Source organism: Sorex araneus, chromosome 2 (genome assembly GCF_027595985.1).
Source record: "Sorex araneus isolate mSorAra2 chromosome 2, mSorAra2.pri, whole genome shotgun sequence".
NCBI classification, from domain to species: Eukaryota; Metazoa; Chordata; class Mammalia; order Eulipotyphla; family Soricidae; genus Sorex; species Sorex araneus.
In genome coordinates this window covers 189539715-189609146 of record NC_073303.1, presented here as the reverse complement: position 1 = coordinate 189609146, position 69432 = coordinate 189539715, and the positions used below count along the sequence as shown (strand labels likewise).

Below are 69432 nucleotides of genomic sequence, written 5' to 3'. Positions count from 1 at the left end.
TTTAAAGATGTTTAACTGTCACATTAAAAAAAATCCATATACAATACAAAAATATAAAAAAAAACCCCTCTACAATATAACAAAGTATATATGGTCAAGATCCATAAAATATGCTTGAAGATGCCATTATTTTGCTTTCAGTAAATAAAATGTGCTTTTAAGAGGACACAGGCCATGTACACACTTAAGATGAAGCACATTATTATATTAAATAAAACCTATATTAAGCCCAAATCAAGTTGTATTTCACAAGTTAGTAACTTAAATGTTTTTGACAAAATTACAGGAAAGTGCATCTTCTCATTTTCCATCTTCATACAAAGCTGTTTTTTCCTTTTTTGGTGTTTATACCTCTTTGAAAATAAAAACACCCTAATATTTCAGTATTTATGTACATTTAAATTTTTGGTGGTGGTCTGTAATTTAAAAGAAACAGCTTCCTTATGATTTTCCTCAAATTATGGTGGAAATGCTTACAGAAACTAGCTAATAACAAAAACCGAGAAGCACATTCAAAATACCGATTTACTTTGGTAGCAAATGGTTGTTCTTTGAAGACTAATGAAGGCAGACAAGACCCATTAAGGTGAAGTGGGCTATTTCAAATACTCAAGTTGACATAAATTTTTTTAAAAAGAGCTAAGCATCTGTATCCACTGATAGCAATGCAGTTTCTAGTTCTATGATGACTTGAAACAAAACAAATGTCCATTAGGGGGGGAAAAAAAGCTAATATTTGATTTTATCTAATTTATTTTCAGTCAATTGTTCCTAACATTTCCCTCCCAATACAGTACTCCCTTCTTGAGAAGGCTGTTCCTGGGAGCCAGTTTAGCTAATAAGGGACTTAAGAGAATAATTGTTTACAGTTTAAATAGACAAAAACTTGTTGCTTCCCTCTCGTGTGCTAATAATTGTGTCTAAAAAATATGTAATTCTTCTCTCTCTTTTAGAGGTAGCCTATCACTAGTCAAGAAATTTCTCCCCCTCCCCCCAGTCAAGAAATTTAAATAAAATTTGTTAAGTGTTGTACTGTTAAAAAAAATATATAAAAAAAAATAAAAAATATGTAATTCTTAAAAAGGTACCATTTCTGATTATATTATATGTAACCTTTGGAAACTAATCACATGAAACTACAAAATTAGCAAATGTCTTGAAATCTATATATAAAACATAAATTATCTCTAATTTCAAACTCTCATTAGTGTACACTCAATCTTAAAAAAAAAAAGAGAGAGAGAAAAAAAAGAGGCGGCTCCAAAGATAGTCTTATACCATTCTTTAAAAAACGAAACTGTTCCTTTTAACTTTACACCCACCCCATAACCCCAATTTCAAAACACATCATTTAATTGTCTTGGTCATGGACATTTCCAAGATGAGACTTTATATTTCTCTCCCATAGCTTCTGGTTATCAGAAAACCCATGTTTTCCTTTATTGAAGGAGTTTGGTCCAGCTGATGTTGGTGTATCCCTTCCAATATTCTTCATCCTCATCTTTGCTTCTGGAGGCATTTCCTCTGGTTCACTATCTTCATCTTCTTTAAAAGCTGCGGCTACCGAAAGTGATCCCTGAACACAAAGCCGGGAGAAAGCCCTGAGTACCTCCAGGTGTGGCCCCGAAATCCAAAACCAACAAACAGAACAAAACTGCAACAAACAAAAAACCTTCAATGTCTTTAAGCAATTTTTAGAATAAAAGCAGAACCTGCAACCTCTTTGCTCATGAGTATCTCCGGGGCCTCGACATACACTGCTCTGCTTTTTACACTTGGATCTTCATTATTTTTGGTTTATGTTATCTAAAATTGAGTATTTGTGTTGGGCACTCCATTCAGTGTTTTTCATCTTACCTAATGTAATCTTCCTAATGTAGGAAATTGCATAATCTCTGGGTGGCTTGGGAAAGCCCCGGTGTCTCTCCTTCTCGCCGCCTACATTTGGTGGTCTTGGGTCACTTGCCCACCTGGGATGGCCCATGCCATGGGCGGATGAAGAAGGAAATGAGGGCCAAGGTGGTTGATGATCAGTTGCCTTTTATTCCATTCTCCCACGCGCCTGTCCCAGTCTGACTAAGCTCCCCATTCTAGCCTCACACTGCCCCTCATTCCCATCTCCCCCTGTCTCTCCCACTCATCTCTCCGCGCTCCCTCTCCAAGCTGCATCTCTCGTCTCTCCACGCACCTGCTCCTGATTCTTCCCCTACATTCTTCTCCTCTGTCCTTCTTGCTATCCCCCTTGCTAGTCTCTCCATGCTCTATCTTGCTGCCCTGGTCTCTCTCTAGTCTTTCTCCACCTCCAGCATCTGGGGTAGACACCACATCCCGTCCAGTAGCACAATCAACATGTCAAAGGCCCTTCCTTCTCGCCCATCAGGCTCAAGGGTGGAAATACCACCTAGTGGTGTTTGTCCTCCCCTTAGTCCAATAACTTAATTAACATCTTAATCCCACTTCTTAATATTAGTTATTTTGTATGGACACAGTAAGAGATACATTGAGCTTGTAGGATGGCTCTCCTGGGGACATCTTGCTATAGATCTCAGACTTCAGTGCTCAGGCCAGATGAATCTTTCCTAACCCTAGCAGGGTCCTAATCCAGTTATTACTTTTTGGATAATGACAGAATTTGTCCATGCTCTTAACTTACAATTAAGTATTATGGCACTTTAGCCTGGCCCATTTTGATGCCAGGGTAGCTCACAGCTTGCCCTGGGTCCATCCAGTCCCTCACTGAGACCCTACTTTTGGGGTGCCAGGAAGTCAGGGCAACTGAGGTTTAAGTCGGAGAAGAGATGCCCAGAGGTGAATATCATTCCAAGTAAATTAAATCCCAAGTTACAAAAGTATAGCATTAACTGTCTTCCTGTGTCCATACAAAAAGGACTTTGCTCTGAATTAACTATGCAAAGGACTTAAGGAGAAGAGAAAAGCAATATTTACAAGTTAACAGAGCACAAGGAAAGAGGTTACAAATAAACACAGAGGAATGGGAGCACTGTGATGGGAGTAACCCAATAAGCTCCCCGTGCCAAGGCAGCAAGGATAAACCAATGTTATCGTACAGAAAATAAGGAAAATTATCATTTTTATTCTACAAGTGACTGTTATAGGACAGCAGGATCAAATCATGTACCTAGATTTAGAACAGCTTGTAGATGGCAAAGTGAAATTTCTTTTTTTTGGGGGAGGTCACACCCGGCAATACATGGGGTCACTCCTGGCTCTGCACTCAGGAATTAGTCCTGGCGGTGCTCAGGGGACCATATGAGATGCTCGGAATCAAACCCGGGTTGGTCGCATGCAAGGCAAACGCCCTACCCGCTGTGCTATCACTCCAGCCCCCAGAGTGAAATTTCTTGATTGACTATATATTTGTCATCTTATGTGATTATTTTCTCAGGGTTGATGAGCAAAGAAGTTAGGTAGTTTTTCTATTTATGTGGCTATGTTGGAATGGTAATAACTTTTTATTATGTTTTAAGGAAAGCCTTTGCAGGAATGCTGGGGTCACCAGGGCTATCCCTGGCAATATATAGGACACTATGTGGTATATTGGATCTTGAACCCAGAGTCCCATGCATGCCAGTAACACTCCTATTCATTTGAGCTGACCCAAACTTGAGTTTATACTGGTTCTATTATTGCCTATCCTCCAAGACAGTAAGTCTGCTATTACATCAACAAAGACCAGGGCTCTAAAACTATTTTTTACATTTTGGTTGATTTACATTGGAGCACACGCATGCGCTTGCATGCGTGCACGTGCACTTCTGGGGAGAAGAGAGTGAGAACAAGCAAATGAGAAAAAGAATAAGAGAGAACCCACTATGTTTCTTTCAAATTTTTTTCCACTTTATTTAAAGCCCGGGGTGTACAAAATTGTTTATGATACCTTTGTTACAGGCTTAATTGTTAAAGCATTCTTTTGAATTATATACTTCAGTTTGTACTCTAACTTAAGGTACATAAATAGGAACACATGTTGCAAAGACTTAGAATTTACTTAAGCTTCAAATTTATTTGATGCTTACTATGTATCCTAAACACATTCTTTCTCCAATGCATTTGTATAAACCTTTACTTTTTATTTTTTGTATAATCAAATTCTTGATTCTGATGGAGTTCCTTACCTAAAATAACTTCTCTTACTAGCATCGCCATCACATTATTTTATTTCTGAATCTTCAGGATGGGGCTAGAGACCATGAATAAACTTGATCTACTTGCTATACCAAAATTAGGATAAACAAGGAACAGAACAATGTGTTTTTACTCCCCAAGCTTTGAAAATTCTCTTGTGTCTTTGGCTCTGTCTTCTTTGAACCAGGTGGATAATTTTAGTTTCCCTGCAACACTCTGTTTGGTCCTTCTGAAAAGGAACTGTGGTAGAACAGCAATAGATTATCATTTAGTTTCTGACAACATTCTGGTCCGCCACACATAACAAGATTCATGTTTCTCTGGAAAGGCCTAGAAGGGACGTGGTTTTTTTTTTTTATCCCCAGAGTTCTTAAAATTCTCTCCCTGTGTCCCTTATAGATATGAATATGTCTAAGAACTGGAATCATTAGAAAAAAAATTTTTTTTGTTCCTGAAAGAGCAGCAATATGAAGAAGGCCAGGCTGTTGATTTCCTGAAGTGCAAAGAAATTATTGCAGAGACAGAGGTTCAAATGCTTGTCTTCTGGCTGGGAGCCAGGGAACTCAATGGGGAGAGGACTGGAGACTTTGACAATGCTCCATGCAGTGGACACTGGTTAACAGGCAGGATGCGGACTCGAGGGAAGTGGCCATTCTAATCATTGCTAGGGACTAAACATCCTGAAGAATTGAAAACTACATGTGGGTATTCCAGAAGCTCACTGGATTTCTCTCTCTCTCTCTCTCTCTCTCTCTCTCTCTCTCTCCACTCACTCGCTCTCTGTCCCTTCTTCCTTCCTTCCTTCCTTCCTTCCTTCCTTCCTTCCTTCCTTCCTTCCTTCCTTCCTTCCTTCCTTCCTTCCTTCCTTCCTTCCTTCCTTCCTTCCTTCTTTCCTTCATCCCATCCTTTCTTCCTTCCCCTCCCTCCTCTTTCTCTTTCTCTCTCTCTTTCTCTCTCTCTTTCTTTCTTTCTTTCTTTCTTTCTTTCTTTCTTTCTTTCTTTCTTTCTTTCTTTCTTTCTTTCTTTCTTTCTTTCTTTCTTTCTTCCTTCCTTCCTTCCTTCCTTCCTTCCTTCTTTCCTTCATCCCATCCTTTCTTCCTTCCCCTCCCTCCTCTTTCTCTCTCTCTCTCTTTCTTTCTTTCTTTCTTTCTTTCTTTCTTTCTTTCTTTCTTTCTTTCTTTCTTTCTTTCTTTCTTTCTTTCTTTCTTTCTTTCTTTCTTTCTTTTCTTCCTTCCTTCCTTTTCTTTTTTTCTTTCTTTTTTCTCTCTTCCCCTCCCTCTCTTTTCCTCCCTCCCCCTCTCTCTCTCTTTCTTTCTTTCTTTCTTTCTTTCTTTCTTTCTTTCTTTCTTTCTTTCTTTCTTTCTTTCTTTCTTTCTTTCTTTCTTTCTTTCTTTCTTTCTTTCTTTCTCTCTTTTCTTTCTTCCTTCTTTCCTTTTCTTTTTTTCTTTCTTTTTTCTCTCTTCCCCTCCCTCTCTTTTCCTCCCTCCCTCTCTCTCTCTCTCTCTCTCTCTCTCTCTTTCTTTCTTTCTTTCTAGAATTTCAGTGTCTTCTATATAGAAAGTGGTGCCAGGATATGAGATTTTCAAGGCATTTTCAATCATGAAAACTAGACTCATTGGCTGAGTCTTCAAACTCAGACATGAAGACTAAGAAAGTCCTCTCATAACCATCCCCCCCAAGTGCTGCAGTGTTATCAACGTGAGAAGCAACTTGGACCCAAGCACACTACCAACTGTTCTTCTTCCTGTTCCCGGCCTTATCCATGCACACTGTCACTCATAAACCATTTAAAGCATATGAAATCATGTTCTGGTGGGTCTAGAACGTCAAAAAGAAATGGAATTTAAGGAGAGAAGAAAATTGACTGGGAGTGGCTTTTTGAGTTGGGGTCTGTCAGTCTGTTGCTTCTCTCTTCTGTGCTTTTCCTTGCCGTCCCTTTTCCCTTTTAGGAACCCACTCCCTTCATTTCTGCACTCAACAGCTCCAACATGGTGACTGAGAGTCATTATTGAGAAAAAAGTGACTGGTAAGAAGCCAAGTCTCTCCACAATTGTTCTCAGAGAGGAGAACTTTGGCTCTTGGCCTAATGTCTACAGTCTTGGTCAACTGTTTAAGAGTTACAGAGAGTTTTGCTTTCTGTGCTCAGGGTCCTTTTGGAAAGGCCAAATAATAAGTAAGTAAGTAAATAAATAAATAAATTTAAGTCTTCTCTGGTGTTTGCACCATTTCTTAATAGTTCCAAGTTTTTTGTATTTTGTTTTATTTGTTTGTTTGTTTTGTTTTGTTTTTCCTCATCTATCTTCTACCAGTAGGAGAAAAATGATGGGAATAGTAGTGGAAGCTTTGTGGTGCAGAAAATTCCTCCGTATTTACTCGAAAGTGCTGTGTGCTGACTTGGTCGTCAAGCCTCTGTTCTTCCTTGAACACGTATCTCGCTCACTTGTCCGTTTCTCTGCTTGCTTATTTGCACTCTGGAGAAGCCTTCGTTCTCTCTCAAAAATGTACTTAACCCTTTCTCTCCCCTCACATCTTTTGAAGTAGGCTTCAATAAATACTTTCTTGCTTCACACACAAAAAAAATGTGCTATTTTTTATCAAAAAGAAAAGTCAGGGGCTGGAGCAATAGCACAGCGGGTAAGGCATTTTCCTTGCACGCGGCTGACCCGGGTTCAATTCACCAAAAAAAATGAACCATATCTTCAAAGATAAAGGATCACCCAAGTGTGCTGAATTAATTCAATGCTCTTTCTTCAATGCCAACATGCTATCTCATCAAAACTCAGACAAATATCTCTGCGGTCTTACCAAGCCCATTAATTCACTTGAAATAAGAGAAAGGATCACTATCAAAACAGGCTTCGAGAGCTGCAAGGACAGTTAACTGTGCATAAGACAAAAACTTCCATTTTCCTGATTTTTATCTTGTTCACTCCAAATAACTGTTAACACTTCTACTTTGTTGGAGCGACAAGTGAAGGGAATTCAAGGAGGAAGACAGGCAGAAGGAAAAGGCTTCACAGCGCCTTTGCCTACTTAGAGAATGTAAATGAAATGAACCGTTTTCCAACAAGTAAAACACAGCCAGTTCCGGAGCAACAGTACAGCCGGGAAGGGAGTTGGCTTTGTATGCAGCTGACCTGGCATCTCATACGGCTCCCTGAGCACTTCTTGGGTGAATTTCTTTTATTTATTTATTTATTTATTTATTTATTTATTTATTGAATCACTGTGAGATAGACCCTTACAAAGCTGTTCATGATTGGGTTTCAGTCATACAGTGTTCCAACACCCATCCCTCCCCCAGTGTACATTTCCCATGAGCAGTGTCCTCAGGTTCCAGGGGTAATTTCTGAGTGCAGAGCCAGGAGTAACCCCTGATTGCCAGATGTGACCCAAATAGCCAAAAAAAAAAAAAAAGAAAAACCACAGAAAAAAACCCAAAAACCTACAAACCAAAACACAAACAATAGCTTTCACCCACAACCCTCCCCCTCAAACTGAAACCAAAAAAACACAAAACGTATAAACCACGGAGTTGTACGGGGCTGGAGCAATAGCACATTGGGTAGGGCGTTTGCCTTGCACGTGGCCGACCCGGGTTCGAATCCCAGCATCTCATATGGTCCCCCCGGCACCACTAGGAGTAATTCCTGAGTGCATGAGCCAGGAGTAACCCCTGTGCATCGCCGGGTGTGACCCAAACAACAACAACAACAAAAAAAAAACCCACGGAGTTGTAAAAAGAGAAACTGATGAACTGATGACTCTTGGGCGGGGTGAAGGGAAGTGTGTGTGGGTTAACCTATAGCCCAGTGGCACTCAGGATCAAACCTGACTCAGCCACATGAACGGCAAATGCTTGAACCCTGCTACTACCTCTCCAGCCCCAGTGGATGATTTTTTTTTGGTGGGGGATGGAAGGAGGGTGGAGAAGGGTACACCCGGTGGTGCTCAGGGGTTACTGCTGGCTCTGCATTCAGGGATCACTCCTGGGGCGGGGAGTGGGGGGCTCTAGGGAAGTTACCCTGGGTCAGCTGCACGTAAGGCAAGACCTTGCTGTGCTATCTCTTCAGACCCCTAATTTGTTTTCATTGAATTACCGTGAGATACAGTCACACAGCTTTCATGTTTGAGTTTCATTCATGCAATGATCAAACACCCATCCCTCCACTGGTGCACATTCTCCACCACCAATCTCCCCAGTATACTCTACTTTCCAAACCTCCCCCTGCCTCTACGGCAGACAATTTCCCCCATATTCTCTCTCTCTCTCCTTTTGGGCATTATGGCTTGTGATACGGATACTGAGAGGCTATCACATTGGGTCCTTTACTTTCAGCACACGTCTCCCATCCCGAACGACCCCTTCAACCTTCATTCAGACCCCCTAATTGACGACCTTGACCCACCATGCCCTCTCCTCAGTCGTATTTCATTGCTGATTTTTTTTTTCTTTTTGGGTCACACCTGGCGATGCACAGGGGTTACTCCTGGCTCTGCACTCAGGAATTACTCCTGGCAGTGCTCAGGGGACCATATGGGATGCTGGGAATTGAACCTGGGTCGCCTGAGTGCAAGGCAAACGCCCTACCTGCTGTGCTATTGCTCCAGCCCCTCATTGCTGATTTTAAAGAAAGACTATATTCATCAGCAGAAAGAAATGGGGAAGCTTACTGATTTTAGGGATTTCCATACTTTTTTCTCATTTAACCATTTTCTTATTGTTTTCCTTGAGTGAGGGGAATATAACCCAGGACTTCTCACGCTGATGAACATCAGAGTCAAAGAGATGATCTGGCTAAAAATGTAGATTGTGGTGCTGTGTGTTTGGGGTGAGGCTGACAACCTACTTCTCAGAAGCTTCCGGATGCTGCTGCCGAACCAGGACCACGTAGAGTAACAAGGCAGCATGTCACTGAGCTTGGACAGCTTTTTCAGGCACTGACATGAGATGCAGGAAGAATGACACTGGTTAAATATGGGCGCGCTCTCCACATTTATGTACCATATAAACATCTGGATATTTTTGAGCATCAAAGTTTCAGTGGCTTGGTGCTGAGGAGCAAGACTGCGCTATCCTCAAAGGGGAGAAAATGATTTTGTTGGGGATAAAAACATCCTTTATAAATTTCTTTTTTAATTGAATCATCATGAGGTACAGCTACAAACTTCCGTGATTAAGTTTCAGTCATATACCTCTCAGTATTGGCACTGCAAATCATAATGCCCAAAAGGAGAGAGAGAGAGAGAGAGAGAGAGAGAGAGAGAGAGAGAGAGAGAGAGAGAGAGAGAGAGAGAGAGAGAGAGAGAGAGAGAGAGAGAGAGAGAGAGAGAGAGAGTATGGGGAATATTGTCTGCCATGGAGGCAGGGGGAGGGTGGGAAAGGTGGGGTATACTGGGTGTATTGGAGGTGGGGAATGTGCACCACTGGTGGAGGAATGGGTGTTTGATCATTGTGTGATTGTAACCCAAACATGAAAGCTTGAAACTATATCTCACGGTGAATCAATAAAATTAAAAAAAAAGTTTCAGTCATGTAATGATTGAGCACCTATCCCTCCATCAGTGCACATTTTCCACCACCAATGTTCCCAGTATCCCTCCATTCCTCCTACCCCCAGCCTCCGTCACAGGTACACTTCATCTTACTCTCTCTCTACTTTTGGGCATTAGGGTTTGCAACACAGATTCTAAGAGACCACCATATTTGGTCCTTAGTCTACTTTGACTAAGTAGACTTCCACCCCGAGCGATCCCTCCAACCATCATTTACTTAGTGGTCCCTTCTCCATCCCAACTGTCTTTTCCCCCAGTATGTGGGCAGGTTTTCCAACCATGGAGCAATCTTCCTGGCCCTCATCTCTACTGTCCTTGAGTGTTAGTCTCATATTAAGTTACTTTATGTTCCACAAATGAGTGCAGTCTTCCCATATCTGTCCCTCTGTTTCTGACTAAATTCACTTGGCATGATAGAGGATGAAAACATTCTAAACCAAAGCAACAGTGTATATTGTATGATACTGTATCATGGTGGTGATGTGGACATTAGGAAACTGTCTAAAAGAAGCTACTTGGGAGAAGTAGATAAAAACCTGTTTCAAAACTACTATAAAATATCATAAAACTGAAGAGAGTTGCTGGCCATAGAGGCAGGTGGGGGGTGTGGGGTGGTCTGGAGGGATGAGAGGGAACATGGGGACACTGGTGCTGGGAAATTACAAGTGGAGGGATGAGTGTTGGAATAATGTATGACTGAAACCCAATCGTGAACAGCATTGTATTGCTCAATCTCACAGTGATCTAATCAAAAAAGAAATCTCATAAAACTGGGACAAGTAAAACGTAGTCAGCAAGCCCCTTTGTAAATGAAATGCTATTTGCAACAGTTGAGATTTCTCTTCATAGCTCCACCTAGAATCTCAAATTCTCACTGATTAGTAAGGTGGATTTTTATTTTTTTTTATTCAAATAAGAGGACTCTGGTTGAATATGCTAGCTTTTCAAGCATCCAAATATTGCTGCTTGCCAAGAAAAGGAATGAGGATAAAACACCCAGTGATTATCAGTTATGATTTATAGTAACCAAAAAATTAAGCTCCACTGAATAGAAATCAGGTTATAGAAATCAGTGTAAAGTTTAAAAGTGGATTTGCAAGCACTTTTATCCCATCTTTACTGTTCTCTAAATGTCTTTATCCAGTTATGTTATGTGTAGCTTTTTTTCTTTTTTTGTGTTTCGGGGTCATACCTAACAGTATTCAGGGACCAGTCCTGGTTTGACATCAGAAGTTACTCCTGGCAACCCACCAGAATAAAGGAAAATGACTTAATTCTTTTTTTTCCTCTCTCTCCAGTCCATGTAGTAATTTTTCTAAGAATGAGGTAATGACTTCACTTATTCTCCACCTTTGATTCAGAAAAAAAATTTAAAATAAATGTACCAGAGTGATAGTACCGAGGGTAGGATGCTTGCCTTGCACACAGCTGACCTGGGTTCCACGCATGGCACCATAACCCCTGAGCCCTGCCAGGAGTGATCTCTGAGCACAGAGCTGGGAGTAAGCCCTAAGCACCTAAGGACCGCCAGGTGTGCCCCCAACCAAAACTAAAGAAAAGAAAGAAAAGAAAAAAATTTAAATACAGATGCAGTTGATTCTGGTGAACACCAGCACAAATGAACTTAACCTTCCGTGCCTGAGTGTGTGTGCACTAGGCAAGTGCCTGACATCTTAAAACATCTATATTTACCAAGGATATTGGTCTCTTGTGGTTTTATTGTTGTGGTGGTGGTTTTGGTGGGAGCATGTGTGAGCACCATAGCAAATGAGTAAGACCCACATGGAGCCCTCCAGCCATTAAGCTACATATCTAGAAGCTTCTAGTGATGTCTTTTTTTTCCTTTTTGGGTACCACCTGGCGATGCACAGAGGTTACTCCTGGCTCTGCACTCAGGAATTACTCCTGGCGGTGCTTGGGGGACCATATGGGATGCTGGGAATTGAACCCTGGTCGGCTGCGTGCAAGGCAAATGCCCTACCCGCTGTGCTATCGCTCCAGCCCCTCTAGAGATGTCTTTCTTTGATTTTGCTACCAGGCTAACTCTGGCCTCATCCAATGGGGTTGCAAGTATTCCCAGTCACCCTCTATTTTGAAGGACTTAAAAAGAATTAGAACTCATTTTTCCATCACGTGTTTGATATACCTCACAAATAAAATCTGCACTTAGTGTTTTGTGGATATGTATTTTTTTTTCTTTTTGGGTCACACCTGGCAATGCACAGGGGTTACTCCTGGCTCTGCACTCAGGAATTATTCCTGGCAGTGCTCAGGGGACCATATGAAATGCTGGGAATCAGACCCAGGTCAGCTGCGTGCAAGGCAAACGCCCTACCCACTGTGCTATCGCTCCAGCCCCATGTATTTCATTTTCATTAAAAACTATTTCCCCTCTTCCTTTCCCTCCATTGTTGCTGCTGCTATTGTGAGAACAAGGGGTCTCACACACACTTGGTTGTGGTGCTCATGGGGGGTCGCATATGTGATTAAGGTATTCGCATACTTGGTTGAGGGATCCCATGTGGACCCCACTCATTGGCTATGGTACTCACACATTGTGCTCTCACAAAGGCTGCCTGTCTGGAGAGCTTGCTTCACATCTTTTTGTCTTCTCTGATGGTTGTGTGTGTGTGTGTGTGTGTGTGTGTGTGTGTGTGTGTGTGTGTGACACACATGGTGGTGCTCAGGGGCTGCTCCTGGCTCTATATTTAGGAGCAGGAGCGTATGCAGTCCTGGGGATCAAACCCAGACCCCCTCCAGCTCTCTTTCCTGCCTTACACATCTTGAATTGTCACAGCTCATCAGGGATCCTATGATTTAGCCGCAGTGTTTAAAACCATCTGGGCTGGAGGCCACATACTTTCTTCTGGCTCCTGGGGGTCCTAAACAGCTAATTGGACCTTGCTCAGTGAGGGGGGGGGAGGGGGAGCGGCACTGGAAGTTGAACTTGTGACCTTATGCTTCAAAGTCAGGAAGTCAGGTGGCTTTGCTCCGACACCCTTATGGCAAGTTTTAAAGTTTTAAAATTCTTAACTCCATCTCTTGGCCCGGGAGTTAGTTACTTTTGGAAGCAGTTCTAGTAATTCATGTCTTTCTAGGAATTTGCCCATTTCATCAAGCTATCTAAGATGCTGGCACACAGTGGTTTTTAGTTTTGTTTTTGTATGGTCGGTACTTACGTGCCCGCTTTCATTCCTGACCTGTGTCATCTGTGTTTTCTTTTTCTCCTGACCAGCCTAGCTAGAGTCTAGTTTAGTTTGTTTATCTTTCCAAAGAACAACCTTTCGGTTTTACTGATTTCCCCCCTATTGTTTTGGTTCTCTATTGGGTTGATCTCTGCTCCGATCTTTATATTTCCTTCCTTCTGTTAGCTTTGAGTTGAGTTTTCTTATTCTAGTTCCTCAGCATGCAGAGTGGGCCATGGCTTTTAAATAAGTATTATTTACTGCAGGAATCTAGACTATAGATTTAGAAAGGAAGGGGGGCTCATTTGGGTCTGAAGAAGAAAATAGCTTAATAGACGCTCAATCAGGAAGTTGGAATTCTCTAATTTTACTGCCTTTGCTTAAGCCTCTGATTCTGAGGAAGATAAGCATATACAATGCATAAGATAAAAAAAAACAACAAACCATTAGACTCCAGAGAGCTTTTGTTTTAGCAATGACAAGTATTTAAGGAGCTCATGTCCTTTTTTTTTTTTAATTGGGAGGGGTGATATATTGTATGGCCTTTGTGAAACATTCTCAAATCTGTCACATGTAGTAATTTTTCAGTCTGAGAAATCATTGCTGGCATTTGCAAGCATAGCAGAAATTCAACAAACTGTTGCCAAACCATTTGTTTGTGAGAATGCCAAGGTTTCCTTCCTGGCATCACGTGTGGGGTCCTGCTGCCAACACTTATCAAAATGCTCCCACAGTCGTCACAGAATTGTTCAGACAGTGACAAGTCCTTTACTCTTGTTGCCCCCGGGTTTTATTACCTTTGCTACTTCCATGTGAAATTTTATGTGCACAGCTCACATATGGAGCAGCTAGATTAAAATTTTTTAAAAAATTTGCTCTTTGGGTCACATCTGGTGATGCTCAGGGTGGCTCTAGGTTCTACACTCAGGAATCACTCCTGACGGTGCTCGGGGGACCAGATGGGGTGCTGGGGAGCGAACCTGGGTTGGCTGCATGCAAGGCAAGTGCCTTACCCACTGGAGCAGATAGATTTTAAATAATGGATTAAAAACAAAATAAAAAATACCCAAGAGAGAGCAGCAAGATCAGGAAGAAAACATTATTTTCTGTGTGTGCCTGATGTTTGGGTTTTTCTAGGAAAAACTCTGTTCTTTTGCAATGTAAAACAGCTGGGAAAATGTAAACAGGGTCAAGCATGAGATAATCTAGAGAAAAATACCAAGCGAACTTTTGTTAGAACCACTTCTGCTAGTCAAAGTTCTATGCAATTATGAAATAGTCTTCATGATAGAATCTGGGGGGATAAAATTCAGTTCTTGGAATCAAAGTCTGGCATGAAACTCGAAGGACTGCATCTGCGTTTGACTTTTCTGTGACGACACCGACACCAACAGGCAATTATCAGCCCAGGTGTTTCTATGAACGAGAGAAGAGTGGTGGAAAGACAAGAAGTTGTGGCTTTGAGCCTCTAACACAAAGTCAAAGATAATAAATACGCATAGCCCTTAAAAAAGATGATTTCATTAAAGAAACAGACTTTACAAAGTTATTGAGAGTTGGTGTTAGGCACACACCAATCTCACCACCAGTGTCACCTTTGCCCCACCTGTGTCTCCATGTTTCCTCCCTTTTTCTCGTGTGTTGCCTTTTGCATATCCTAGAGTGTGTGTTTGCACTCTAGTATATGTGAGTATATGAGCACATACACACAGGTACTTGCTGGGGATTGAACTTGGCATACTTGTGAAACATTGGCCCTGCCATTAAGCTGTGACATCCCCAGGCCTCAATAGATAATATTTGCACTTATCATCTAAAGTAGAAATCTCTGCTTTGGCTTATGTATTAATGATTTATTTTTCTTTTTGGGTCACACCCAGAGATGCACAGGGGTTACTCCTGGCTGTACACGCAGGAATTACTCCTGGCAGTGCTCAGGGGACCATATGGGATGCTGGGAATCGAACCCGGGTTGGCTGTGTGCAAGGCAAATGCCCTACCTGCTGTGCTATTGCTCCAGCCCCCTGTATTAATGACTTTAATGATCATTTTACCAACAACCTATCAACATTTCAAATGCATAGACCCTTGTCCAAGTTATTCTACAGATCCGAATAAATACCTATACTATGCCAGGGTGGGCGTAGGTATCAGAGTGATGCTCACTGTGGAAAGACATATTTCAAATATCTCAAGTATGCACCTTACTCTCTTGCCCAAGGTCGTGCATTAAGTAGGGTAGAGTTGGGATCTAATCTTGACTCCCTCCCTTCTTTTACTGCATTTTATGATTTACTCAGTAGGTGTGGGTGTCTTTGGGTGGTCATAATTTAAACTTGTGTCCTTTCTCCAGGTAGGTCAAGATTGGATGATGGTGGGTCCCCGGAGATGTGGCTCAGCAGTAGAGCTTGAACAATGAAGATGCAACCTGTTTGATCGCCAGCACAACTGTACATGCCTAGTGTGATCCTGAGCACTTCCAGCTAGGTGTTCAAGGACCACAACCAAAGTGGCTACTCTCACATCTACACACAGTGGAATACTATGCAGCCGTGAGGGGACATGAAGTCATGAAATTTGCTTATAAGTAGATGGACATGGTGAATATCATGATAAGTGAAATGTATCAGAAAGAGAGGGACAGACATAGAAGGACTGCACTCATTTGTGGAGTATAAAATAACATGAGACAGATGCCCAAGGACAGTAGACACAAGGGCCAGGAATACTGTCCCATATTTGGAAGTCTGCTTCATGAGCTAGCAGAGAAGGCAGCTGGAATAAAGAAGGGATCACTAAGTCAATGATGGTTGGAGGAATCATTTGGGATGAGATATGTGGGCTGAAAGTAGATAAAAGACCAAACATGATGACCTCTCAGTATCTGTATTGCAAACCATAATACCCAAAAGTAGAGAGAGTGTATGGAGGAAAATTGTCTGCCATGGAGGCAGGGGGAGAATTGGAAAGGAGGGTGGTATAATGGGGACATTGGTGGTAGAAAATGTGCACTGGTGGAAGGATGGGTGTTTGATCATTGCATGATTGAAACTCCAACATGGAAGTTTTGTAACTGTATCTCATGATGATTCAATAATAAAAAACTTATTTATTTACTTACTTTGCTTTTTGGGTCACACCCAGTGATGCACAGGGGTTCCTCCTTGCTCTGCACTCAGGAATTACTCTTGGCAGTGCTTGGGGGACCATATGGGATGCTGGGAATCGAACCCGGCTCGGTCACGTGCCAGGCAAACACCCAATCCTCTATGCTATTGCTCTGGCCCCCATTTTAAATAAAAAATTTAAAATAAAATGACAAAAACAAAGTGCCTACTATCCCTGGTCATCAACACAACAACAAACAGAAACAACCATAGCACCAAAAAGGGAAGGGGGATAAACAAGTTTGTGTGGTGAGGAGAGGAAGGAAGACAAGCAGGTGTCTTTAGAAAAGGAACCAAGAACAGAGAGGGGGAATCAGGAGTCCACACTAAAAAAGAAAAAAAAGGGGGGAGGGAAATGGGTTGTGAATAACTAAGGTGGCTGGATTCTAGAGGAATGCCCTCCAAAATTTTAAGGCAGTTTTGCCAAATGTTTTTGTCTACCCCCAGAAGCCGTGAGCCTCCGTCCTAGAGGAATCTCAGAACTATGCGTGTTCTGATAGGTTTTCTGACTCAAATTGGATATTGGTGTGTGGGGCTGAGACGGGAGAAGGAACTTCTGGAAAATGGATCTATCTGTAGCCGACCTTTTCATTGACGAAAATGCATACCGATACGTGTTTGGAGGCTTATCGCATCTTTGAAATCCTAAGGAAATGTGAGGTGAGTAATGTTTACTAAACTTGGAAAGAAAGGAATTGGTGTGACTGTCACGGGTGGGATGATTTCGGACTGCGTGCCTATTTCTGGATTCCACATTCTCCGCATTCCCCAGTGTTTCCAATTACCACAGATACTACACCAGCGAGCGGAGAGATATCACAGCGGGTACGGCGTTTGCCTTGCACAAGGCCGACCCGGGTTCGGTTCCTCTGTTCCTCTCAGAGAGCCTGGCAAGCTATTGAGAGTATCCCGTCTGTACGGTAGAGCCTGGCAAGCTACCTCTGGTGTATTTGATATGCCAAAAACAGTAACAAGTCTCACAATGGAGACATTATTGGTGCCCGCTGGAGCAAATCGATGAACAACGGGAGGACAGCGCTACAGTGCAGTGCTACTACACCAGCATTCTCTATGGCCTTAAAGCAAATACTAACTCGCTGTAACTCATGGTTTCTAATAAATGAAGGAGAGGGATGAAAGGGTCCTTATTATCCCTTCAACTCGTGATTTAACTTTAATTTCCAAGACCTCCTGAGTCCTGAGTATTTGAAATAAACATTATATGCTATTTATTGATCAGTGTTAGAGACAAAACGTATATTCTTCACACCATTCACACTTTTAATTAAATGAAAACAAAAATCGTATCTAGGGGCCTGAGTGATAGTCCAGCGGGTAGGGTATTTGCCTTGCACGTAGCTGACCTGGGTTTCATCCCCGGCATCCCATATGGTCCCCCAAGCACCGCCAGGAGTAATTCCTGAGTGCAGAGCCAGGAGTAACCCTTGAGCATCTCTGGGTGTGACTGAGAGAGAGAGAGAGAGAGAATTATAGAATTATAGATAATTATAGAATTATCTATAAGAAACCATACCTCAGTGATCTGAGTTCCTGGTTGTCTCTCTCTTTACCATAGGACTGCTAAGGTTTTCTTGTGCTCTGCGACATGAATGGTTTTAGGACGGGTGGTAGCAGAAGGTGTGGACTGTGTGTGTTCTGTGGTAGCTGAAGGTATAGACTATGTGCTTTGTATTCAAATACTTTCCAGAAACCCACCAATTTATACATGCGCACCCCCCCCCCCATGTCTGCACCGTGCTACTGCCAGCTCAGCTCACCAAAGAGTTGCCAGGGATGAATGCGGAGCTGAAGGGGTCCCCTTTAGCTCCACAGGTGTTCTCAGGGATCACGTGAGCAGTGAGACCCGCAAGAGGAAAGAGCGGTCAAGCCTCTGATTGGACCATCTTACACACGTCATTTGCATAAACAATCCGGATGGTAACCTTACAAGCATCATCTGCTGGGGAAGGGATTCTTTTAGCATGGGAGAGAGATTAAAAAGTGGGAGGCTAAAATTTGGGAAGAAGGTTGATAAAGAAGACAAGAAAGGGGATTCAGAGTAAGGAAATATTTGGGGGCATTTTGGTTAAAGTTGTATCCTTGGCTATATTTCTCAAACTGTTCAATTTTTTTTTCTTTTTGAGTCACACTCGACGATGCACAGGGATTACTCCTATCTCATGCACTCAGGAATTACTCCTGGCGGTGTTCAAGGGACCATATGGGATGCTGGGATTCGAACCCGGGTTGGCCGCGTGCAAGGCAAACACCCTACCCTCTGTGCTATCACTCCAGCCCCCTCAAACTGTTCAAATTTTAATGTCCTCCCCTGAAAAAGGATTATTATACCAATCACACAGGTAGCCCGTGCCAACTAAAAAAAAAAGCCCGCCCCTATGATTTGCATATTTAAAATATTCATCATAATTATTACACCCATTTAACAAAATAAATTTCCGCAATACTCCGAATTTGCAATTTCTGTCCTCAGGCAATTTGTGATTTAAACCTGTATAAATATATGGTCACAAACAGAGGGCAACTAAATGGGGATTAATGGGAACAAATGCTAAAAGACCGGCGGTAAAAAAGAGCTTTCAAATGGATAATTATATGCAAATTTAAGGAGGGAATCAAAGATACACATATCAGAGTCCCATGGGTTTAAATAACAACTGCGTCAGTGCATCTCTTGACTTGAATTAAGACCTTAAATGAAGGAGGTAGACTGATAAAACTCAGCTAACGGGTTAAATCTAAGTTACTTATATACATCTCTTGCCTTTAAAACTGAAGTTGAACAACCCCGTCGCAGCGTTGTTGCTGAGAATGTGAAATTTAGGCCAACTGTTCCTTAGCCGGTACCGCCACCTTCTGGTGGCACATAGTGATTGCACGTCAAAGAGCAGCGCGGGAAAAGGCAGCATGTGTCAATCAATTACCCCCTGCAAAAGCCTTGGGAACAGAACAGCTTGAGTACAAGCAATTCCATCCTTCAGCTATGAAATGCTGACTTCAATAGCAGCCACACGAGCTACAAGGAAGCAATTAAACAGCCGCGTCAGGATTTTTTTGGAGACATTCATTTGTTTAACTCGACAAATATCTATCGATTGGCAGCTGTGTATCAAGCACTCTTTCAGCTCAGACTGAGGAGACACATATTCTCCGTCATTCCTTTCTAATACGCATTTCTCTATCTAGACAAAAAAATAATCTAGATCATTTCTGGAGAGATTTTGGGCTTACAAAATTATCTGCAGGGTGTGTGTGGGGTGGAGGATAGGTAAGATAGAGAAGGGAACAGTATGATAATAAATCTGGAAATGATCACATTGGACAAGAACTGAGTGTTAAAAGTAGGTAAAGGATCCTGGGGATACTGGTGCCGGGAAACGTACAGGATGGGTGTTGGAATACTGTATGATTAAAATTCAGTCATGAATGGCTTTGTAATAGGTAAAGGGATATTCCTGATAACTTTTCAGTATCTATATTGCAAACCACAACACCCACGGGGGTGGGGGGTAGAGGAAGGAGGAGGAAGAAGGAGTAGGAGGAGATGGAAAAAGAGAAGGAAGAGGAGAAACTGGTGCTGGGAAATGTACACTGGTGGAGGGATAGATGTTGGAACACTATAACTGAAACCTAATCATGAACAGTTTTGTAATAGCTTATCTTACAGTGACCCAATAAAAAAATTAAAAAAAAATTATCTGCAGGGCGCATTACAAGGTGCCAAAAAAAAAAAAAACCAAACCAAAAACCTAGGGGCGATTGAGCTTGAGCGCAGGGGACCCACTCCAGCCAACTCCAGAATCAAAAAATCAAAGCTAAAGCATGACTTAGAAGCTGTCCAGATCCAGCTGGCTTTGAAAGCAAGAGCAAAATCGAAGCATCCCCCAGAAGCATCTCCTGTGCACAGACATCCTTTGAGAGAAGCAAGAAACTTGTCTGTGGCTGGCACATGTGCGTTTTGCGGGGGGAGGGGGAGCTCTGCTACCCAAGGAGACGTTTGTTTCCCTGCAGAGTCTTGGAGCGCCCGGGGCATCCCTGAAACCCAACGGCCACAAACCACGCCCCGAGGCCGGGGAGGGAATCGAGCCGCTATATAGGTCGGAGCGAAAGGTGCGAGCGCGCCCCCTGGCGGCGGCGGCGGCGGCGCGGAACGGCCGCGTGCCCCGGAACCTAGCGGGCCGGGCCCGAGTTTCCGGGGGAGGCGGAAGTGACGGCCCGCGCGGGTCCGACGGGCGAGCCGAGTCCATGGCGCGGTTGCTGCTGCTGGGCCCGCGGCTGTGGCGGGCCCCGGGCCGGGCCGGATGGAGTGAGTTCCTGCGAGCGTGGGGGTGGGGGGGCGGGAGCGAGGGCGCGAGGAGGGGCTCCGCCCTGAGCGGGTCCTGGGATGGGGGGTCCGGCGCGCCCCGACACGGGGGAAGGGGGGACGTCCCGGTGCACCCCGCCCTTGGCCGGGGGGGTCCACCCGGGGGTCCGAGGGGCCAGGAAGGCCGCGACGGGCCGCAGGGGCAGCCCCGGGACCTGTCGCTTGGGAGCCCGGCGCTTGCACGTTCTTGCTCTCCTGTTGGGTCGACTCCCAGCTGGCCCCTGCCAGTGCTCCCTCCTCCTCCTCCCCCTCCTTCCCCTCCCCCCGATCGCCTTATTCTGGGGGGGCTTCGGAAAATGCAGGCAGCATTCCTTGCTCTCCTGCTCCCCGGGAGAGAGATCATTTTGGCCAGGGGACAAGCCTGTCCCCACCCCAGGCCCTTGCCGGAGCAGCAGCTCGGCTCACCTGCTCGCCTCCCGCTTCCCGGTGACCTGCAGCTGTCAATCACCCGGCTTGGACCGTGGCCAGGACTAGAGGGAGGAAGGTCTGCTATAGGCTTAAGGGCCAAGGGAAATGCGCGGCGGGCGGGCTTTCCTTCCGCCACTTTTGCTGGGGCTTCTGAACCCTAGAGAAACCTTGATTTACCCCAGAGCGCTGGGTAGAGATGGATTTTTTTGGGGACGGTGTGGTGGGATAGGGGCACACCGTGGCGGTGCTCAGGGGTGACTCCTGGCTCGGCACTCAGGAATCCGCCTGGCGGTGCTCATACGGGATGCGGCGATTGAATCAGGGTCAGCAGAGTACAAGGCAAGTGCCCTACCCACTGCACTATCTCTCTGGCCCCCCCTTTATTTATTATTATTATTTTTTCTTTAAAGGTCCTGGCTTTAAGGCTGATGATACGTGTGAGGTCTGGTTTGGACATATGTATGCACTGTCGTAGCACTGTTGTCCCGTTGTTCATCGATTTGTTTGAGCGGGCATCAGTAACGTCTACATTGTGAGACTTGTTGCTGTTTTTTTTTTTTTTTTTTTTTTGGGTCACACCTGGCGATGGACAGGGGTATCTCCTGCTGTGCACTCAGGAATCACTCCTGGCGGTGCTCAGGGGACCATCTGGGAACCCGGATCGACCGCGTGCAAGGCAAACGCCCTACCCGCTGTGCTATCGCTCCAGCCCCCATGTTACTGTTTTTGGCATCTTGAATACACCAGGAGTAGCTTGCCAGGCTCTGCTGTGCGGGTGGGATACTCTCGGTAGCTTGCCAGGTTCTTCGAGAGAGAGAGAGATGAAGGAATCGAACCCGGGTTGGCTGTTTGCAAGGCAAACACCCTACTCGCTGTGCTACTGCTCCAACCCGGACATATGTATATTGTTATTATATTTTTTTCCCCCTCGGTCTACACAGGATTTATAGCGACATCGTCAGCTTCCCGGCTCGCTCCGAACGAATTGGTAGAAATGCAGAATGAGCTCTTTAATAAAGAGAAGGCAAGGCAGCTGTCGTTAACTCCCCGTACTGAGAAGATTGAAGTGAAGCACGTTGGGAAAACAGACCCTGGCACTCTGTTTGTGATGAACAAGAACATTTCCACGCCGTACAGTTGTGCGATGCGTAAGTAGCAAGTGGAACGCCCCACGGCAACCCTCCTTGTTGTGTGGTTGAATCGGTGCAGAGATCAGATGCTAGAAGTCTCGAGGTACGCTTTGTTTCTCGAACCTCCCTGACCTGTCTGTTCTTGGTGATTTAGATGCAATCACAGCTTACCTTGGGATGTGCTTTATTTTATGTGTTTTTTTTTTGTGTGTGTGTGTGTGTTTGTTTTTTTTTATTTCGTGCTACACCTGGCTGTGCCTAGGGCTTACTCCTGGTTCTGTGCTCAGGGCTTACTCCCTGCGTTGTTCGGGGGAACGTAGGTGGTACCCAGGATGGAACCCTGGTCGTTAGCGTGCAAGAGAAGCGCCCTAGGCTGTACTGTCTCTCTGGCCCCGTTGGGATGTGCTTTTATCTGGTCCAGTTGAGCGTGTCGAGTTGTTTCTGGTGGACGAAGTCAGCCTGAACACTCTGTCGCTTGCCCCTTTTGATGAACCGGGGCCACTCTGCATGACTTTCAAGAAAGGGCCTAAGGATAAGGGGACTTTTCTGCCTCTGGTGACGTTTTTGGGTTGTCTTTACCTTTGGGAAGCCTAACTTTCATTGTATTTTTTTTTTTTGTTTGGCATTTTGGGGTCACACCTGGCGATGCACAGGGGTTACTGCTGGCTCTGTCACTGTCACTGTCATCCCGTTGCTCATTGATTTGTTCGAGCGGGCACCAGTAACGTCTCTCATTGAGAGACTTACTGCTATTGTTTTTGGCATATCACAGTGGTTGGGCATTCGCTTTTCACTCGCCCGACCCGAGTTCGATTCCTACGCCCCTCTCGGAGAGCCTGGCAAGCTACCGAGAGTATCGAGCCCGCACGGCAGAGCCTGGCAAGCTCCCCTTGTGTTTTGGATTTGCCAAAAACTGCTGGCTCTGTACTCAGGAATTACTTCTGTCGGTGCTCGGGGGACCCTATGGGATGCTGGGAATCGAACCCGAGTCAGCCACGTGCAAGGCAAACGCCCTTCCCTCTGTGCTTTTAACTCCAGCCCCAACTTTCATTGTTTAGTTCCCGTTGCCACCTACCTCTTTGTTTGCTGTGTTTCTGTGTTGTATGTGTGTGATTAAAAATGTTCATTGGGTAAAAAAACCTTTTTTTTTGGTTTCCCTTTTGGCCGGCCAGGGTCTCAGGCCCGGGGCTTTCCATCTGCACGGCAAGCGCTCCATCGCTGAGCTCGGCATCTGCCTGGGTCCTTGGGGAGCAGAGAGTGCGTGGAGTGTGACCTGCTGCGGAAACAGGGAAACAGCCTGTAGTTTATCGTTGAGCAGGACGCTTTTTATGGGGCTAAAGAGAGCTCTGTGAGCCGACGGAGCCCGTGCCGGTGTGCTGGAGACACACTTTGGTCTTCCGTGCCCTGAGCAGCTGGGCGCACCCCCAACACCGAGCTAGGAATAAGCCCCTGCGCATGGGCCCGACACACGTCCCTTCCCTGAGAACACCTGAGCACAACACTAACAGTGCTCAACACTAACAGTGCTTTTTCTAGATGCTCTTGTTGAAGTGATCGCATTTAAGTTTGCAAAACACTCCATAGAGGGTGTGTGTGTGTGTGTGTGTGTGTGTGTGTGTGTGTGTGTGTGTGAGAGAGAGAGAGAGAGAGAGAGAGAGAGAGAGAGAGAGAGAGAGAGAGAGAGATGCATTGTTCAGATATTTGGAGAACTCAGTAATGTCTTTTTTTTTTTTTTTTTTGCATCACACCTGGTGATGCACAGGGGTTACTCCTGGCTCTGCACTCAGGAATTACTTCTGTTGTTGCTCGGGGGACCCTATGGGATGCTGGGGTCGGCCACGTGCGAGGCAAACACCCTACCCGCTGTGCTATTGCTCCAGCTCCCAAACTCAGTAGTGTCTTTACTTACATTGTAAATAAATTACATTTATTTACTTTGGGGGCCGGAGACAGTACAGTGGGTAAGGTGCGTGTCGTGCTGTTGGCCAGGATTTGATCTTCTGGCACTGCCAGTAGTGATTCCTGAAAACAGCCAGACGTGGCTCAAAAACTGGAAAAAAATGAAGGGACGAACAGCTTCAGTTATCAGCTTAAGCTGACCTCTGAATCATGCACTGGGCAAGTTCATTTACTCTGGTACTGGAATTAGGAAGGTAGTTACGGATTGGTGGGCGTTTGCTGCGCCTTTGCTAGTACGACAGGCGTAAGGATAACAGCGGAGTAGCCGACCAGGTCCAGACCCTCAAGGAGGCTTATGCATATCACAGGTACTGGGGAAGTTTCTGAGCTCACCTTCAGGGTTCTGACACTTGCTTATTACTAATTAAACTTCTGTTGAGTGCCTATTATATTTCAGGCTGGGTTCTAGGCTCTAGATAGAAGTCTGAGTGAATAAAAACAAACACGATCCTGCCTTCCTGAATGTTACTGATAATTTAAACGCTATGGTTAGCTCACTGCTGGGGAGAGTTGTGTATTCAGAAAACTTGCGGTCATAAGACTAAACCTTAAAAACGATCGTATTTACCTCAGAGTCCACCAGGTATGCTTGGGAGAAAGAACCTAAACCCATGGAGAGCAGAGTTTTTTGTGGGCAAATAATGTCTATATTTTCCTAAGTTATGTGTGCTAATATCCTATACATTTTTCATGTTTCTCTCCGAATATTTAAGTGTGGCTCTTGAAAAATTGTTTTGATATTTAATAACTGACGAGTTAATTTTGTTTTTTGGTTTTTTTTTTTGCTTTTTGAGTCACACCAGATGATGATCAGGGATTACTCCTGGCTCTGTACTCAGGAATCACTCCTAATGTTGCTCAGGGGACCAGATGGGATGCTGGGGATCGAACCCTGGTCAGCCACGTGCAAGGCAAACGCCCTACCCGCTGTACTATTGCTTTGGTCCCCTGACCAGTTAATTTTAAGATAGACTTATCCTTAATGAGTTTTGCAGCTTCTTTGGGTAATTTTGTAATAACCAGTACATCAGGGTGTTATTTTCTCTTGATTACAAATGGAATATGCAGTAGTTTTTGTTTCAGGTTTTTATTTTTTTCTTCTGTTTGCTTTTGGGCCATACATGGTGATGGTCAGGCGTTACTCCTGGCTCTGGACTCAAGAATTACTCCTAGCAGTGCTTGGGGTACCATATGGGATACTGGGGATCAAATCTGGGCTGGCCGTGTGCAAAGCAAATGCCCTCCCCAATGCACTCTTGCTCTGGCCCTCGTAGTAGTTTTCTAGCCTCCAAGGACAGCTTGCAGAATCTTTTTCTTTGTTTGTTTTTTGGTTTCTTAATGTAGTACCACATTAGCTTGTCCCCTGGGTTTTGTGAGACTGAGACCCATCTGCTTTCAATTCTAGACCTGAGTGAATGGTACTGTAAGAAATCCATATTGGCGCTTGTGGACGGCGAGCCCTGGGACATGTATAAGCCTCTGACCAAGTCCTGTGAAATTCAGTTTCTGACTTTCAAAGATCGGGATCCGAGAGAAGTGAATAAGGTATTTCCGGCCCTGCATCCTTTTCTTTGATGGTCCCCTTCCCCTCCTCATTATTTTCTAGAGTGTGAAATGCGGATGGCCAAGTTCTTGGGGCAGATGACCAAGGCCAAAAGCGTCATTGCTAATAGTGTTTTGCATGTCATGTCAAATGCCCTCAGAGTTTGGAAGAATACCATGTGATTCCTTGCTCTGTATCTCAGTTTGAGAAAACTCCCCCGTCTTACCAACTTGCATTGTTGGGTCTCTGGCAAGTGATTTTTTCTGTTCCTGTGGCTGCTGCTCGAATTCAGTCTTTGACTCTCTTCCCTGAATTATTTTCGTAGTGTTTCAGATGTCTCTACTTCTCCCCTTGCCTCCGTTTTTAAGTACTCAGGTTTTCTGGGAGAGTTTCATTACTCGGTAGGAGTTTGCCCGCCGTGGTCCGGAGAGAATACAGGTCAACGTATGCGTTGCGAGGGGCCCGCCCCACTGCCGTGGTTCCCAGCGCTGCGTGCGGTTCCGGAGAACTGCCGGGTGTGGCCCCTTATGCTCCTAGACCGGGTTCTCCCCTGGCCAAAAAAACAAGCCGCTTCCCTGATAACTGTTGCCATGGCTTCCCAGACCCTGCACATCTGACAGTTGGAGAGTCATCATCTTCCCCCTCCCCCAGTTCTTTCTTTATTTTTTTTATTTAATTTATTTTTTTTATTTTGATGATTCACCGTGAGAGACAGTTACAGACTTACAAATATACGTGATTATGTTTCATTTAAACAATGTTCGAGTACCCATCCCTCCACCAGTGCCCTTTCTCTACCACCAGTGTTCCCAGTGTCCCTCCCGCCACCCACACCCTTTCCCACCCCCTGCCTCTGTGGCAGGCACATTCCCTCTTACTCTCTCTCTCCTTTTGGGTGTTATGGTTTGCAATACAGGCACCAAGCAGCTGTCATGTTTGGTCCATGGTGTACTTTCAGCACGCATGTGCCATCCTGAGTGACCCCTCCAACCATCATTTACTTAGTGGTCCCGTCTCCGTCCCACCTGCCTTTTCCCCCAGCACATGAGATCAGCTTCCAAGCCGAGGGGCGATCCTCCTGGCCCTTATCTCTACTATCCTTAGGTGTTATTCTCCTGTTTTGTTACTTTGTCACTATCATCCCGTTGCTTATTGATTTGCTCAAGCAGGCATCAGTAACGTCTCCATTGTAAGACTTGTTACTGTTTTTGGCCTATCAAATATGCCATGGGTAGCTTGCCAGGCTCTGCCATGTGGACAGGATACTCTCAGTAGCTTGCCAGGCACTCCGAGAGGGGCGGAGGAATCGAACCCGGGTCGGCTGCGTGCAAGGCAAATGCCCTGCCATCGCTCCAGCCCACAAATGAGTGCAGTCATTCTGTGTCTGTCCCGCTCTTTCTGACTCCTTTCGCTTAATGTGATGAGAGTCATCCTCTCACCCTACGCTTTTCCCTCTCCATCTGTCCCCCCTGCTCTGTGCCTGGCCAGCCTCCTTGCTCTTGGTGATGCTCGTCCTTCAGTACAGAGCATTTTCCTTCTGTCTCTATTAAAATGCTGTCTTTCATAATTCAGATATGTTCTGCTCTCTGGAACCTTTTCAGCTTCTGAAAATTCATCTTTGTGTTTTTTTTTTTTCCTATAGTGCTTCACAATACGTGGCTCGTGTCTCCAGATGCGATCATTCCTAGTGTAGTTGAATGTATTTCATGTAGAGGATTCTTTTTATTTGTGGGATGGGGTGTGTGTGTGTGTGTGCACACCCAGAAATGCTCAGGGCTTCCTCTGCATCTGTGCTCAGGAATGATTCCTGGTGGTGCTCCGGGGACCCTATGTGAGGCTGGGGATTGAAGCAGGATCGGCTGTGTGCAAGGCAGGCGCCCTCCCCGCTGTGCTATGGCTCCGGCCCCTTGCAGTCTGGCCTTGCTGAAGAAGGGGCCATATTCCTGCTTCACCGAGTTCGAGATTTATATACAGTCAATCCCACTGTCACTCCTTATGCTGTGTGTAAATATTGGCGAATATTTACACTGTGTAGATATTGTTCTGTCACTGTCACTGTCATCCCATTGCACATCGATTTGTTCGAGCGGGCACCAGTAACGTCTCTCATTGACAGACTTACTGTCAATTGTTACTGTTTTTGGTATATCCAATACACATTGTTAAGAAATAAAATGCCAACAAGAATGGGCATCTAGGAATAAGAGCAAGTGTTGTCAGATACTGGGCATGGTCATTTCAGTCTTCATAAAAATGCACACAAATGGGTGCTATTGTCCCCATTTTCCAGGCGGATGGGGACAGTGAAGTTCAGCAGCCCGGGCAAGGTCGCTGGCTCAGAATGTGGTCGACCCAGATTTGCGCCTAGACGTTCTGGCTTTTGGGTCTGGCCGACACTGGCGCCGTCTAGAGTAGGGCCAGCCGGGGACGCGCCCTCTGCTGCTTCCCTCAAGGCCTGGCTTGTCCTTTGCCCGTGTGTGGTGCGTGGTTGTGTCGGGTGCGTGGTTGTGTCGGGTACGCTCCGGGGCAGTTTTTGCTTCATCCAGTCAGGTGAACCCCCCCCCCCCTTGACCTCCTGGGGGTCAGCGTGTGAGAGCCACACGCCCAGTTCCAGGTGTGTGGGCGCGGGGCAGAAGTTGACAGGCGTGCAGGACATGCGTTTCTCCTGATGACCCGAAGGCGTCGCACGGATGCCCGTGTCCGCGTGTCCCTGGTCAGTGGGTAAGGTGGCGGCCAGGCAGCTCGAGGTGGCCTTGCTATGCAGCGTTTGAGTTGTCACGAATGACTTGTTGCCGTAAGTGACTCGACTGACGGGGCTGTCTTCAGAGGGCTACGGCATGAGTCAGATATAGTTCTTCTTTTTTTTTTTTTAAATAAATTTATTTATTGAATCACCATGAGAACAGGTACAAAGCTTTATTGTTTAAGTCTCTGTCATGCAGTGATCAAACACCCATCCCTTCACCGGTGCACATTTTCCACCACCAGTGTCCCCAGCATATCCCCCCCACCACCCCTCCCCCTACCTGTGTGACAGATAATTTCCACATTACGCTCTCTACTTCGATTGCATTCCATATTTCAACACCAGTCCCACCATTCTTATTTTTTCGAATTTCCCCCTAACAAGCAGACCTGCTGAGAAGGCAACATTAGACAATTCGTTTTCTGTTGCTGACTATGAATAGCATACGATAGTGTGTGGCTGCGCAGTCTTGGAATTCTAAAATTTCAGTCATTAGGTCTGGAGAGATTTCTGCCAAGAGCTGCTCGGTCCCGAGATTCCGAGATTCGTCTGCGTGTCTCTGGGTTCATGACCACTAAGGAGCTTACTGAGTAGCCGGTGGGGCCGTTGGTGGTGCGGCATCTCGGGGTCTCATCAGGCGGGGGAGGAGAAGGGCCGGCTCCAGCCCTATCCTATATGTGAGGCCCAGTGTGTGTCGTCAGTGCTGGCCCGCACCTGGATTGTCCAGTGAGCTCTGGAAGATGGCGGCCCCCTGGCTCTCTGGGGAATAGGCGCAGGGACAACACCTTTTCCCATCTCGGGTGGCCCAGCGCAGGTGGCCTAATGCAGAGTCCAGAGGCATTTCTGTCAAAAGCCGCTCCGTTCCGAGATTCGCTTGTGTGTCTCTGGAATCATGACCGTTAAGTTGCTTAATCAGTAGCCGGAGGGGCAGATCTAGTGCTTGAAAGTTGAGTTTTTCCTCCCTACTTGGTATGTGGTACAAACAGGTACCCGTTACCATTTGACTTTAGTATAAGTTTGCCAGTAAGTTAACTTTATCCTGGTTAAAAATAAGTAAGTTTCATTACTACCAAGTAAACAATGTAGGGGCCGGAGAGGTTATCTAGTGGGTGTGTGAGGTGCCTCCTTGTGTGCGGCCAACATCAGTTCCATCCCCGGCACCCCATGTGGTGCCCGAAACCTGCTAGGAGTGGTCCCTGAGTGCAGAGCCAGGGGTAAGCCCTGGGCACCGCCGGGTGTGGCCCCTAAAGCAAAACAAATGCACAAATAAGTATCTGTTAGTTGATGAGTGTTCTGGTGTTTGGTATCTCCTGCAGGATGTTACGAACAACACGAAGTTGGTGCTTTATTATTTTCTGTTTTTTACGTGGCCTGATGGTAATGGGTTTTTTTAAAAATAAATTTTAATGAATCACCGGAGATAGTTATAGATTTACAAGCTTTCGTGATCACGTTTCAGTCGTACAATGATGGAGTACCCATCCCTCCACCAGTGCCCATTCTCCACCACCAATATTCCAGTGTTCTTCCACCCAACCCCCGCCTCTGTGGCAGGCACGTTCCCTCTTTCTCTCTCCTTTTGGGTATTATGGTTTGCAATACAGGCACTAAGAAGCCATCATGTTCGGTCCATGGTCTTCTTTCAGCCCGCATCTCCCACCCCGAGCGAGCCCCGCAAGCATCATTTACTTGGTGGTCCCTTCTCTACCCCCGCTGCCTTTGAGGCTGGATATATGTTTGAGAAATAACTTCTCGAGTCAAAAACTCAACCGGAATGTGAACACTGAAGAAATGTCAGCGGGTCTCAGTGTGCGTCGCGCTTGTGTTTTTATTTTTCCAGGCGTATTGGCGATCCTGTGCCATGATCCTGGGCTGCGTGATCGAGAGGGCGTTCAAGGATGAATATGTGATCACTTTGGTCAGAGCTCCGGAAGTTCCTGGTAATGTACACCTTGAAGGAAATAAATGAGTCTTGTTGCCTTGGAATAGTGTAGTATATATTTTTAAAGTTTTAGGGCTGCACCCAGCAATGCTCAGGGGTTATTCCTGAGTTCTGAATTCAGGACTAACTCCTGGGCGTGCTTGGAGATCATATGGGATGCTGGGGATAGAACCCGGGTTGGCCCCGTGCAAGGCAAGCGCCGTGCTGGCTGTACTCTCGCCCTGACCCGTGCTGTCTATATTTAATGTTATATAAAGTTCATTTCTAATTTTTTTCTTTTTTGGCTTTTTGTGTCACACCCGGCAATGTTCAGGGCTGACTCCTGGCTCTGCACTCAGGAATTACCCCTGGTGGTGCTTGGGGGACCATATGGGATGCTGGGAATCGAACCCGGGTCGGCCTCGTGTAAGGCAAACACCCTACCCGCTGTGCTATCGCTCCAGCCCCAAGTTCATTTCTAATTTAATATAAATTTTGTGGATTGTTTTGGCTACACCCAGCTGTGCTGAGGTCTTACTCATGGCTCTGCACATAGGGATCGAACCTGGGTCAGCCGGCCTGCAAGGCAAGCGCCCTACTTGCTGTGCTATCGCTCGATCCCCTTAATCTAAATTTTTATCTGACATATATATTCATCTATTATGGATAACAACCATCCTATTTAATGATTAGAAGTCACTAATTGATAGTTGAATCAAACAAGAACATTTCTCCAGAATGTAAATTTCATGGGGTTGCTTTCTCTTCGTGTTTATTTCGTATCCCTGCAAAAATTGATTTCCAAGTTGAATGTGTCTGAAATGAGGAAATGGGAATATAAATGAAGGTTTTTTTTTTGGGGGGGGGTTACACCTGGCAATGCACAGGGGTTACTCCTGGCTCTGCACTCAGGAATTACCCCTGGCGGTGCTCAGGGGACCATATGGGATGCTGGGAATCGAACCCGGGTTGACCTCGCAAGGCAAACACCCTACCCGATGTGCTATCGCTCCAGCCCCTTTTGATTTTTTTTGTGCCTAGCAATTATATATAATAATTGTCTCTATAGTGATAATATACCTGAAGAAAATTTGACTGTTTAAAAACTACTTATAATTTGGGGCTAACAAAAGACGTGTCAACTTTTTGGGGGCCAGGGGGAAGTTAGATGTATGGCAAACAATTGGGATGATAGTAACGCTTTCTTAGGTTTTTTTTTTTTTTTTCTTTTCCCCCCTTTCTTTTGGAGCCATACAAGCAATGCTCAGAGGTTACTCCAAGCTCTGCACTCAGGAGTTATTTCTGGCAGTGCTCAGGAAGCCATATAGGATGCCGAGCATTAAGCCTGGGTTGGCCTCGTGCAAGGCAAGTGCCGCGCCCCCTTAGACTATTTCTTCAGCCCCCACTTTTGTAGCTTGTAGAGCAGGAAAAATGGCTCATCCCTCACTTGATGGGCTACACATTCCATTGTTCAATCGTTGGGAAGAACGAGTAAGGAGAGCCTGCTGAAATATCAGCGCTGGGACGAATGGAGACATTACTGGCGCCAGTCGATGAACAACAGGATGATAGTGACAGTGATAAGTGATACATTCAGTTGTTGTGGTTAGTTGCGTTCTTCCCTCACAGTTTCAACTTTGTTTTTTTTTTTTTTTTTTTTTTTTTTTTTATCTTGGCTGGATGTCTAGTAATCGCTGGAGCTTTCTGCTACGACGTGGCCTTGGATAAGAGACTGGATGAGTGGACACCGACAAAGGTGAGCGCCCTCCTGAGCGAGGGCGTGCGAGGCTTGTCGGAATCACGCCCCGTGTATCCGCCCCCTCTCTCGGTGCTTCCTTTCAGAGTGTGTTGCAGACAGAGGCGCATGAATGAGGATATCCATAACTGTGCGTCATTGCAGGGGAGCTTTCTATCCCGCCTGATCTTTTTCCCCTTGTCGTCAAAATGCTTTATTCCTTTTTTTTTTTTAACTCTTCTTGAGAATAGGAATGTTTGGAGATGCCCAGATATTATAGAACTAGAGAAGCTTAGCCCCCCTGGAGTTCTAATTCCTTGGTTCCCCCGAGCACTGATTGACAGCCACTGACCAAAAAAATACCAAAAAAGAACAAACCCAACCTTTTTTTTGCCTGTTGTCTGCTGTGAGATCACCGGTTGCAGAAGGGCCATGCTGAGAGTGAGAGTGAGTGGCAGGATCAGTCTTCTGCAAACATCACCTATGTAGCAACATCTGTCTAGACAGCCCCCACCCCCCTCCCCGGGAATGGTCTATTGGTCTGGGACTTGGGTTCCCATAGGGTCTGGCTGTGGCGGATGATCAAGGTGTGTGTGTAAATAGGGTAAATAGGGCTGGAGCCATAGCACAGCGGGTAGGGCGTTTGCCTTGCACATGGCCAACTGGGGTTCAATTCCTCCGTCCCTCTCAGAGAGCCTGGCAAGCTACCCAGAGTATCCCGCCCGCATGGCAGAGCCTGGCAAGTTCCCCGTATTTGATGTGCCAAAAACAGTAACAAGTCTCACGATGGACACGTTACTGGTGCCTGCTCGAGCAAATCGGTGAACAATGGGAAGACAGTGCCACTGTGCTACAGGGTAAATAGGCTTTTGGAAGTCACACCTAGAGACCTAGTTCTGGCTGGGGAGAAGAGCAGACGGCTGACTTGTAAGTGAAACTTCATGTCCCACAACCTGGGAAGCCCAGAGATCAGCAAAGCAGAGGCCAGTACCCAAGGCGCTCTGTCCGCTCCCCCCGGTACTTACGTTTTCACAGCGTAACATCTCTGCTGTTGTCTTAAGATTACGTTGGCAGTGACTTCTCCTGAGTGGGCCATCCTAGGTCTAGCGAAACATAGGGGTCGGTTTCCTGAAAGTGAGGGCTGGAATCAGGGTGGATCCAGTTTTTTTTTTTTTTTTTTTTTTTATTTAATTTTTTATTGAGTCACCATGTGGAAAGTTACAAAGTTTTCAGGTTTAAATCTCAATTATACAATGCTCGAATACCCATCCCTTCACCATGGATCCAGTTTTAAAATATAATCCTGTCCGTGTTATTTAGAACTTGGTGTTTACCATCGAGGGGGAAGGGAGAGAACTTTGGTGGTAGAAAGAGGAAAGAGGGGGTGAGGGTAGAGAGAGACTGAGACACATGGGCCAGAGAGAGAGAGACACAGAGAGGTAGAGACACCTGGGCCGGGGAAGGGGTGGGCCCATCCTTCATCAGGTCTGGACCTGTCTTTCTGAATCCAGGAGCAGAATCATTCCTGAAAGAGTTAGTAAAAACGAAAGGATTAAAATTCACCTCTTGTTTGTGGAACTTGAGATGAAAACTTTCAAGAAGGGTGTGTGTGTGTGTGTGTGTGTGTGTGTGTGTGTGTGTGTGTGTGTGTGTGTGTGTGTGTGTGTGTGTGTGTGTGTGTGTGTGTGTGTGTGTGTGTGTGTGTGTGTGTGTGTGTGTGTGTTGGTAAGTGGAGCGCCATAGTACAGCGGGTAGGGCATTTGCCTTGCATGCAGCCGACCTGGGTTCAATCCCCAGCATCCCATATGGTCCCCCAGCACTGCTAGAAGTGATTTCTGAGTGCAGAGCCAGGTGTATCCCTGAGCATTGCCCCGTGTGACACAAACAACGACAATAACAACAAAACAAACAAACAGAAAAAATGTGCTGGCTACTTGCAGGCTCCGTGCCAGACTGAAGCCCTTGGAGAAAGTCAAATACTCTGTTAAACTATGGTTTTGTTTTTTTCTTTTTTGGGTCCTACCCGGCGATGCACAGGGGTCACTCCTGGCTCTGCGTTCAGGAATTGACCCTGGCGGTGCTCAGGGAACCATATGGGATGCTGGGAATCGAACCCGGGTGTGCAAGGCAAATGCCCTACCCACTGTGCTATCACTCCAGCCCCTCAAATGCTCTATTAAACTATGAATGTGACGCTGTTACAGCTTATTTACATAAGCATCGGCAAAGGCCTTTACGAGAGCACAATGGGTGGGGAGCTTGCCTCTCACGCCGGCCCACCTGGGTCGGACCCCCAGTACCCGACATGGTCTCCCTAGCCCCCCCAAGAGTGATCCTTGGGTACAGAGCCAGTGAGCCCTGAGCACTATTGTGTGTGGGCCCCCCACACCCACAAGTCATTTTGTGTAAAAAATTAGAATATTTACGGGAATCATTTTATTTTCGTTTTGTTTCGGGGCCACCCCCCCAGCTCAGTGCTCAGGGGTCACGTCTCAGATCCTCGGGGAACCATACGGGATGCTGGGGATTGAACCCAGGTCGGCTGCTTACAGGACATGTACTCTGCCTGGCGTGTTATCGCTCTGGCCCTGGAAATCTTTTTTTATGAAGCGAGTGTTAGAGTATTTTTATTAGAGTATTTTATTAGAGTATTTTTATCTTCTGACTATTAGAAATTTATAGGATAGAACATATTTGTTAATTAAAAAAAAATCTCAGAAACACTAATACACTAATGTGTTTTCATCATTATATTGTGAAACAGTGACATCAGTATGCAGAAATTCATAACACTGAACAATCTGGACAGGGCCAACGATGCTGTTACAGTACCCAGAGAAACTTCCCGAAGCACCTAGACTAGGGCTCCGTAACTTTTCCTACTCGCCGTCTGTCCCCTTTTGCCTGGGAACGCAGCAAAGTAAGCGTGGCTGGAAGCCCTTGCACGCACGACACGGTTGCTTTTGAATTAATTTTTGGTCGTTGCTTGTTCAAAGACCTTCAGCTGTTACTGAGCTTTTGCAGCCCCACGTTTTTATGCAGTCCCCATACAGGGTTGGCAGCCATACACTTAATAAGTAGGAGGACATCACTCATAACTTTTGACCCATGCCTCTGAAAATCTTAATTTTACTCATAGTGTGAAAACATTTTTGTGTCTTGCTGTTTATTCACATTTCTCCTTATTGCACTGTTGTAGTAAACACATGTAAGGTGATCTAATTGAGATAAAATATTAATGATTCTTTGTTTAATTATACTTAAACAAGTTGATAGAGTAAATACAATAAGCCACAAGTTTGGGAGTGGTAAAAATGGGAGAAATCGTAACATGCCCATATTAAATGATCCAAGTATTCCATTGTTGCAAATGAATGAACTTCCCCTATAAATTTCATTTTGCTTTGGTTGATTTTGTAATGTAAAGATGACTTATGAAGAAATTTTATTTTTTCTTTGGTTTTTGGGCCCCACTAACAGCACTCTGGGCTTACTCTTGGCTCAGTGCTCAGGGATCACTCCTGGAGGTGCTCACAGGACCTTCTGGGGTGCTGGAGATCAAACCCAGGGTGGCTGCATGCAAGGCAAACTTTTTTTTTCCCTTTTGGGTCACACCTGGTGATGCACAGGGGTTACTCGTAGCTCTGCATTCAGGAATTACTCCTGGCGGTGCTCCGGGGACCCTATGGGATGCTGGGAATCGAACCCGGGTCGACCGCGTGCAAGGCAAACACCCTACCCGCTGTGCTATCGCTTCAGCCCCAAGGCAAACATTTTTACCTGCTGTCCCGTGTCTCTTCAGCCCCTGGAAAAATGAAATCATTACAGAAAGTTAATGCTTTTGTCTCTTCAGGAGAACCTGCGTTCCTTCACAAATGATGCTCGCACTTTAATTTATAAAGATCTCCCATTTGAAACTCTGGATGTTGATGCAAAAGTGGCATTAGAAATATTTCAGCACAACAAGTAAGTAAACGTCCTTAAAAACAGTAAATTTCCCAAAGTTTTGTGGAGTGAAGAATATAAAGCTCTGAGAAGTTTTATGAGATACGTGATATCCTTTGGCTTTCAGCTCTCAGATCATTATTTCAGTCTGTTCATGCTTGCCTACCTCATCATATATTTCACAGAGAGAAGCCCCAGCTACCCTCATGGAATCTTTTTAAACTTTGCTAGAATTACCCCCTCCCTGCTCCCAGCACCCGCCCCTCCATAATTGTTTACTGTTTTACTTCTATTTTTATGATCAGTCTTCTTTTTACGTCAGCATAATTCCCTTTTTCTTTATGTTGTGCTAATAAAGTATTATTTTGTGCATTTTGAAGCCTTCCCTTTCCCCCTTTCCACTCTTGAAATAAAAGGAATAAGAGAAAATGCCAGCAGTTTGTTAAAATTAATTTTGGGTCAATATTTCGAATCCCACCTAACTTCCTAGTTTCTTTTCTTTTCTTTTTTTATTTTCGTGAGTCATGTTGAGATACAGTTACAGACGTACAAATTTTTGTGATTACGTTTCAATCAAGCAATGTTCGAGTACCCATCCCTCCACCAGTGCCCATTCTCCACCACCAATGTTCCCAGTGTCCCTCCCGCCACTTCCACCCCTTCCCTCCCCCTGCCTCCGTGACAGACACATTCCCTCTTTCTCTCTCTCTCCTTTTGGGTGTTATGGTTTGCAGTACAGGCACTAAGCAGCCGTCGTGTTTGGTCCATAGTCTACTTTCAGCACGCATGTACCACATCCCGAGCGAGCCCTCCAACTATCATTTACTTAACTTAGTGGTCCCGTCTCCATCCCACCTGCCTTTTCCCTCAGCACGTGAGATCAGCTTCCAAGCTGAGGGGCGATCCTCCTGGCCCTTATCTCTACTATCTTTAGGTGTTATTCTCCTATTTTGTTACTTTATGTTCCACAAATGGGTGCGATCATTCTGCATCTGTCCCACTCTTTCTGACTCATTTTGCTTAGCATGATACTCTCCATGTTAATCCACTTACATGTATGGTTTCATCTTTTCTAACCACTGCATACTATTCCATTGTATAGATATACCAAAGTTTCTGTAACCAGTCATCTGTTCTTGGGCACTCGGGGTTTTTCCAGATCTGGCTATTGTAAATAGTGCTGCAATAAACATACACGTGCAGATATCATTTCTGCTGTACTTCTTTACATCTCTGGGATATATTCCCAGAAGTGGTATTGCTGGGTCAAATGGAAGCTCAATTTCTAGTGGTTTGAGAAACGTCTGTATTGTTTTCCAAAAAGGCTGGATCGGTCGGCATTCCCACCAGCAGTGAAGGAGAGTCCCTTTCTCCCCACATCTGTGCCAACACTGGTTGCTTTTGTTTTTGTGGATGTGTGCCAGTCTCTGGTATGAGATGATATCTCGTTTTGCTCTGTGTCTCTCTGATGCTTAATGATGAAAAGCATTTTTTTATGTGCCTTTTGATCACTCAGATTTCTTCTTTGGGGAAGTTTCTGTTCATTTTATCGCCTCCTTTTCTGATGGGGTTGGATTTTTTTTTCTTGTAGCGTTCAGCCAGTGCCTTGTATGTCCTTGATATTAACTCCTTAACTTCTTAGTTTCTCTTCTCACTCAGAATAACTTCTTCAGAACATAAGATAAAATTTATTATTAACCAGATTAAAACCAGAACTAATTAGTATGCAAGTAAATTATTCTGGGGGAAAAAAAAAAAGCCGTAATAGAGGCACTAGATTCTGATGCCTTGGAAAATGGTTGAAGTTGTAGATTAGACTTTCTTTAGGTTAATCTGGAAATTTAGGCACACTTATCATGGGTTAGTTTCAAAAAGTCTCTGAGATCCGTACTTTAGCTTGGCATTTTCAAAAGTGATGTACCTCAGAAGATTCTTTTTTTTTTTTTCCTTTTCTTTTTGGGTTACACCCGGCAATGCACAGTGGTTACTCCTGGCTCATGTACTCAGGAATTACTCCTAGTGGTGCTCAGGGGACCGGAAGATTCTTTCTTAAGCTATTGATTGGACCACTGATGAATACGTACTCTCTTTAGCTACTTTGGGGAACAGAATGCACCACCCGAGTTTACTCTGAGGCAATTTCCCAAAGTGATGTGTTGGTGGGGCTCAGGGGGACCCCTGGGGGCTGGGGGCTGCTGGCTCTCTTTTCTCTCTCTCCAGCTCCGAGGCTTTTCGTATTAGGTGGCCAAGCCTTGAAGCGCATGTGGGCTGTGTGCTACCAGCCGTATTGGCAAAAGTGGGCGTAGCCGAGGGGAATTTGGGCAATAAGTTTGTCAGGATTTGCTCATAACATTTAGATATGGAAGGCCTTGTGAGTGAGTCAGGAGTCAAGGAAACCGCTGAGACTTTTCACTGACTGAGCGTTTGACGGTGCCGTTTACTCAGGAGGAAATTCAGGACTGTTTCGTGGGAAAAAGTTGGGGGAGATTAGAGGGGGCATTTTTTTTTTTCCTTTTTGGGTCACACCCAGCGATGCACAGGGGTTACTCCTGGCTCTGCACTCAGGAATTACTCCTGGCGGTGCTCAGGGGACCATATGGGATGCCGTGGATCGAACCGAGGCTGGCCGCGTGCAAGGCAAACACCCTCCCTACTGTTCGATTGCTCCGGCCCCAAAAGGGGTCAATTTTTGCCGCAGTTTGAGAATTTTGGAGATTAAGGTGCTGTGGAAACACCCAAGGGGATGGCCAGGGAGGTGCTGGGTACACAGGCGTTGGCTCAGGATAGGTGTAAGTGACGGTGAAACCTGCACAAAGCTGGCAGCTGCTAGGCGGGGGGGAGGGGGGGTGGGCGGGGGGGGGGTGATGGTTTGTGTCAAAAGAGCTAGAATGGCAGAGAGAGGATTGTCCGGAAAGGGCAAGTGCCAGGCAGCGGGGGGCATCATGCGGGCTGCGGAAAGAGCCGGCAGGAGCTGGGGTGGGGATGAGCAGTGGGAGCAGATGGAAACTTCTAGCTTGACTGTGGCTGTTGGGCTTTGACCAGAGCCCTTTGGTTGAAGCCGTAGCCTATGGCCAGATTGAAGGAGGGGAGAGGTTAAGGGTCCAGGTGTAAAGCAGTCACAGAAACCCTTAGCTGAAGAGAGAAATGATTGTCTAACTCTGAATGTCTTTTTTGGGGGAAGGGGGGCATATTTAGACTTAAATTTTTTTGTGTGTGTGTCTTTTTTGAGTCATACCTGGCAGTGCGCAGGGGTGACTCCTGGCTCATGCACTCAGCAGGTACTCCTGGTGGTGCTTGGGGGACCATATGGGATGCTGGGAATCGAACCCGGGTCGGCCACATGCAAGGCAAATGCCCTACCCACTGTGCTATTGCTCCAGCCCCTAGACTTAAAATCTTTTTTTCTTTATTTTCTATTTAGGTATAAAATGGATTTTATAGAAAAAAAGGCATCTCAGAATCCTGAAAGAACAATCAAGCTCCACAGGTCAGTAAGACTTGAAAGACCGTCCGTGCTGCTTTAGGGGGAGCCTCGGTTTCATGGCTGCTGAGCTACGGCGTCTGCCGGCCACAGGAGAATTTGCACTTGGCGCCGCCTCTTCTCGCTGCCTCATTTTTTGCTCTGCTCATTGTTTTGATAGTAGTGGTGATTCTGAGTTTTAAGTCACCTTCAGGGCAGTTGTGGTTTCTGTTCCTCATTCTATTTATTTTTTCTACCTTTGCATTTCAAGAGTTGGAAACTTGCTTAAAAATACTGTGTTAAGAGTTTTGAAAGCGGGCAAAATAGTCATCATTATGATTTATGCATGACAGTGCATGTGTGTACAGAAATGTGACTGCTGCCTCGTTACTCGAGTTGCGTGTCAGTAACGTCAGCGCGTGCTTCCTGTGGCACGGCCGAGGGGGCTAAGACAGTGCCTGCTGCAGCCGTGACTTCAGAGCCTCTCTCTGTTTCCTCATACTCCAGTGTCTTGGCTCAAGCCCAACTCCTTCCCCCTAGAAACCTGCTCTGTGTCTCCGGAGGAGCTGTCCCACACGCTGAATTCTCACCTCAGATGAATTGAGTTCTTGTAGGTTATCAGTTTAGACATTGGATTTACTTGATTGCATGATGCGTTCAGTGAACTTAAAAAACTTAAGAAGTTCTGGGGCTGGAGAAATAGTGCAGCGGGTAAGGTGCTGGCCTTGCACATGGCCGACCCGTGTTCTATCCCCGGCGTCCCATATGGTACTCCGAGCCTACCAAGAGTGATTCCTGAGCATAGTCAGATGTGACCCAAAAAGAAAAAAAAAAAAGAGGGAGAGAGAGAGAGACAGAGAGAGAGAGAATGAGAGACAGAGAGAATGAGAATGAGAGAGAATGAGAGAATTTTGCAGGAAAGTATAAAGAAATTCTTTGTTAATCTATTGTAAATTATTTGACTCTAAGGATTTATTTATTATTATTATTTTTTAATCATCCAACCAGGTTTGGTGACTTCATTGATGTGAATGAAGGCCCCGTTATTCCAAGAACAAGCGTTTGTTTCCAGTATGAAGTGTCAGCGGTGCACAATCTTCCGGCTACCGGGCCAGATCTAGTACGGAGATTCCAGGGTCTCTCCTTACCCGTTCACTTACGAGTAAGTGAAGAGCCAGGTTTTAGCTCATCGGTTGGGCTGCAGCAATAGCACAGTGGGTAGGGCATTTGCCTTGCACATGGCCAACCTGGGTTCGATTCCTCTGTCCCTCTCGAAGAACCTGACAAGCTACCAAGAGTATCCCGCCTGAACGGCAGAGCCTGGCAAGCTCCCTGTGGCGTATTCGATATGCCAAAAACAGTAACAACAAGTCTCACAATGGACACGTTACTGGTGCCCGCTCGAGCAAATCGATGACAGTGACAGTGACAGTTTAGGCTACCCACTGCTCAGGGTTTTATTTCTGGCTTTGTGCTCGGTACTGACCCCTGGTGGTGCTGGGAATTTGAACCCAGGTTGGTGGGTTGCAAAGGAAGCGCCTTGACACACTTTTTTCCACCCCAAATTTAAAGGGCATGTATTTTAATTTTCACTCAATTAACATTTTATAGTTTGGGTTTGTGATTAAAGACAGGCATGGTTTTCCCTGTAAACCCAACATTTTTTTAATTTGTTTTGTTTTTTGTTTTTCAGAAGGGTTCCTATGTATTTAGTCAATTTTACCAGCTCGTTCACCGACTCCCCATCTCTCATTGTCCACTTTTAACTGTCTTAATAAAATGAATGACCCTTATTCGGTCATCTTGTGCTTCACAGTTTTAACTTTAGACATTTTAATATGAAGGATCAAGGAAACGTGTTCTAGTATTTTACTGTTGTCTTTGTTTCGACTTGTTCTTTCGAAGTCACTGTTAAAATCGTCCAGAGACTGCCATTTCAGCGTGGGAATTCCAGAGTCGGCTTGGTTTTGTGGTGCTTGGGGGGCCACTCCCTGCTGTGCCCAGGGCTCTCTCCTGGGTCTGCCCCCTTATCCCTTGTGGCCCTTGCTGGAGGGTCACACGAGCTGCTGGGACTCGAACCCAGGCCAGCCGCCTGCGGCCACGCCCCCGGCAGTACATCTGCCCTCCCCACAGTTGGCTCCTAAGGATGCTGTCCTTGAGGTGGCTTCTGACTCAAAGGATGGCCTCTAGATGGCTGAAGCTCTTTGCACGCAGGAAAGAGCCATGTAGAATGTGCAGGGAAATGGGGCGGGTTTTTCCTTCCTATGGCAAGGAGTTCTTTGCATAACGGTGCTGATTCCGATGGACAAGAGGAAGGGTGGGATATTTAGGACTTTATTCCTTTTTTCTTGCTGAGCAAAGCCACTGTTCTAGAGTCCTGTTTCCCTAGTTGTCTGTGACAACTCAACCAAAACAGTGTTGCCCGAGTTTTACGCATTTGCTATGCTTAAGACCTGTATAAAGATTCAGCCTTGTTTGTTTGTTTATTTATTTATTTTGCTTTTTGGGTCACACCCAGCAATACTCAGGGGTTACTCCTGGCTCTGCACTCAGGAATTACTCCTGGCGGTGCTCAGGGGACCATATGGGATGCTGGGATTCAAACCTGGGTTGGCCTGGCCGCGTGCACGGCAAACGCCCTACCCGCTGTGCTATTGCTCCAGCCCCCAGCCTTGTTTATTTCAATTTCTTGAATTCATAGTAAGTTTTTTTTCCCCTCTCTCTTAAGGCACATTTTACAATATGGGATAAGCTATTGGAAAGATCTCGGAAAATGGTAAGTGCTTATTTTGGTTAGTGTTTTTGACAGCTAATGAGTACTCGTCTATGAAGAAATTCTCATTAAAATTAAGCAACAAAAGAAAAAAAGGAGAGAAAGAAAAAAGTAATTATCTGTCTCAGCAATTGAAGCAGTATGTGGTGGTTGATTGCAGTGATACTTTGGCAAGAGGAAAGTTGTAATTTAGCAATTTCTCTTTTGTTTTTAATTTGTTAGTTTCATGGAAATGGTACTGTAGGATTTGAAGGTAGATAAGAATATTACTATAGAAATAGTTCTTAATGTTTGTAATAGTGTTAATTAGGTTTTATGTTAAAAAAAACCAGTGTGTTTAGGAACTACAATTGGTGTTAAATTAAGAACATTAGATTTTTAAAAATCATTATTTTTGTTTTTGTTTTTGGGCCACGCCTGGTGATACTCAGGAGTTACTCCTGGCTTGCTCTCAGGGATTACTCCTGGCGGTCCCTAGGGACCATATGGAATGCTGAGGGTCGAACCCACCCGGGTCTGCTGTGTGCAAGGCAAGCACCCTACCCATTGCACTATCTTTCCAGCCTAGAAGCATGTGGATTTTAACCTGCTGAACAGGCCACCTTCTTGGGGTCAGCAGGTAGCAGTGAGCACCCACTTTGGGGAAGTGAAACCCGAGGGTTGTTTTAGCTGATAGCACAGTTTACTGCACACGCACAGAGGAAGCACAGTTTACTGCACGCACACAGAGGAAGCCAGTGCTCCAGATTTCTTTTTTTGTTGTTGTTGTTGAATCACCATGAGAAAAGTTACAAAGCTTCCAGGCTTAAGTCTCAGTCATACAATGATCAAACACCCATCCCTTCACCAGTGCACATGTTCCACCACCAAGAACTCCAGTATACCTCCCATCCCACCTCCCCAACCCCCCACCCCCGGCCTGTGCAGCTGATGATTTTCACTTTACTCTCTCTTTACTTTGATTATGTTCAATATTTCAACAGAAAACTCACTATTATTATTTGGAATTTCCCCCCAACAATCAGACCTGCCGAAAAGGCAGCATTTGATAATTTGTTTTCCATTGCTGAGAATGAGAAGAGCGTATGAGGTCATGGCCACGCAGTTTTGGGTTTCTGGTATTTTAGTAATTATGTCCAGAGAAATTTCTGCCAGAAGTCACGTCACTGCAAGCTCGTACCTCTGTTTAGCGGGGTCTAAAAGATGGTGGTCACCACACTGCCGCTAAAGGAAAGGCCGAGAGAAAAACCTTTCCCCTCCAGGGGCGGCATGGGGCCGCAGCTTGGTTCACAATCTAGAGGCGTTTCTGCAAGGAGCCGCTGGGTGCTGAAAGTAGTTAGTGGGCTTCCGGGATCGTGGGCGTTCAGGAACCAAGGAGCTGTTCGCGTGGGGCCGCTCGGGGTCTCATCCTGGCGAAAAGTGGGGGGCTCCAGATTTCTAACCGAGAGTTTTGAACAGGTTGGGGCTATTTATCACTTCAAAGGAGGGAGGGTGGAAGTCTAAATCATGGATCTGAAAATTTTCCCGAGAAAAGCAAAGCGGTATTTGTGGGAGGAGCCCTGAGCTCAGCTCTGGAGTCAGATGCTTTGACTCCAGATGTGAGCATCTTTGTCTCCTGTGAAATGCTCAGGCAGTGACTCAGCACAGCTGTTTCTCTTCTCTGCGGTGCTGAGGATGGAACCCATGGCCTTAGCACGTGACGCGTGTGCTCTTCCATGGAAGCCGGAGCTCCGGCCTATAGCTGTCTTCACTCTGCAGTGCTCAGGGGCACTTCCTGGCTCTGTGCTCAGGCTGGAGGTGGGAGGGGACCACGTGTGGTGCCAGGGATGGAACTGGGGTCGACCATCAGCGTCGCAAGGCCAACACCGTAGTCCCAGGACCAGCTCTCCACTCCTCTCCTCCAGAGCTGTTTTCTTACCACAATTTAACGAAAATTTAAAGATGAAGATTTGACAGATATAGTTTAAAACTGCCTTTATTGTTGACATTGAAATGTCCTGGTCATAAGCCAATCAAATTTGAATACTTAAGATTTGGTTTTTTTGGTTTTTTTTTTTTTAGCTTATTCTGCGTCATTAGCATTTACATTTTAGAAGTAGGAATAATTATATTTTTCACTCTATTTATCTTCATTCTTTTATAGGGTAAGTGTTCATCTTTTAGTTACATTATTTGACAGGTGCCTTTTATTTTGGCCTTATCACCCCTTCCTGATTACCCAATTTTCCACTCCAGTCAAGCTTGAAAGCATACATCAGCCATATAACTTCCTTTTTCAAGTTTACATTATTTAATATAACACTGTATATGTACGGTAATAACTGGAAACTTTATAGTGTACCAGGTAGTTGCCTTTTTTATGATGAGAATTTTTTTTTTTTTTGGGTTTTTGGGTCACACCCGGCAATGCACAGTGTTTACTCCTGACTCTTCACTCAGGAATTACCCCTGGCGGTGCTCAGGGGACCATATGGGATGCTGGGATTCGAACCCGGGTCGGCCGCGTGCAAGGCAAATGCCCTACCCGCTGTGCTATCGCTCCAGCCCCTATGATGAGAACTTTTAAAACCTACTTTCGGGCCGGAGCGATAGCACAGCGGGTAGGGCGTTTGCCTTGCATGCGGCCGACCTGGGTTCGATCTCTGGCATCCCATATGGTCTCCCCAGCACTGCCAGGAGTAATTCCTGAGTGCATGAGCCAGGAGTAACCCCTGTGCATTGCCGGGTGTGACCCAAAAAGAAAAAAAAAAAACAAAAAACCCTACTTTCAGCAACTTTCAATACAATCTTGTATTCTTAACTCAGTCTTGCTTTGTTTTATTTTTTAAGGAGCGTTCTCTCTGGACTTGTTCTCATTCTCTTTCTATGTCCTCGTTTTTCATGTGTGTGTAAAATTTAGTCTTCATTATTAATTAATAGAATCATAATTTATTCTTAGAATTATTAATACATGAATTAATATATTAGTGGATTTATTGCTTAGGTACTGTGCCATAATATTTTTGTATAAAGTATCCTTTTTTTTTCTCATGAGAAAAAAAAATATTTGAATGGATGGGTAGAATAACTTTGGGCAGCTACAGTGATCATTTAGAAAAGAAGTGAGTCCAACAGGTTCTCAAAGATGTTATTTAATTTATTACTGTAATACTGATTTAATAAAATATCCTCGGGGCCAGAGGGATAGCCCAGTGGGCTGTTTCATGTGCTGTGTGTGCAGTAGGCTGGCCTATGTCAGTCCCCAGCACTGCTGTGGTCCCTGGAACAGTGTAGGAACTGAGCACTGCCGGGGGTTGCCAAAAGTCCCCACCCCCCACCCGGAAACTCTGCTGACATTCTGACATACAGTGTTATTTACGGGCCTGCTTTGGGTATGTGTCGTTTCACTGAAAGTCAGCTTCCCAAGGGCCCGGGGGCAAGTTTAAGTGAGCACTTAATTCGGGGAGTGTCCAGAGACAGTGGAAACACTTCGAAGGCAGGAAGAATGCATGTATAATCGAGCCAGTAGCCCCGGAGAGCTAACGGGAACCTGTGAGTGGCAGTTTTCGGAAACGTGCTTGGGTTCCGTTTCCTTCCGCGGTTCATTTTGCCTGTCCACAGGGAGTGGATTAAAGTGCTTGGTTATTGAACTGACCGAGTCTCCCTCGGACAGGAAGTGGCCGTCGGAAAATGTGCCACACCCTCTCCCAGGTTCTCCTGGGAGTCACTAGACCCAGCCAGGAGGTCGTACGCGTGGGGCTGGGACATTGGGAAGCACAGGTCTCAGCGCAGGGTTGCTGAGAGGAAGGGCCCCTGGAGTTGGGGACGGCTACAGGCTGAATACAAGCAGTCCAGGGGGGTGCTGTCCTAGGAGGGAGCTTGGGGATGGGCTCAGAGGAAGCCACGTGTCTTGGGACACGGAGGAAGCGTGAACACAGTCGGTGGCACTGAGTCTCAGTGTTCAGGCGCACTGAGACTGGGCGATGATTCCAGAGAAATCTGCGGGCATAGTCTCCAAGGAGCCTGCCTGCCATGATGGACACTTTGCATTCCCCTCCGGAAGGTGATCGGGGTGACTGCAGAGTTTCAAAACTTTTTTCTCTTGGGTTTTGGGGGTCACACCGGGTGGTGCTCAGGGTTCACTCAGGGCCCTGTCCTCAGGGATCATTCCTGGTGGGACCATCTGGGGTGCCGGGGATAGAACCCGGTTGATGCATGCAAAACAAGAGTCTTCACTGCTGCACTATCTCTCTGGCCCCGTGACCAGAGGATTTGAACACAGGTGTTACCTACTGCTCAGCTCTGCCATTCTGGGGATGGCGTGGGAAACGGCGGCCGCTGAAACCGGGATTCTTGTTAGGGGCGTAGAAAACTATGAATTGTCGGGCTCAGGTGTGAGCTTGGGGACTCTGGTGGGTTTCCCAGGTGGAATTAACAGGATTATCACTTGACTCAGGTAAGGGGTCTGGACAGGCAGGTAGACCTTTTCTTGAAAGAAAGTACAGGAGGGGCTGGAGTGATAGCACAGTGGGTAGGGCGTTTGCCTTGCACGCGGCCGACCCGGGTTCGAATCCCAGCTTCCCACATGGTCCCCTGAGCACCGCCAGGGGTAATTCCTGAGTGAAGAGCCAGGAATGACCCCTGTGCATTGCTGGGTGTGACCCAAAAAGCAAAAAAAAAAAAAAAGACAGTACAGGAGGTGGGGCAGATTTGGGGGTGATGAGAAATAGAGTTAGCCCTGAATGTTTAGCATATCTGGATGCCATCGACGAGAAATTAGGACACACAGACCTGAGTTGGTGATGGCTTCTTTGGTCAGTGATGGGCTGCGTTTGTGGTTGTGGTGCTCTGTGGTGTTGACTGACTGGTGATGAGAGAATGTGCACCTGTCTTTACGGGGTGGGAGTCAGGCATTGTTCAAAATGGTCCTGTCTTCCAGCAAAATAGACCGCTTTAAAATACTTTGTTGGTGCACTTCTGTACAGTTTCTTATCCGCAGGGCTTCATTTATAGATGAAAAATAAAATGACAAAATTAGAAAACCCTCATCCTGTGTGCCTCGGATTTTATTTTTTACTAGAATTGCAGTAATTTATGTTGGGATATTGGCCTTGTTTCTCTTCCTGCTTTACTTTTTATAAAATTTACTTCTGAGTGTTTTGTTTGGCGGGGTGGGAGTGTATGTTAGTTTGGGCTTGGGGTCCACACCTGGCAATAATCAGTGGCTAGTCCTGGCTCTGTTTTTAGGGGTCACTCCTGGTGGTATTCAAAGGTGGTATTCAATATGTGGTGCTAGGAATCAAACTGGGCTCGGTCATCTGGGGCAAGCGCCTTCACCCTATATCTTTCTGGCCCTAAAAATTACTAATGAAGGGGAAAACCCAGGGCCCATTAGAGAACTGTGGGATGGCCCTAAATGGTGGGTGAAGGAGAAAGCTAAGTGTTGATTTGAAAGGTAAAGCCACTATTTATGTTTCTACAGGTAACTGAAGAGCAAAGTGAAGACACTACAGCAGAAACTCCATCTCCATCTCCATCTCCATCTCCATCTCCTTAAAATTTAATTATGTATAGTAAATTAAAATAAAAGATTTTTTTATGCAGTGTTGTGTGTGCTTGTCAGGATGGTTTTCCACCCAAGTTCTGTATGAGTGTTTGCTTTTACCTTTCATAAAGATTAAAACAACCGGGGCTGGCATGTGGCTCAGTACATGAGGTCCTGGGTTCCGTCCCCAGGAACACTCCTGGGTGCAGTTTCAGCTGGCATCGCTTTCCCCTCCCTCAAAGGGAACTGCTTATCTTGTTGGCAATAAACTTACTACGCAGAAATAGCACCGTCCTGAAATATTTCCTGGGCATACTGTTTGGGCGTGTTTTTTCCTTTGTCCCTTTTTGTACATGTTCAAATACAAATGTAATCTTTAAAAAAAAATTGTAAGCTCTTAACTATTTTCACTTTCACTAGTTTAGTTTTGGGGGTTTACGGGCCACACTTGTTGTTACTCAGGGCCTACTCCTGTGCTCTGTGCTCAGGGGCCACACCCAAAGGTGCTCAGGGGACCCTTTGGGGTGCCAGGGATTGAACCACGGTGGCTGCGTGCAAGGCCAGCACCTCCATTTATTGTCTTTCTGATCCCCATTTCACTATTTGAAACAGTGATCATAACTAACTGCAAATGCTAACCAGTTTGTGGGATAGACAGATAGGAACCATGTCCTAAATTCATTTAGTATTCCTTCTAGCTTGAACATTGGTCGACGGGGTTTAAAATTTAGAAGAAGAAGGGCTGTAGCGATTGCACAGTGGGTAGGGCGTTTGCCTTGCACGCGGTCGACCCAGGTTCGATTCCCAGCATCCCATATGGTTCCCTGAGCAGCACCAGGGGTAATTCCTGAGTGCAGAGCCAGGAGTAACCCCTGTGCATTGCCGAGTGTGACCTAAAAAAAGGAAAAATAAAAAGTAAATAAAATTTAGAAGAAGAAACCTCATGTCTTATATTTTGAAATTTAGAAGATGAAACCTCTAACGCTAATAGTTGCTGTGAAGGTGTTATGTAAATATGCATTTGATAAAGGCTCATTTTGGAAATGTCTGCTGTGGAAGTCACTTGCTGCACTGGGGGAATCAGCAGGAAGCAATAACACAGCAGGTAGGGCGTTTGCCTTGCACGCAGCCCACCCGGGTTCGATTCCCAGCATCCCATATGGTCAGCATCCCACCTGTCCAGGAAGAAGCAGCCGCCAGGACGCTGCTCTGAACAGCCACACTGAGCATCGAACTGGAGGCCTTACGCTTGCCGGGCAAGCTCTGAGCTGTCCCTTGGGCCCAAATGAGTGTTGCTTTAGAATATGTGTGATCCACAAGCGACTAGGAATCCCGCGGCTCTCTCTTGCCGCCTGTGTTTGGTGGTCTCTCACCGCTTTCCCACCCAGGACGGCCGATGCCGTGGGCGGACGAAGGAGGAAACGAGCAAGAGCCAGGCTGGTTGGTGATCAGTTGCCGTTGATTCTGTCCCCCCCACATGCCTGTTCCAATCTCACCAAACCCCTCAATCCCAGCTCCTCCGTCTCCCTTGCTCTGACTCTGGTGGTGTCTCTTTGGTCTCTTTCTTGTCTCTCTCAACCTCCCAACCCAGTCCTAGGGTAGCACAATCAACATATCAGAGCCTTCCCATGGTTGTTTTGATCTGCATCTCTCTGATGATTAGTGATGCAGAGCACTTTTTCATGTGCCTTTTGGCCATTCGTATTTCTTCCTTGGTAAAGTTTCTGTTCATTTCTTCGCCCCATTTTTTGATGGGGTTGGATGTTTTCTTCTTGTAGAGTTCAACCAGTGCTTTATATACCATTGATATCAACCCCTTATCTGATGGGTATTGTGTAAATATCCTTTCCCATTCTGTGGATAGTCTTTGGATTCTGGTCACTGTATCTCTTGCGGTGCAGAAGCTTTTTAGTTTAATGTAGTCCCATTTGTTGATCTCTGTTTTTACTAGATTGCTTAGTTCCGTGTCACCTTTGAAGATACCTTTATCTTCAATATCGTGGAGGGTTTCGCCGACCTTGTCTTCAATGTACCTTATGGTTTGTGGTCTAATGTTGAGGTCTTTAATCCATTTTGATCTGACTTTTGTGCATGGTGTCAGGTCAAGGTCTAAACCCATTTTTTTGCATGTGGTTGTCCAGTTGTGCCAGCACCATTTGTTAAAGAGGCTTTCCTTGCTCCACTTCACATCTCTTGCTCCCTTATCAAAGATTAGATGATCATACATTTGGGGTTGTGTGTAGGGATATTCCACCCTGTTCCATTGGTCTACGGCTCTGCCTTTGTTCCAGTACCATGCTGTTTTAATTGTTACTGCTTTGTAGTAAAGATTGAGGTTGGGGAGGGTGATGCCTCCCATCATCTTTTTCCCAAGAATTGTTTTAGCTATCCTTGGACGTTTGTTATTCCATATGAATTTTAGGATTGCTTGATCCTCACACCACAGAGACTGGCACACATCCAAAAGAACAAAAGCAACCGCTGTTGGAGAGGATGTGGGGAGAAAGGGACCCTTCTACACTGCTGGTGGGAATGCCGGCTAGTTCAGCCCTTTTGGAAAACAGTATGGACGACTCTCAGAAAACTAGAGGTTGAGCTCCCATTTGACCCAGCAATACCACTGCTGGGAATATATCCCAGAGAGGCAAAAAAAGTACAATCGAAACAACATCTGCACATGTATGTTCATCGCAGCACTGTTTACAATAGCCAGAATCTGGAAAAAACCCGAATGCCCCAAAACGGATGACTGGTTGAGGAAACTTTGGTACATCTATACAATGGAATACTATGCAGCTGTTAGAAAAAAGGAAGTCAAGAATTTTGTAGTTAAGTGGATGGGCATGAAAAGTTTCATGCTGAGTGAAATGAGTCAGAAAGAGAGAGACAGACATAGAAAGACTGCACTCATCTATGGTATATAGAATATCAGAGTGGGAGACTAATACCCAAGAACCGTAGAAATAAGTACCAGGAGGTTGACCCCATGGCTCCGAGGCTGGCCTCACGTTCCGGGGAAAGGGCAACTCAGAGAAGCGATCACCAACTACACTGTAGTTGAAGGCCATGTGGGGGAAGGGAGTTGCGGGCTGAATGAGGGCTAGAGACTGAGCACAGCGGCCACTCAACACCTTTATTGCAAACCACAACAGCTAATTAGAGAGAGAGAACAGAAGGGAATGCCCTGCCACAGTGGCAGGGTGGGGTGGGGGGGAGATGGGAGTGGGGAGGGTGGGAGGGACGCCGGGTTTACGGGTGGTGGAGAATGGGCACTGGTGAAGGGATGGGTTCCCGAACTTTGTATGAGGGAAGTATAAGCACAAAAGTGTATAAATCTGTAACTGTACCCTCACGGTGATTCTCTAATTAAAAATAAATAAATTATAAAAAGGAAAAAAAAAAACATATCAGAGCCTTCCCTGATCGCCTGCAGCCAGGAGATCAGGCTCAAGAGCAAAATACCACCTGGGGTTTTTTCTCCTTTCCTTACTCCAGTAACTTAATTAACATCTTAATTCTAACATCTTAATTAGCATCTTAAGAGATACATTAAGCTTATAGGGTGGCTCTCCTGAGGACATCTTGCTGTGATTCTCAGACGACAGTGCTCAGGCCAGATTAATCCTTCCTAACCCTAGCAGGGTCCTAATCTAGTTGTTAATTTTTTTCTTTTCTTTTTGGGTCACACCTGGCAATGCACAGGGGTCGCTCCTGGCTCTGCACTCAGGAATTACTCCTGGTGGTGCTCAGGAGACCATAGGGGATGCTGTGAATCGAACCCAGGCCGGCTGCGTGTAAGGCAAATGCCCTCCCTACCTGCTGTGCTAAGTGTGGCCCCAACACCCCCTCCTCCAAACCTCAAAGTTCTTCAGCAGCTGAGAGAGCAGGTCTGCTGATGAAACACAGAAGGCAAATTTATATGGGGATCTATAATAATGGAATCTACAAAATAAATGTGGAAATGACCTTCCTGACCTTTAGGATTCAGCAAAAGCCAGAGGTGAATGTTTGAGCCGCCTAGAGTGAGTCCTCCCAAGTCTCCTTGAGAAACTGCTCCTCGGGATGGGGACACACAGGTCATGCCAAGTACACATGGTCTCCCAGCTCAGACCAGCTGTGTTTCCAATGCGGGGACTTGGAGAATTTTCCCATTCCACTTTATTTGGAGTCCTGGATCCCTGCCCAGTGATTGTTGGCGAATGCAATGTGAGGGTCTGAGATGAGATGCCTCGGCCCCCCTGGCAGTGTTGGAGACCTCCAGGGCCAGACCCCATGATTCTCTCGGGCCTTGAATGTGCGGGCAATGGAACCGCGATCCTTGCCATGCGAGGCCTTGGCCTGGCCGCCTCTCCTGTCTCTCTGGCCCCCCACAGATGCAGCTGGAAACAGAGAACCTGAGCTACATGGAATACAGATAAGTGCCAGAATGGCATTTCCTGCCACAGGAGCTCATGGTAAGGAAGAGGGGGCAGCGCTTACAGGTAATAAAGTGTTGGGGCTGGAGTGATAGCACAGCGGGTAGAGCGTTTGCTTTGCACGCGACCGACTCGGGTTCAATTCCCAGCATCCCATATGGTCCCCTGAGCACCGCCAGGAATAATCCCTGAGTGCAGAGCCAGGAGTGACCCCTCTGCATCACCAGGTGTGACCCAAAAAGCAAAAATGAATGAATGAATGAATAAATAAAATTCCCCAAACCAAAAAAGCAAAAAACAAAATGTGAGGAATGACTTGAAATACTTAAAATATTTTCTTAAAAAAAATTAAATTACCATGAGACATACAGTTACAAAGTTGTCCATAATTGGGTTTCAGTCATACAATGTTCCCACATTCATTCCTTCACCAGACATTTCCCACCACCAATGTCTCCAGTTTCCCGCCTTCCACCTCCTAGCCCCAATCTGCGTCTAAGGAAGACACTTTCTCTCTCTCTCTGGCTTTCTCCTTTTGGTACAGGTACTGAAAGGTTTTTAATGTTTGTCCCTTTACCTACTTTCAGCACCCAATTCTTGTTCAGAGTGATTATTTCTAATTGTCTTTGTCATAGTGGTCCCTTCTCTGTCCTAACGGCCCTCTCCCTCTTCTCCCCCACTTGTGACAAGCATCCAACCATGGGTATGTCCTCCTGGCACTCATTTTTATTGTTCTTGGGTAATAAAGCACGTTGTGTTTTTTATATCCCACAAATAAATGCAATCATTCTATGTCTGTCCTTCTCCTCCCGACTCATATCACTCAGCATGAACCTCTTCATGTCCATTCATTCACAAGCAAATTTTGTGACTTCATTCTTCCTGCTGGCTGCGTAGTATTCCATTGTGTATATGTACCATAGTTTCTTTAACCAGTTGTCTGTTCTTGAGCACTCAGGTTATTTCCAGATTCTGGCTGTTGTGAATAGTAAAGCATAGGATAACATTGGTTTGTCATTTCTCCCTGGTCTCAGGGAGCTTAGGTTTATTGGCTTAGACCCATCACAGTGCTCCCAAGGCACTCCCATTCCTCTGCATTTATCTCTCTTCTGTGTTCTGCTGTAATCTCTCTTCTGTGCTCTGCTTCTCCAACCAATCAATCAATCACCTTTATCCCCAAATCAGACGCTGTTGACTTGTGGGGATGGATCCTTCTAGGTACTCTGGATTTGTATTTGTAACTGAAATATTGTTTTTCTCTTCTCCTTATGTCCTTTGCACAGTTACTTAGAGCAATGTCCTTTTTGTATAGACATAGAAAGACAGTTAATGTTATGCTTTTGTAACTTGGGAGTTAATTGGCTCCAAATAATATTCAAACCTAGGCATGTTTTCTCAACTTAAGCGTCAGTTTCCCTTAGTTCCTAGCACCCCAACAGCAGGGTCCTGAAAGGGACTGGATGGACCCAGGGAAAGCTGTGAGCTACCCTGACATCGAAATGGACCTGGCCAAAGTGCCACAATATTTCACTATAAGTTAAGAGCATGGTCATGAACAAATTCTGTCATGATCCAAAGAGTTACAACTGGATTAGGACCCTGCTAGGGTTAGGAAAGACTAATCTGACCTGAGCACTGTAGTCTGGGATCTATAGCGAGATGCCCCCAGGAGAGCCACCCTACAAACTTAATGTATCTCTTGCTGTGTCCATACAAAATGACTAATGTTAAGAAGTAGAATTAAGATGAATGTTTAAATGGTTGTAGGACTAAGGAATGGAGAAACACACCTCGAGGTGGTATTTTGCCCTTGAGCAGATCTCCTGATTACAGGAGATCTTTGTCTTATTTTAGAAGAGCTCCCTCAGAAGGAAGGGCTCTCATATTTTGACAGTGCTACCTGAACTGGGTGTAGAGGCTACCCCTCAATGCCCAGAAGTTGGGTGCGAGACCAAGGCTGCAAGACAGAGCGTGGGGAGACTAGCCTGGGGACAGGAATGAGCAGCAGTGTGAGGCTGGGATGGGGAGCTTAGTGAGACTGGGACAGGCATGTGAGGAGAATGGAATAAACGGCAACTGATCACCAACCAGCCTGGTGGCCCCGTTCCCTCCTCCATGCGTCTGTTGGTGGCAGCTGCAGGCCAGACTGGGGAAGCGTCTCATGGCCACTGAATGCACATGGTGGGCAAGAAAGACTGTATGCTGTTGCCGTTCACTTACTTAGTGATTGCACAGTAAAGCACTTAAATTTTTTTTAAATGCTGTCCTCTGGGGGGCTTGTAGAGGAGAAACATCACTTTTGGGTGCAGCGTTCTATGTCCTTGGAGTGGACTAAGGGATTGGAAATTGCTGAGCTACCAGTGTGTGAGAAGGGAGACTGACTGTGATTAAAAACAAACAAACAAACAAACTTTTTTTTGTTGTTTTGGGATCACACCTGGCAGTGTCCAAGGGTTACTCCAGGCTCTGTGCTCAGGGATCACTCCTTTGCAGGCTGAAGGACCATATGGGATGCTGGGGATTGAACCTGGGTCAGCCTCATACAAAGCAGATGCCCTACCGGCTAAACTATCACTCTGACCTGTGATGGTTGAGGCCATGGTGGGGCTAGGTTACAGGATGGGCCAGGGTGGTGCTGGTGTTTCCCGACTATTAGCCCACTCTTTGCTGAGCACTGAGGGTCTTCTTATGACCCACCCTTGCCACTGTGCAGAGCAGCAGCGGTGAGCCCCTTGAATCTATAGAAAAACACCAGGTCATTGGTTGGTTGTAGTTGATGGTGGAACATGAGTCACATGTGGGCTGAGGGGGGCTTTTAAGTCAAATGGATTTTATTGACTGCATTCGTGTTCTGAATGTCGAGGGATGAGGAAACTTGACATTCACTCGATGCGTTTTTCCAAAGAGATCAGCCACGAGGACGTCTCATCCATCTCTTCACATTGAGGAGCGTGTTGGCAGACATTAGCTCTCTAAGTCTTTAGGTTTCTGCTGACCACTATTCCCAGGCCTACAGCAATAGTAACCGTGGGGACGGGGACACTATTTCTGACAGTCAGCCTCGGAACCACTTGGGTCCATATTACCTCCTGGTTAACCTGGTAAAAGGGCAGTTTCCTGAGTGCCAGCATCTGTGTCTTGGGAGTTGGACGTCTGAAATCTGCACTTTAACCAGCCTCCCAGAAGTACTGCTCTATGTCTTCACTTACATGTCGAACAGAACTTAGTCTAATTATATGACCCTTCACCAACATCACTTCTCTGAGCATATGGATGAAAACATTCAGTGTCTTTTTAAACACCTTTTTTTTTTTTCACAGCAAGACTTGGAATACTGATGATGTGATTTCATCAGTAATATTAGCATGGGATGAATTAATATGCAAGATGGTGAGTTGTTTGTCACAGATATCACATCCTCCAATATAAGCATAAAAAAAACAAATTAGGATTCAGTGTGTTTAATTAATGCTGGGGAATACTTGAGCATGGCAAAGCAGGGTAGGAGGGTGGCTTCTGATGGTGATGACAGCATTTAATTTTTTTTTTAATTTTTAAATTTTATTGAATCACTGTGAGATAGTTACAAGCTTTCATGTTTGGGTGACAATCTCACAATGATCAAACACCCATCCCTCCCTCCACCAGTGCACATTCCCCACCACCAATATCCCGGGTATACCCACCCTTTCCCACCCTCCCCCTGCCTCCATGGCAGACAATATTCCCCATACTCTCTACTTTGGGGCATTATGGCTTGCAACACAGACACTGAGAGGTCATCATGTTTGTTCCATTATCTACTTTCGGCATGTATCTCCTGTCCCAACTGGTTCCTCCAGCCATCATTTTCTCAGTGATCCCTTCTCTATTCCATCTGCCTTCTCGACAGCATTAGGATGACAAAAAATCAACCACTCCTATATCCATTACTTAGGTGGATAGGAATATATATGTGTTAGCCAGGTAAAGACTAACATCAAAACAGATGTGTTAAGAGAATAATTATAGGACAAAATCCCATTTGTGTGTCCATTATTTCCTTATCCTAAGAGCTTAGAGAGGATTCAGAGTGCAAATTGGAAAGCTAAACTCTGCTGGACATTTTCTTTTTTCTATTGGTTTCACTGTTTCTTACTCATTTTTAGGGGAGAAGCATGTGATGGGTCAACTCTTTTGAAGTATTTCTCATTGATAGACTTTTAATTTTTTTAAAGCACTTTTCATGTTTTATCACGTTCCTTGAGGTAAAAGCCATCTCCAATGTTTCTGTGTATTCTTTGAGCCCCCTGGATTAGTTTTTTCCCTCTAAACTCTTGCACCTTTCCCTCCTTTTCAGACACTTGTCTGCCTAGCTGCTGACAGAGAAAGGCCTGGGCTAGACGGTCCTTAAATTATTCGTCATATTTGCAGATTTTCACACATCACTTGCCACCCTCTTGGAAATCTACTTTATTTAAGCAAACTAAGAGAAAATGCCCCCATTGCACTGGAGACTGCAGCCACCTGTGCTCCTAGCCCAGATCACCCACTCTGAGAAACATTGGCTTACTCCTGGATTCTGGAAATTTCTGGAGGAAGTCAGTTCCTAGTCTTTAGACAATCATCATTTATTTTTCATAAAGAAACCGTTCTGCATAATGTAATAGTTCATCCAATTCAGTTTTCTGGTACAAAATTGGATTCCAACTTCAAACACCCTTAGTCCTTTTGTTTGTCTCTCTCTCTCTCTCTCTCTCTCTCTCTCTCTCACACACACACACACACACACACACACACACACACACACACACACACACACACACACACACACCCCTTGCTACTTGCCCTTTCTCTCAGCCTCAATATGCATCTAGTCTTACTACTGCTCCAATAAGTTTTGGAAAAACTTAATGAATCAGTCAGGATTCTGCCTAAGACCGGGAGATCAGAAACTAGAAGGTTAGGAGGGCTGGAAATCAGGGGACCCCCAGTGACCCGGATGTATCCAGGTTTCCTGTGTTGTCTCAAGATTATGATTACATTGGTGCTAATGCATCCTTGGTAAGATATACTCTGGAATATCACTTATATTTTACATTTGGTAGGATGTGGGGGGTCACACCCAGTGGTTCCTGGGGCATCTTTTTGGCTGTGTGCCCAGGGGTTACTACCTTGGTCCTGGGGTTGGGATGGAACTGAGATTGGCTATGTACAATGCCAGCACCTTAATCTCTGTACTGTCTCTTTACCCCTCATTTGATTTAGATGATTTCAATTCAAAAATTTTACAGCTAGTGTTTATTTAGTTCTATGTTAATAGATTGGAGCAATAGCACAATGGGTAGGGCATTTGCCTTGCACTCAGTCGACCTGGGTTCGATTCCTCTGTCCCTCTCAGAGAGCCCGGCAAGCTACCGAGAGTATCGCGCCCGCAAGGCAGAGCCTGGCAAGCTACCCGAGGTGTATTCGATATGCCAAAAACAGTTACAACAAGTCTCACAACGGAGACGTTACTGGTGCCCGCTCGAGCAAATTGATGAGTAACGGGATGACAGTGATACAGTGATACAGTTTAATAGATGTTTATTTAGTTCTATGCCGAATACGCATTGTGCTGTATTAACACTTATCAGTTAAGCCTACCATCTTTATGAGATACATTTTAAATTTTACTGATGATGGGGCTGGAGAGATCGTACAATGGGTAAGGCATTTGCCTTGCATGCAGCCAACCTAGATTTGATCCCCAGCACCCCAAATGGTCCCCTGTGCATTGCCAGGAGAAATTCCTGAGTGCAGACCAAGGAATTATCCCTGAGCCTCGCCAGTTGTGGTCCAAAAAAACCCAAAAAATAATTTAAAAAATCAAAATAAATTTTATTGATGAGGAGAGAGAAGCTTAGGGTAAGTAACTCACCTAACTTGCACACAGCATCTAGTGCTCTCCAATGAAGTATTTCATGCCACAATTTTCCTTAAATCACATTCTCCACGTCAATAGCTTCCATGATAATGGTAGGAGGGTAATACTTGATGAGTCTATTCCGGGACAAACATTCTGGGATGCTGGATATGTCAGCAGCAAGCAGGATTCTGAAGCATCTGACCTCATAACAAAGGACTTCTTGTAGATAAGCCATGGAGATCAAATGATTTAGACCTAGGTTGAAGGCCCCGGAGTGTGACACCTATACATGGGGATCCATAGAGTCAAACGCTCATTTCAGGGTTAAGGAGAGAAATGTATCTTGGCAGATCCATTTGGAATAGCAAATGTATCTTCTGTAACTGGAACAGAAGTGGGGTCAGCCAGGGGATGCCCTTAGAGGAGAATACTGGTATTCTCAGAATTCCTCCCATTGTCGTGTGTGTGTGTGTGTGTGTGTCTGTGCATAAACAGCTTCTGAAGTTACAGTTTGTACTTTAAAGAAAAAAAAAGCCATAACATTTTTTTTTAACCAACTAAAGTCTCAATTTATTTGATTATAGTGCAAAAGTATTGAGAAGAGTTGCTAACACGTGAATATACATTAAATGTGTCCACCATTACAATGGGTTATCTGCAACTAGGGAGTTAATTATGGAGAAAAATTGCATGGAAATCCAAAACTTAAACATTCTGTAAATCAAATCATTAGCGTTTCTCTTTTCTAACAAAGTGTGTATAGGGGACTCACTACTGGATTAATTTTGCTGAAACGTTAATGTAGTACATTAGATATTACAGTTTTACTGTGTTCTCTATTTTGTCTGAACCTTGTACCAACTTTGTCAAGTATTGGCTCTGTTCTGTGGATGAAGAAACATGCTGAGAGAAGAAATGAGCATTTTCTGACCCCGTAATACTATTATGAAGCTAAGCTATTGAACTTAAAATCTAGACTTAGCACTGAATTCCAAATACAAGTTTTTGGATTAACTCTTTGTAACTAGGAATGGAAAAAGAGGGCATTAGCTCTCAAATACTACTTACCATGATTAAAACCTGATTGTTAAAAACAAGTTAGGTATCATTGCTTTTTAGTCTTCCCTTAAAATTCATAAAAAAAAATTAACTCTGTAACTAGGAGGGGAAAAAGAAGACGTAACTTTCAGACATTATTATTTACCACGCTGATTGTTAAAAACAAGTTTGTATCATTGTTTTTTGGTTTTCACTTAAGATTAAAATATGAGTATTGAATTTAGATAGAAATTTTAAATTATTTAAGTAGAAAAATTAGGGGTCAGATTCCAGTTTCTAATTATTAAGAAAATGTTGCAATATCTGACCTAACGAGAGTCCTCACTGCAAAGATATTTTAGAAATGTGTTCCCAAATGTAGTTCATCCATACCTCTTCCAGTTGAATCAAGTCTGCTTATGAACAGTTACAATGAACAAACCATGACTTTGAATTAAAAAAACAAATGACACGAAAACATTGTCCTGTAAAGATAAAAGCAACGACCGACATGGACTTGGAGATAAAAGTGAAACTGTTTGATTTCAGAACACTGCTGGTAAATCTTGCCGGTCCTTTTAAAAAAATTCAAGTGGAACATCCCAGTGACGAGATGATGATGAAGACACGAAGACAGAAGAAAGCCCGAAGTCTAAGCTTACCCAGCAGGGTGACTCATGCTTCTTTGTCATCCACCCACGGCGGCAATTTGTTCCATGTGAATGCTAGTAACAGGCATCATACCCTGTTAATGCTAACATGTAGGAGTCAGTCAAGGTAAAAACCCCTATCACGATTAGCATTAACAGCATACAGCCTCGAGCGAGCCTGCAGCATCAGAGGATGACACACAAAGTATTTAAAACCACAGATTTCCCCTTTCTGGTTTTACGCCACCTGCAAGAAAGAGAGAAACGTTGCGTCTGCCCATGGAAGTTAGGGAGGTGAAGGGCTGGGAGTTTAGTCTGACAGCCCAAACTGTCTTATTTCCCTCCGGAGGAAAGGAGCGCTCATTAGATCGCAGGAAGCAATTTGTTGAATGGGGGAGAGACATCGGCAATTAAAAGATGGTATTTTTTTTTAACCTTAGGTATATCGGAAGAATATTAAAGAACCCCTGTGATTTTCTGTAGCTCTGAGTTATTTATGTGTATGTATCATAAATATTATATTTCTACATGAGGCTATATAGAAACATATAAGTATTTCTTTAAAATAGAAAACAAAATCACTCTCCAAGGTCCCCAAATGCTGACAGGCCAGAGGGCTAGAACAGCAAGGCTGAGTAGCCTTGCTTGAGGTGGACCCGGGTTCAAGCCCTGGAACCCTACCGGGTTCCCCAAGCTCTGCCAGGAATGATCCCTAAACAGAGCCAGGAATGAGCCCTGAATATAGCTTGGAGTGGTCCAAAACAATGGAAACGAAACAAAAACAAAGTCCCTAAATGCTCAAGCACAAAGGGGAAGGGGAGTTTCTAGTTCTCATCCAGTGTTATCTTTTGATTTTCTTCCCCTCACTCCGAAGCTAGACTGTATTTACTGAGTTACTTTTTATAACTTAAGTCTTACAAGAGTTTAGGTAACATGGTTACAACAGTGTTGACGTTTGTGGTGCTGATGTACAAAGTTACTGCCAAAGCCCCTTCCCCCACTGTCCCTAAGTCACCTCTGGTCCGCATGTCCCCTACCCATTTGCTCCTACACTTGTTGGGAATCTCAATTTAATAATCCAAGGCCAAGGGCTTGGGGATGAGACAATTTAAAAGGCCAGCCTTTTCAAAATAGTATTTTATGATACATGAAAATGAAAAAGGAATTAACCCGTTTTACATAGGGAGAGTTCTGGTTAGGTTTTTCATTCTGTAATAAATTGTTGAGATTTGACACTACCCCCCCCCCACCCCTCCAGGAGACAGGATATAGACCCTGATGGTCTTGTCTATAAAGGTCCTCATGAACTATTCAGAGATTCCTTGGGGGAAAGCACTGCCCAGTAGTTTTGGTTTTGATCTATGTAAAGGAAGTATGACTTAAAAAGTGCGTTTAGAAAAGAAGAAGAAAGATGTATTTGCTACTTCCTGTTGGTCTGATTTTACTCTCGCAGATAAAGTGACACTGCTCCCACAAGCTTCCGGTTTCGGTGTTACTACAGAAGAACCTAGAAGTTAGAATATCATTAAAAGTTTGCGGTCACCCTGGGTACAAATGTGGGATCACCCCTTTTTATTTAATCATGAAACCAGATATATATGAAATTGTGATTAAGTTCAAAAGAAGTGTTAGAGCTAAAAATTCCCCGGTGAATATATATTTTGACAGGGCAAAATGTCGTGGTTTGGAAATTTCCAAGCCAAGGAAATATATCATTCTCGCTGATGGTAATTTTTTTTTTAAACTTTGCTGTTTTGAGAGATGAGTAATTTAATGATGAAGAACTTTGCATTAAGTGATGTCAATTCAGGGTTTTAGTTCATTTTATCAATTTCCAGTCCATAATGAGTTGGAAAAATAAGGAAATTCCTTCCCCTCCACAGTATTCAGCCACAGTATAAATGTAGTATATTAATAGTCAATATACCTTATGCCACAACCAATACAAATTGATTCTCTTAAAGAGGCATCTGATTTATATTTAAGGTGAATTGAATCTATTCTACATTACTCTGGTTTTTATAGGTTTTTTGACTAAAAAATCTGAGCATTTTTTAGGTTTGATTTTGGGCCACACTTAGCAATGGTCAGGGGATACTTCTGGCTCTGCACTAAGGCGCTACTCCTGGCAGTGCTGAGGGGACCATATGGGATGGCGGGGATCAAACCTGGGTCAGTTGTCACCAAGGCGAGAGCCCTACTGGCAGCACTGTCCTATCTCTCCAGTCCTCCAAGAAATAATTTTCTGCTCATTGTTTTTTCCTTTTGTTATTTTTCACTCTACATAAGAATGATCAAATGACGGTGCTCAGAAAAGTGACAAGTCTTTTCCACAACGTGCTGTATCATATAGATTCTCGTGACTTAAAAGGAATTTTAATTCAAACTCTAAAGGTAGGATGAAATAACAGGAATCACATGAGCCTTTTTTTTCCTCAATGCTCAGAAAGACACTCTGCTGTTGTGTTTCCCAGATAAATAGACTTCTTGAGCACGGTGAATTCCTACACCTGAGAAAGGAATTGGTGCCTAAATACACTACATAAGAGTTGGGACATGGGGCTGGAGCAATAGCACAGCGGGTAGGGCATTTGCCTTGCACGTGGCCGACCCAGGTTCGATTCCCAGTATCCCATATGGTACCCTGAGCACCGCCAGGGCTAGTTCCTGAGTGCAGAGCCAGGAGTGACCCCTGTGCATCGCTGGGTGTGACCTAAAAAGCAAAAAAGAAAAAAAAAGAGTTGGGACATAATAATGCCAATGAACAGAATAAAGGAGGAAATATCTCAGAATAGCCTTTTAGACACCAGAGTGAGTCATTTACCCAACAGTGCTGAAGCTGTGCTTACTTTCAGTGTCCTTGGGCTTGCATAGGAGCACCCCCAAACAATCAGAGTTTCTGTGCATCTGAGTGGAAGTAAGTGATAACCCACAACAAAGGCTGGTGTTTCGGCCAGGGCATTGGGCAGAGGAGAAAGTCATGATAAATGAAATGGCTCTTTCTGGAGTTGCTATGACCACTGTGTTGGTAAGGTATTAGATACAATTAAAGACCCAGCAGCAATCAATAGAAAGAGCTCTCCAATTAGTTGATGGGAATGTGACATATATCAGTACAAGAGAAATCTATATAAATAATGTAATGGCTTAGGGTAAGGGGTCTTGACGAGGGAAGTTCTAAAGACATAACCCAAACACTCTCATTCCAGAAGACTTTTAGGCCCACAAACATATTCATGGTCACTATGAACTTTCCGATAGCACAATTCTTTCTAATTGCTGAAGATAGGTTGCAAGTTACCTCATTCTCGTGGAAATATTCTGCTTAACTAAACGAATATCAAAACCATCCCTTCTCATATGAGTAGAAATCTACAAAGATGAAGTACTTGTATATAACAGACAAATAATAATAATGATATAATAATAATAGACATATTTTGTTACATAGTTGGTTACTCTTACTTTGGTAGAACTAAAAGTCAGCATTCTGGGAGAGTTTGACTTAAATTATGTTTTTTTGTAGGTTGTGTTTTATTTTTTGAAGGTGCCCATATTATTTTGGTATATCATTTTATAATTAGTTTGCTAAGAAAGATATAGTCATACATATTTCTAGAACAGAATTATGTTCTAATTTTGCTACTAATTTTCTCTTTTCATATGTGAATCATAAACAATAATTTCCCACAATTTTATATGTCTATTATTTTACTAACCACTTACTGCTCACCTATTAAAAGAGTGGCATTCCATAAAGTTTTCTTTTAAAAAAAGAGTTGCAGTGACTGAATTTTATAATCAGAGTCTTCAGGAGATAGTCCTCCTTGATTTTACTTGCCTTGAAATTTAGAGTCATATTTGGAAGCTATTATTAAAGCCAAATAATTGTAGGCAATTTATTTTTGCAAAGTGTACGTATTCCTAATTCTAATAAAAACATGATTAGAATTGATGTAGCATATCTAATGATATCCAGTTCCAAGGCCATTTTAATTGGTGAAAATAACAAATTATGCCATTGAAAATGAATATAATTTAGATAATTTTCCTTAAATAGCTCCCCCTTTTATTTAATTTTCTTATGGAGCAGTCATTTATAATCATTCCATAAATGATTATAAACGGAATCCAGGGTTGACTCCTATGCGAATTCATTCACCCACAACTAGTGTTCTTACGTAAAAGCACTATCTAGCTTTCCCATCAGAACCTACTGATCAGAACTTATTCCCTATAATCTCTGATTGTGTTTTGGAATACAGGTCATAAATAGAAGCAGTGAAGATGAATGCAGATATGTAAAACTCAAGATGCTGAGAAAATCTGGCCTAGCCATAGTTTCTGGGGGGAGGATTTCTTGATTACCTTTTCACCTAGGGTCAACAAGTGACAAAGATGGCAGCAACCTGATACATCAAGATCTGCCCTCTACCAGCTCTTGCTTCTCTTCCCTTCTACTTAGTTTGTATTTCTTAGCATCAGAAGCATCTTCAGGTGGGAGAATCAAGGTGGCAAATAAGGCTTTTAGGTGTTTACCAGGTTCTTGAAATACAGGTTATCGAGAGAAGGAGGGAAAGGGTGAGGTTGAAGTTCTCCGATTGGACATATCTAAGTAGACTTGTTTATTGGGTTAGTTAATCTTTGGAAGAAGAACTGCAGTGAGTAGGACCATTGGTGGGGAAAGTTTTTATGGGGATCAAGAGTGATTCAGAGGAAAGGTCAGACTATACCCCAAGTGAAAGGTTCATCATTTCACATCCCACATAAAATAGCCACCAACTGCATACTTAAAATGTTATCATTGAGTTTTTCATTTGGTTGGAAGTTTTTTCCATGCTCCCAAACCTCATCAGAAACAACATTCTTCAATCTTTTCACACCTGCATCCTGGCACCTGTCCTACATCTTTCCATGGAGCACACTTGAAACCAAGGTTTCAGACCAACTTTTCACCATGCTGGCTGCGGTGATGGGTGGTCAAAAAACACTACTCTAACCAATTCCATTTCTCAGTAATTCTTCATAAAGACCTTCACTAGACTGGCCAAAAGGTTTCTTCAACCCACTGGTTGCTAACGTGATGGTCTCTCCTGTGAAGTGTTTTATCGTATTGTTTTCTGTTGAGTGCGATCATTCTGTGTTAAATCGCAGTCACTGACTTGAAAGGCAAGCACTTTCTCTGTTGTAAGGAAAGGGGACCAAGAATATTGTTTCCTCTTGAATTCACATGAGTTCTATCATGAAAAATGTTTTGACACTGTGGCCTATTACTGAAAAAACACAAATGCATCTCCTTAAAGTGAAATGGATTGTTCTGGAGAATCATCCCAAATCCTGACCTGTTGTGAATGATGGTTGCTTTTCATATCATTAACTTTCCATTTAAGAAAACTTTCCCCAGAGAAGTCAGTGCTGGGGGAAAGAAAAGACCATTAAAATCTCATTATGTCATATTTTCCCTCACTTCCATAAAGACCTGCCACCCCTTGCTAATTTGAATTAAGATTTATTTAATGAAAATGATTGTAAATGTAGAGCTTCTTCTTGAAGAGACAGACTTACAGATGTAACAGCTCTAACACAATTTACCCTTCTCTGTATTTTGAAACTCAGAAAATGAGAGTTTTTGAAGCTCCAGACCAGTAATGATAATAAGATATACAACGAAGTGTATAAAATGAAGATATACAATTAAATGAATGCCATTAAATGTTGCCATGGGAACATCAGACTGATGCCAGCACTGCGAATGCACCAGTAAGAACAAAATAAATCAGCCTCTCTAGATTACTCTGCTTCATTTGGAAACCAGAAGCATTCTACTGAAACAATTTTTTGGGGGATTTTTTCTAACTAAGTGAAGGCTCTCAGTATTTGTCTTATAGAGAGTGATTAATACCTTCGGGTCTCAGATAAGGCTGTGGGAAAAACCAGGTGAGGAAATTTTTTTTCCTTCCAGAGTCATTCTGAGTGGGCAGCAAGCTGAGTCCAGGTCCCTCTGTAGGACCAATGGGAGAGTAACTCAGCACCCTCACCTCACACTGGCTCAGCTATGGCTCTGAAACTTTGGGGAAAATGTTCTCAAACAAATAAGATAAAAGCCAGGGACAGGAGGAAGAAAGCCTGGGCAATATGGTCATTTCTTCTTCTTCCCTATGGACACAAAAGGTTTTTGTGTGTCTCACAGCATTTGCACATCTCTCTTACAGATTACCAACAATGATTATTTTATTTCATATATAATCTATTTGTCGGGTATTTTGGGCTCCCCCACTTCCCAATTCCTTCCCTCTGGGAAAAGGGAATGGAGGTTCCCCAGCCCTGGAGTGTTTTGTCATTCTTTATGATGACATCATGTCTTTAGGAGATTTTCTGTGTGCACTGCAGTTATTCTCAACATGGAGTTCCAGTGGCCAGACTCCCGTGGAACACAGTCCCTGACAACTGCTTGTAACTTACAGGTACAGTATGTCTGACATCATAGAAGAAAAAAAAATCCACTTTTCTATTTCTTTACAAGCCACAGTTTGTGTTTTTCTATTTCTGCCCAGAGGAAGGGCCCCGGGGAAGGATGAATTTGTGTCCTGAGAACTGTTTTAGACAAACAGAAAATTCTGGGAACAAAGATTTCATTTTTTCTATTTTCAAGAATGATGATGCTACACATGTGAGACACCTGACGCTCCAAAGCAAAGGCCATACTCTTTATCTTACCCATCCCCTCCCAACAGCTGACTCAATGGCTTACCAAAGTGAGTGTTGTGTGATGCATGTGGTACCTCTCGAGACTTAAGGGCACATCATAACCTGAGTGCTGGGTACACCTGCTTCAAATTGCACCTCAAATATGGACTTGCCCACCTCGCCTTACCTTTCTCTCTTTCACAGCTAGCAAACTTCTGGAGGTTGGGTTCTCTTTAACTTCTGGAGGGATCCTACCTCACCTCTCCCCAAAGTCCCCATCCCCTGGCATAATTTCACGTGTCTCTTCTCTGGTGCTGAGGTACTTTGGAAGATAGAGACTTGTCAGGTGCCAGGCTCTGAAGCAGGATCAATGGAAGGTAGCAACGGCATCAATGACATGGTTCACCAATATTAGGTGAGTACCTGGTATCTATCTATCTATCTATCTATCCTATGTTGTACTTATCTTTTAACTATGTACAAGTTAAAAGACAGTATCATCTCTGTGCTTGAATCATTATATCAATTAGATGGCAGAGGAAGAAATACACATGCTAAATTACAGTGACTCTTGGCTTTGTCCTCATCTATAAATCAAAATCGTGAAGAGGATTATTCCCTTGCAAATTATTTTCCTGAGAGTTTCCTTAGGATTTTGTGTGGGTTCAGGAGAAAAGAGTATTATAAAATGGTTAAAAACTCTAAGGCCAAATGATTTTTCATGGTATTAAGGATTTTCCTCAGCTTATTTCCCACGTTGTTCCTTTACTTTCTCAGACCCTTTCTGTATCCTGTTCTCACTGCTGGCCTCTTGAAAAAATACAAGATCACAATGTGGACACAATAAGCGCCAAAGTCCCATAGGATACACTCTGGGTTAAGACACAGTTAAGACACAAGCTTAACTGATGCACACTCACCCCTTTATTCCTTATTACAGCTTTAGGAATGACTTTTCCCTTCCCCTCCGTGACACCTGCGTAAACAGAGAAGTGGGCAGGTGAAGAAACTTTCCCAGGGTTCAAAGAGTGGGGGCGGGGGTGGGACAAGCTGGGCACTCCAGCACCAGCCTTCATGCCCTGCACAGCTCTGCCAGCTTGCCTGATGACAGATGCAGAGGCTTCAAACATGCAGCCTTCTTCTAAGACCTCCAGGTACTAATACTGTGCAGAACGTTTTTGACAAAACAGTGTAACTATCAGGATGGTAGGTCAATCTGTCTGGCTAAGCCCTGGCTTCCCGACCAGACTGAATCAGCCGTTTGCTAGTCTTCACTCATCTCTTCTGAGCCTCACCCTTGGCTGCTATATGGCCACAAACATGTCCGATTTTCTTGCAACTGTGCCACTCGTAAGGATGGAGAAAGTGCCTTTTGATTCCATGTGCCCTGCTTCCCTGCTGGGAGTCCTGGGTGAGTAAGGATGGTGAATGTTGATTATTCACCTGATACTCACATAATCTCCTTGCAAATAGTATCCCCCACTCAAGCATAAATTTCTGTAAAAAGTATATCGATTTGATTTGAAATCATAATCATAATTGCTAAGAGTATGTCCTTGCAAACACATACATACGCACATTGACTAAAATTATTTGCATTTAATAAACCGATCTAAATTTGATGTAAAAATGCTCAGACAGAGGATGTGTGACCCTAAGGATAAATGTGATTTTGTCCAAGGCTCTGGAGGTTATAAAGCCCAAAGTCAAGATTGAGAGACGAAGTCTGAATATTTCCTGGCAGGCGAGAAGGACAGAGCTGTGACGCTGTGAAAAACTCAGCATTTCCTTAGGTGTCAGAAATAAAAGGAACAGGGGAAAGGTGGGACAAACCCTTCAAGGCTCTTGAAATTGGAGTGTTTTCCCTTAGAAGAGGAGCATCTCATCAGCATCTCATCAGTTTTCAATTTCGATGCAATTTCAGCAGTGTGTGACACAGTTTTGAAGGCAGGAAGATCAGGAAAATACAAACATACATTCTCTAGTCAGTTCCAGTGGTACTTACTCAGACTCTCTGGACACGGGATCTGAATCCACTGAGTCCAGTTGTCTTAGGAGAGCTCGGAAAGAGTTCTGAAGCGGTCCGCTCTGGGATCATCGCATTGCATCCATTTTCAGGCCCTTTAGAATGGACTCAGTTCCAGGCCCCCATTTCAGAGATGAGTGAAATAAGGCAGGAGGGATTTGCACAGAGCTGGGGTTAGAAACCCACCATGGTTCTCAGGGCTGGAGCTCTCTCCACAATGCCACGATTAATGTCAAAGCAATTAAGTCATTAGCAAAGCTCAATAGCGCTCACATCCCCCCCCCCTGCCCACCCCATGTAAAGAGATGGTCCAAAGTCAAGGGCAGAAGTATTTAGTGTAGGACCAGGCGCCAGCCACAGGGCACCTTCCAAGCTATCTAGTCCCACTCTGTTCAGAATGGGGACAGTGAAAGTGCTCCCAGGGAGGAGGGCAAGGCTGGGATGGCAGGACACCTGAGCCTGCAGACATGGAATGTCACATAGTATGGGCGCATGCACATTACAGAAAACAAACTCAGTATTGGGCTGGGAGGATGGTGCAATGCACTGCTCAGGCTTTGCACGTGGAAGGGTTGGGTCTCACCCCCAGAACCACACGGTTCCCCAAGCTCTGCCAGAGTGGGCTCCGAGCACTGCTGGGAGTAGCCCACAAACAAGCAAGCACACATTTCGGTATCAAGTCTATCTGTTCGATTTGAAATAAAAATCAGGAGTTGAGAACTAGAACTGGAACTCTAGAAAGGATAAACCTTGACACTGAACGGTAGGTCATTCAATGTCAAGTGGAGATGATGGAAAAAAGAAAAAACACTTTCAAAGTTAAACGCCAGGGATTTCATGAAGACTGTGATTTGATAGACTCCAAAGAAAGAGGAAGGTTATCCATTTTCCTGATTGGAAAGTAAAGAATGGCAAATTTCACAGCTTTTTGGAACAGGTCTGAGTATTTCCATGACTATAACCACAGTGCTACCCCACTGCATGCCATGCACCACCACGTACCACTAGCCTTTCCTTTCTTTTTAAATTTGTCAGGCTGTTGTGCCCACTCTCGTCTGCAGCACCTGGCAGAGGCCAGCTGCGATCACCTTTCCATAAAGAGAGCCTGGCATCTGGAGGGCAAGATGGTTCTAAAGCCCCAGAAATGTAA

At 44.6% G+C, this 69432-nt stretch overlaps 1 protein-coding gene across 1 annotated transcript; it reads left to right on the top strand.

Annotated features, from left to right (window-relative positions):
• The first annotated feature begins 20274 nt into the window (after positions 1–20274).
• Positions 20275–47637, top strand: MRPL39 (mitochondrial ribosomal protein L39). Its single transcript, XM_055129115.1, has 10 exons — positions 20275–20378; positions 21785–21991; positions 25338–25477; positions 30062–30161; positions 31831–31898; positions 35731–35843; positions 39244–39309; positions 40291–40444; positions 42011–42058; positions 47517–47637. The coding sequence occupies exons 1-10, from the start codon at positions 20318–20320 to the stop codon at positions 47589–47591; spliced, it is 1032 nt and encodes a 343-aa protein (XP_054985090.1). The 5' UTR covers positions 20275–20317; the 3' UTR covers positions 47592–47637.
• The last annotated feature ends 21795 nt before the right edge of the window (positions 47638–69432 follow it).

What these genes read in the sequence shown, in the direction of transcription:
- MRPL39 (XM_055129115.1), top strand. Translation starts at nt 20,318, where the DNA reads ATGGCGCGGTTGCTGCTGCTGGGCCCGCGGCTGTGGCGGGCCCCGGGC. An exon ending in ATCCGAGAGAAGTGAATAAG is followed by an intron (nt 25,478 to 30,061) that starts GTATTTCCGGCC and finishes TTATTTTTCCAG; the next exon opens with GCGTATTGGCGATCCTGTGC. An exon ending in TGGAAAGATCTCGGAAAATG is followed by an intron (nt 42,059 to 47,516) that starts GTAAGTGCTTAT and finishes ATGTTTCTACAG; the next exon opens with GTAACTGAAGAGCAAAGTGA.